Genomic DNA, 72,089 nt, shown 5'->3' on the forward strand with positions numbered 1-72,089 from the left:
ACAGTCTAACCAGACACCTAGGTATTTGTAGTTGTCCACATATTCTAAGTCAGAGCCGTCAAGAGTATTTATGCTGGACGGGCGGGCAGTGATCGATTGAATAGCATGCATTTAGTTTTACTTGCATTTAAGAGCAGTTGGAGGCCACGGAAGGAGAGTTGTATGGCATTGAAGCTCGTCTGGAGGATAACACAGTGTCCAAAGAGAGGCCAGAAGTATACAGAATGGTGTCGTCTGCATAGAGGTGGATCAGAGAATCACCAGCAGCAAGAGTAACATCATTGATGTATACAGAGAAGAGAGTCGGCCCGAGAATTGAACCATGTGGCACCCTCATAGATACTGCCAGAGGTCCTGACAACAGGCCCTCCAATTTGACACACTGAACTCTGTCAGAGAAGTAGTTGATGAACCAGGCGAGGCAATAATTTGAGAAACCAAGGCTGTCGAGTCTGCCAATAAGAATGTGGTGATTGACAGAGTCGAAAGCCTTGGCCAGATCGATGAATACGGCTGCACAGTAATGTCTCTTATCGATGACGGTTATGATGTCGTTTAGGACCTTGAGCGTGGCTGAGGTGCACCCTTGACCAGCTCTGAAACCAGATTGCATAGCGGAGAAGGTACGGTGGGATTCGAAATGGTCGGTAATCTGTTTGTTAACTTGGCTTTCGAAGACCTTAGAAATACAGGGTAGGATAGATATAGGTCTGTAGCAGTTTGGGTCTAGAGTGTCACCCCTTTGAAGAGGCGGATGACCGCGGCCGCATTCCAATCTTTGGGAATCTCAGACGATGCGAAAGAGAGGTTGAACAGGCTAGTAATAGGGATTGCAACAATTTCGGCAGGTAATTTTAGAAAGAGAGGGTCCATATTGTCTAGTCCGGCTGATTTGTAGGGGTCCAGATTTTGCAGCTCTTTCAGAACATCAGCTATCTGGATTTGGATGAAGGAGAAATGTTGGGTGCTTTGGGTTGCTGTGGAGGGTGCCGGGCAGTTTACCGGGGTAGCCAGGTGGAAAGCATGGCCAGCCGTACAGAAATGCAGTGAGCAGCTGGGAGGAGGTGTTCTTATTCTCCATGGACTTTACAGTGTCCCAGAACTTTTTTGAGTTTGTACTACAGGATGCAAATTTCTGTTTGAAAAAGCTAGCCTTAGCTGCCTGTGTATATTGGTTCCTAACTTCCCTGAAAAGTTGCATATCACGGGGGCTATTCGATGCTAATGCAGAACACCACAGGATGTTTTTGTGCTGGTCAAGGGCAGACAGGTCTGGAGTGAACCAAGGACTACATCTATTCCTAGTTCTACATTTTTTGAATGGGGCATGCTTATTTAAGATGGTGAGGAAGGCACTTTTAAAGAATAACCAGGTGGCATCTACTGAAGGGATGAGGTCAATGTCATTCCAGGATACCCCAGCCAGGTCGATTAGAAAGGCCTGCTCGCAGAAGTGTTTCAGGTAGCATTTGACAGTGATGAGGGGTGGTCGTTTGGTCACAGACCCATTACGGATGCAGGCAATGAGGCAGTGGTCGCTGAGATCTTGATTGAAAACAGCAGAGGTGTATTTGGAGGGTGAGTTAGTTAGGATGATATCTATGAGGGTGCCCGTGTTTATGGATTTGGGGTTGTGCCTGGTAGGTTCATTGATAATTTGTGTGAGTTTGAGGGCATCAAGCTTAGATTGTAGGATGGCCGGGGTGCTAAGCATGTCCCAGTTTTGGTCACCTAGCAGCACGAGCTCAGAAGATAGATGGGGGGCAATCAAATCACATATGGTATCGAGGGCACAGCTGGGGGCAGAGGGTGGTCTATAGCAAGCGGCAACAGTCAGAGACTTGTTTCTGGTAAGGTGAATTTTTAGAAGTAGAAGCTCGAATTATTTGGGTACCGACTGCTCGCAGGGCTTTTATGTACTCTGCGCCATCGTCTTGGAACACCTTACAAAATTATTTTAAACTGGAAGAACTTGTCCCGATTGGTGTTTTTAAATCACTGATGAAGGATTTTGAGGCTGATTCCCTGACCTGTCAATGTTTTTACTTTGCTGTTTTATATTCTTGTGAATTCAATGGTTTTTACTAGATTACTTGTAGTTTTTCATGTTGTCTGTCGGTAATTTTCTTGTAATGACTTGGTGCTGCCTATCTTGGCCAGGGCGCTCTTGAAAAAGAGATTTTAATCTCAATGAGCCCTTCCTTGTTAAATAAAGGTAAAAAAGACATTTAAAAAAAAGAAAACTCTGCAGGCTCTGGCAGTGCTCCTCCTGCTCCTCCTTGCACAAAGGCGGAGGTAGCGGTCCTGCTGCTGGGTTGTTGTCCTCCTACGGCCTCCTCCACGTCTCCTGATGTACTGGCCTGTCTCCTGGTAGCGCCTCCATGCTCTGGACACTACGCTGACAGACACAGCAAACCTTCTTGCCACAGCTCGCATTGATGTGCCATCCTGGATGAGCTGCACTACCTGAGCCACTTGTGTGGGTTGTAGACTCCGTCTCATGCTACCACTAGAGTGAAAGCACCGCCAGCATTCAAAAGTGACCAAAACATCAGCCAGGAAGCATAGGAACTGAGAAGTGGTCTGTGGTTACCACCTGCAGAACCACTCCTTTATTGGGGGTGTCTTGCTAATTGCCTATAATTTCCACCTGTTGTCTATTCCATTTGCACAACAGCATGTGAAATTTATTGTCAATCAGTGTTGCTTCCTAAGTGGACAGTTTGATTTCACAGAAGTGTGATTGACTTGGAGTTACATTGTGTTGTTTAAGTGTTCCCTTTATCTTTTTGAGCAGTGTAGTACCGAGGGCACAGCTGGGGGCAGAGGGAGGTCTTTGTGTTGTTTAAGTGTTCCCTTTATCTTTTTGAGCAGTGTAGTATCGAGGGCACAGCTGGGGGCAGAGGGAGGTCTTTGTGTTGTTTCTGGATGCATTTTGAGAAGTAGAAGCTCAAATCGTTTGGGTACAGACTTAGCCTGCAGAGTTCTGTATTACTTTCTCTCTTTGCAGTAGATTGCAACACCGCCCCCTTTGGCAGTTCTATCTTGGCGGAAAACGTTATAGTTAGCAATGGAGATTTCAGGGTTTTTGGTGGTTTTCCTAAGCCAGGATTCAGACACGGCTAAGACATCTGGGTTGGCAGAGTGTGCTAAAGCAGCGAGTAAAACAAACTTCGGGAGTCGGCTTCTAATGTTAACATGCATGAAACCAAGGCTTTTACGTTTACAGAAGTCAACAAATGAGAGGGCCTGGGGAGTGGGAGTGGAGCTAGGCACTGCAGGACCTGGATTAACCTCCACATCACCAGAGGAACAGAGGAGAAGTAGGATAAGGGTACGGCTAAAGACTATACGAACTGGCCGTCTAGCACGTTCAGAACAGAGAGTAAAAGGAGCAGGTTTCTGGGCACGATAGCATAGATTCAAGGCATAGTGTACAGACAAAGGTAAGGTAGGATGTGAGTACATTGGAGGTAAACCTAGGCATTGAGTAATGATGAGAGAGATATAGTCTCTAGAGACGTTTAAACCAGGTGATATCATTGCATATGTAGGAGGTTGAACAACATGGTTGGTTAAGGCATATTGAGCAGGGCTAGAGGCTCTACAGTGAAATAAGACAGTAATCACTAACCAGGACAGTAGTGGACAAGGCATATTGATATTAGAGAGAGGGATGCATAGCCTAGTGAACATATGGGTCCAGTGAGTGGTTGGGCTGGCTGGGGATACGTCAATTCAGACAGCTAGCTGGGCCGGGGGTAGCAAGCTAGCAGAAGGCTAGCGGGCCGGCTATCAGCAAGCTAGCAGAAGACGTAGGAAGTCTGTTTATATCCTCCTCGTGCATTTCCGTCGGTAGACCAGTCGTGATGGATTAGTGGGGCTCCGTGTGGTAAAGGGCACCAGTTCAATTGGCAAAATAGGTATAGTGGCCCAAGAAATTGTTCGATGGATCTATTCAGCTAGCAGCCGATACGCTCTAGACAGCTAACGTTAGCAGGCCGCAAGGGCTAATGGGGCTAACAGTTGAGAAAAACTCAGCAGATATACCATCAGTCCCAGGAGACGTATTATTTCTAAGTTGTTCAATAGCATAAATGATCTCTTCAACTATAATAGAGTCATCACACTGTTTCCTTGTCAGCCTCACCAATTGATTTCACATCCCCCAGAGAGTCAAAAAAATAATGTTTGAGAAAATCTCACAGTACTTAGAACTATATAAATTCCTGTAGAAGTTGGAACTAAAGTCAGAGACTAATTTGGGATTGTCTGTGATGAGACCATTAATATTTAATTGTTGAATTGTATTATTTTTAAGAGTGGTCTTTTTCTAACCTGAAAAAAAAAAAGATGAATTTTGTTCATTCTCCTCCAGCCACTTCTTCCCAGATCTGACAAAGTCTCCCTCTGCTTTCAGTTCATACATATCATCCAACTTGTGTTGTAGCTCAAACAGAACAGATTTGTCCTCTCTGAGAGACTTTCAACAGACTTTTGAACAAGACAGGTGATCTTTGTAATTATACTTCTTCAGCTCTCCTCGTCTTGACAAGAATACTCCCATATATTCTTAAATATTTTCCAACCTCATATTTAAAAGACTAGTATACTCTTCTTTAAAACATGTTTTATTTATTTATTATTGTTTTTTTTTTACTTTGAGATTTATTTTTTATTTTTTTACTAACAACAAATCAATACAGGAAGTACATGTGGGAACACAAGTATCTATAAATAATATACAAAGGACAATTGGCCTGGGGGCGGGGCTATGGGCGGGGCCAGGGAGGTATAATATCACATTACACTCAGACCTTAAGGGACATACAAGGGACATTTATAATTCTAATAGCTTTTTTTTTTTGTAGAGTATTAAATTGTCTGAAAATACAGTTCAATTTATGTTTGTAAGGTAAGAAAATTGAGTTTTGTTTGTAAATTTACATTTGGGAATATGAAATATGGCCAAAAGATTAATTAAATGAATTACATAAAATTGTTTCAGCTTATTTCTATCATAAATAAAGAATCCAAGCAGTACATCTCTCCATAATAGTGTAACATCTTCATAAATGTGTTCAATTATAAATCTACTGATGTCTTGCCACAGATTCCTTACATGAATACAATGCCAAAAAAGATGCAACACTGTTTCTGGGTGGTCATTGCAAAAGGTACAATTTGAGTTGATGTATATTTTTTTAACTTCTTCATATAGTGGTTGGCAGGATAATATTTATGAATAATTTAAAAAGAAACTTCCTGAATTTTGTTAATAAGTAGGTATGTGTGTGGCAACATCCAGACTTTCTTCCAACAGATATTATCAATAAATCCGTTCCAATAAGGAATGACAGTTATAGATACAACATCCTGCTGAAACAAGGTTTGTATCGCTCTGTTGTTGAATGGACCAAAAGAGAAACAAATCTTTCCTACCGATGAATCAACATGGTCAATAGAAGGTAGGCTCTGAGGGTCAGGTCTTTCCTACTGATGAGTCAACAGGGTCAATAGAAGGTAGGCTCTGAGGGTCAGGTCTTTCCTACTGATGAGTCAACAGGGTCAATAGAAGGTAGGCTCTGAGGGTCAGGTCTTTCCTACTGATGAGTCAACAGGGTCAATAGAAGGTAGGCTCTTTCCTACTGAGGGTCAGGTCTTTCCTACTGATGAGTCAACAGGGTCAATAGAAGGTAGGCTCTGAGGGTCAGGTCTTTCCTACTGATGAGTCAACAGGGTCAATAGAAGGTAGGCTCTGAGGGTCAGGTCTTTCCTACTGATGGGTCAGGGGTCAATAGAAGGTAGGCTCTGAGGGTCAGGTCTTTCCTGATGAGTCAACAGGGTCAATAGAAGGTAGGCTCTGAGGGTCAGGTCTTTCCTACTGATGAGTCAACAGGGTCAATAGAAGGTAGGCTCTGAGGGTCAGGTCTTTCCTACTGATGAGTCAACAGGGTCAATAGAAGGTAGGCTCTGAGGGTCAGGTCTTTCCTACTGATGAGTCAACAGGGTCAATAGAAGGTAGGCTCTGAGGGTCAGGTCTTTCCTACTGATGAGTCAACAGGGTCAATAGAAGGTAGGCTCTGAGGGTCAGGTCTTTCCTACTGATGAGTCAACAGGGTCAATAGAAGGTAGGCTCTGAGGGTCAGGTCTTTCCTACTGATGAGTCAACAGGGTCAATAGAAGGTAGGCTCTGAGGGTCAGGTCTTTCCTACTGATGAGTCAACAGGGTCAATAGAAGGTAGGCTCTGAGGGTCAGGTCTTTCCTACTGATGAGTCAACAGGGTCAATAGAAGGTAGGCTCTGAGGGTCAGGTCTTTCCTAATGAGTCAATGAGTCAACAGGGTCAATAGAAGGTAGGCTCTGAGGGTCAGGTCTTTCCTACTGATGAGTCAACAGGGTCAATAGAAGGTAGGCTCTGAGGGTCAGGTCTTTCCTACTGATGAGTCAACAGGGTCAATAGAAGGTAGGCTCTGAGGGTCAGGTCTTTCCTACTGATGAGTCAACAGGGTCAATAGAAGGTAGGCTCTGAGGGTCAGGTCTTTCCTACTGATGAGTCAACAGGGTCAATAGAAGGTAGGCTCTGAGGGTCAGGTCTTGACACATTCCTGAATACTAAAACAACACCGGAGGGAATGGCATCTAAAACAATTGCAAAATCTTTCGGTGTTACAGGGACCTTGTAAAGTGATAAGAATTCCTTATAACTGAGTTAAAGACCCTCTGCATTTACCAGTTGTCTCACCAATAGGATATTATTTCGGAACCAATATCCTAAAAACAGAGAGGTATTTTTATACAATATATCCCGATTATTCCATATATAATACCTGTGAGGAGAAAAAAATTATGCTTATAAATTAAGGACCATGACAAGAAAACCTGCTGACCAGCCGTAGAGAAATGCAAAGTTCCAATTTCACTGGAACTTTGTCAATATTATAATTACAAACCAACGTGAAGTTAAGGCCACCAAAAGTAGAGAAGACATGATGAGGAATACAATTTCACATAGAAGTGGGTCTTCTTAGGAATTGTTTTATCCAATTGATCTTCAGAAGTCCAGAAGATTCAGCCCATCATACTCATAAGTGTTCATTTACAACAGGTTTCCTAATGTAATGGGGACGTGATACTAGGATATCAACTCTTTTTTCATTTTAATGTTTTATTTATAGTTTTTTACTTGTATTTTTTTATTTGTATTATTAACAACAAATCAATACATAAAGTACATGAGAGAACACAAGTATGTATAGACTATAAACAACGGACATTCGGGCTAGGGGCGGGGCTGGGGGCGGGGCTAGGGGGTACAATATCACATTACAATTACACAAGGACCTTAAGGGGCATACATATACTTACAATATGAACTCAGTAGCACAGACTTGATCCATATGACGTTGAGAAATAGTGAATTGTGGGAAGTTTAGAAGATACCCTGTTTGTGCTTATAGGTAACCAGATCATGACTGCAACTCATGTACTAAGTCTTTAACCACACAGTGTTGTTACATTGGTGAGTAAAAAACCCATGCTTCCTACGCTTTAACATTTTGTCTGAAAATAAAATATACATTTTCTCTCATCTGCGTTTCCACTCCAGTCAGCAGATGGCGGTCTGAGACTTTAAGGCGATGCTGTTGGTGTGACGTATAATCTAGTGGACGGAACGATTCTTTCAACAGCAGCAACAGTTAGTCAGACACCTCGGTAGCTTGATAGACAACATAGACGGACCAATAAAGCTCTTTAGACGCTTTAGTGTATATTAGCCACTGTGTTTTAAAACCACTTCTATCGTCTTCTAGTTAGTTATCCGATTTAATTTCATATTTACGGTGTTGTTATTCGTCAGCTAGTGGGCTGGTTAAGTTAGCATTAGCCTAGCTAGCTAACATCCCCGACCATGAGTTCACTAAGCTACTCTCCTCCTGCTGAAGAAGAGGAGGTCTGCTGGACGGAGAAAGAAGCTCTCGTCAAAGAGGAGGAGGAAGAGGAGGCTGTTACAATACAAAAACAAGTAGAGGGTGAGGCTTTTACCGTGAAACAAGAAGAGAAAGACGTTACAGTGAAAGAAGAGGAAGACGAGTTCAGAGTGAAAGAGGAGGAGGATGTTACAATTAAAAAAGAGGAGGGAGAGAAAGAGGAGGATGGGGAGATGACTGTCACGTTGAAAAAGGAGGAGGAAACTGGATATCTGGGCCCGGTTTCCCAAAAGCAACTCAAGGCGTCCAATGGTTCTAACGATGAACTTAACCATAAGATGGTTTTGAGAAACCGTTCCCTGATTAACACAAGTAAGTACTGTCTTAAATACAGGCACAAACTCTGCGGTTGTTGAACTGATGTCTGGTGTTAAAAGGGAAATCATATTTGGACTTTTAAATTATTTATTTATAGCCATTGATTCTTTAAGAATATAACACATGCCTCATGAGCTTAGTTCAACTGTTGTACCCCATCAGAACCCCAAATAAGCTTTTTTTACTCCAATGTTTAGAAACAATGTAAACCAACACTGTATCACCTCAACATGGTTAAAACTATAATGTTGATATCATGGATGGTCAGTCCTTGCATCCATAGGTCTGTCTATGAATTTGAGAGTAGTTACATTTCTCCAGCCCCATCCAACATCTTATTACCTAAACAGTGGTAGAATTACAGCTTTGTTATTGTTTCAACTGCGGATTGATGGATGTGGCTTTTTTAAAGGGAGCTAGCTAGGTTTTAAGCAGCAACAAAATGGCTGCCCAGAGACTTGGTTAACAGCTGAGGGATGGGGGAATGAGAAGTGTAACCACTCTCAAATTCATAGAGAACGATATTGTAGAAACCTTAACCCAACATCTAGCGACCTCGTCAAGAAGTTCAGACATCTTGGCATAACAGTTATTATTTATTAGGTGTTGGCTTGACAGTCACTGGACCCAGGTTTGAGTCCCGCTCAGGGCTACCCTCTGAATTCACCACACCATGAGTACAAGGACTGGCCACCTATAAGGATCAAAATGATCATCTATGATGTCATAATGATATTTTAACCAGGTTTCTAGGATATATAGTATATTCTAGAATTCATCCATGATGTCATAATGACAGTTTAACCAGGTTTCTAGGATATATAGTATATTCTAGAATTCACCCATGATGTCATAATGACAGTTTAACCAGGTTTCTAGGATATATAGTATATTCTAGAATTACCAGTGTAGATTTCCTGTGGGGGTCAAGTTGTTAGAGCTGTTGATAAGTCATTGTATAATATTCAGACATTTTTTTTAGGGCCACATCCGTTGCTGACTGGTGAATAAAATCGAGAACACAGCCGTGCAATACTTTTTTTGCCCCATTAAACTGTAAAGTTTGGTGGAAGAGGAATAATGATCTGGGGATGTTTTTTCATGGTTCGGGCCCCTTAGTTCATGTAAAGGGAAATCTTAGTGCTACAGCATTCTGACATTCTAGATGATTCTGTGCTTCCAACAGTTTTGGGAACAGTTTGTGGAAGGCTCTTTCCTGTTGCAGCATGACAATGCCCCCTGTGCATAAAGCGAAATCCAAACAGAATTGGTTTGTCGAGGTTTGGTGTGGATGAACTTGACTTGCCTGCACAGAGCCCTGACCTCAACCCCATCGAACACCTTAGGGATGAATTGGTCTTAGCTTAATTGTCTAAGAGGAGAGAGCAAACCCCAACTTCATTAGGTCTATAATCAATTGCCTAACTGTTGAATATGCCTGGCTTTATAAATCAGTACCAGTCAAAATTTGGACGCACCTACTCATTCAAGGCTTTTTCTTTATTTTTACTATTTTCTACATTGTAGAATAATAGTGAAGTCATCAAAACTATAAAATAACACATATGGAATCATGTAGTAACCAAAAAAGTGTTAAACAAATCAAAATATATTTATATTTTCAACTCTTCAAAGTAGACACCCTTTGCCTTGATGACAGAGTTGCACAACTCTTGGCATTCTCTCAACCAGCTTCATGAGGTAGTCACCTGGAATGCATTTCAATTAACAGGTGTGCCTTGTTAAGTTAATTTGTGGAATTTCTTCCCTTCTTAATGCGTTTGAGCCAATCAGTGGAATTTCTTCCCTTCTTAATGCGTTTGAGCCAATCAGTTGTGTTGTGACAAGGTAGGGGTGGTATACCGGACAAGGTAGGGGGGGTATACTGGACACAGCCCTATTTTGTAAACGACCAAGTCCATATTATGGCAAGAACAGCTCAAATAAGCAAAGAGAAATGACAGTCCATCATTACTTTAAGACATGAATGTCAGTCAATCCGGAAAACTTTTTGAAAGTTTCTTTAAGTGCAGTCGCAAAAACCATCAAGCACAATGATGAAACTGGCTCTCATGAGGACCGCCACAGGAAAGGAAGACCCAGAGTTACCTCTGCTGCAGAGGATAAGTTCATTAGAGTTACTAGCCTCAGAAATGGGCAATTAACTGCACCTCAGATTGCAGCCCAAATAAATGCTTCACAGAGTTCAAGTAACAAGACACATCTCAACATCAACTGTTCAGAGGAGATTGCGTGAAATCAGGCCTTCGTGGTCGAATTTCTGCAAAGAAACCACTACTAAAGGACACCAATAACAAGAAGAAGAGTCTTACTTGGGCCAAGAAACACAAGCAATGGACATTAGACGGATGGAAATCTGTCCTTTGGTCTGATGAGTCCAAATTTGAGATTTTTGGTTCCAACTGGATAACAGCTGTGTCTTTGTGAGATGCAGAGTAGGTGAATGGATGATCTCCTAGCATGTGTGAGAACTCCCCAGTGGTGAATTAGTGAATAGACACAGAGCTTAATGTGAGTTTCCTTCAGTAGCATCCTGATATTGATCTGATAATGTGTATACTGGAACTAATATTCAACTAGATAACAGATATACATTGATATACTGAAAAACAAATAACTTAGAACTAGATAACAGATATACTCACCAGATATTCTGCCCAACACAGATATACTGCAACTAGATAACAGATATACTGCAACTAGATAACAGATATACTGCAACTAGATAACAGATATACTGCAACTGCAACTAGATAACAGATATACTGCAACTAGATAACAGATATACTGCAACTAGATAACAGATATACTGATAACAGATATACTAGAAACAGATATACTGCAACTAGATAACAGATATACTGCAACTAGATAACAGATATACTGCAACTAGATAACATAACAGATATACTGCAACTAGATAACAGATATACTACAACTAGATAACAGATATACTGCAACTAGATATACTGCAACTGGATAACAGATATACTGCAACTAGATAACAGATATACTGCAACTAGATAACAGATATACTGCAACTGATAACAGATATACTAACTAGATAACAGATATACTGCACTAGATAACAACTGGATAACAGATATACTGCAACTAGATAACAGATATACTGCAACTAGATAACAGATATACTGCAACTAGATAACAGATAACAGATATACTGCAACTAGATAACAGATATACTGCAACTAGATAACAGATATACTGCAACTAGATAACAGATATACTGCAACTAGATAACAGATATACTACAAATACAGATATACTACAACATCAGATATACATAACTAGATAACATATACTGCAACTCAGATATATTCATATAACAGATATATAACTGATAACAGATATATTAGATTATGGATAACAGATATTGACTGATAACAGATATACTGCAACTAGAACTAAACAGATATACTGAACTAGAACAGATTTACTGGATATAACATGCAGGATAACATTATCGAACAAAACAGATATACTGCCATTTGTGATGTATCTGGGACCTTTTACTACAACTAGATGCCAACAGAAGAAGATCATCAAAGGTAAGGCATTTATTCTATCTGACTTTAACAGTATACTACAACTAGCGCACCTGCCAGAACTAGATTGAATATACTACAACTAGATAACAGATATACTACTGCAACTAGATATGATATGTTTGGACTGAACTATCAGATATACACTAGATAACAGATGCTTTTGTATGCGGGGCGCTGTCCGCAGATAATCGCACGGTTTGCTTTCGCCGTAAAGCCTTTTTGAAATCTGACACAGCGGCTGGATTAACAAGAAATTAAGCTTTATTTTGATGTGTGATTTTATGAAAGTTAAATATTTATAATCCTTCAGTTTGAATTTCGTGCTCTGCATTTTCACCGGATGTTGACCAGGTGGGATGCTAACAGGAAGTGAAAAGCTAACATCCCACCTCACCTGCCCATAGGAAGTGAAAAGCTTTTAAACATTAATTACAGACGTAAATTGTTGTACACAATCATGGGCATCACCTTAAAGCTCATATAAACAGTGTATTCACCCATGATGTCATAATGACAGTTTAACCAGGTTTCTAGGATATATAGTATATTCTAGAATTCATCCATGATGTCATAATGCACAACATCGTGGGCATCACCTTAAGCTCATATAAACAGTGTATTTCTGCTTTGGGCCTTTAACCATCTGTCTGACTTTGTTGTTCACACAGGAGAGAGACCTGACTATCGTGGATCCTTTGGGGAGCCTCAACAACATCATGAAGCTGACGAGGCAGAGGAGAGTCCCCCCAGATCAGAACACCTCAAGAAACACCAGTGGAAACCCACAGGAAAGAAATCTCACCACTGCTCTGACTGTGGGAAGAGATTCACCTCTTCAACAGACCTTAAAAGACATCAGAGAATCCATACAGGAGAGAAACCTTATAGCTGTGATCAATGTGGGAAGAGTTTTAGTGTTACAAGCAGCCTGAAAGCACACCAGAAAACACACACAAGAGAGAAATCTTATAGTTGTGATCAATGTGGGAAGAGTTTTGTTACATCTAGCATTCTGACTACACACCAGAGAACACACACAGGAGAGAAACCTTATAGCTGTGATCAATGTGAGAAGAGTTTTACTACATCTAACCAGCTGACTATACACCAGAGAATACACACAGGAGAGAAACCTTACCACTGCTCTGACTGTGGAAAGAGTTTTGTTTCTTCCCAATATTTAAAATCACACAAGAGAACACACACAATAGCGAAACCTTACCACTGCTCTGACTGTGGAAAATGTTTTGTTTCTTCACAATATTTAAAATCACACGAGAAAACACACACAGGAGAGAAGCCTTATAGCTGTGATCAATGTGGGAAGAGATTTAGTCACTCAAGCAACCTGATGGTACATTTGAGAACGCACACTGGAGAGAAACCTTATAGCTGTGATCAATGTGGGAAGAGTTTTACTTCATTTAGCCAGCTGACTATACACAAGAGAACACACACAGGAGATAAACCTTACCACTGCTCTGACTGTGGAAAGAGTTTTGTTTCGTCCCAAAACTTAAAATCACACGAGAAAACACACACAGGAGAAAAGCCTTATAGCTGTGATCAATGTGGGAGGAGTTTTACTCACTCAAGGAACATGATATCACACCAGAGAACACACACAGGATAGAAATCTTGTGGCTGTAATCAATGCAAGTTCGAATCCCCGAGCTGACATGGTACAAATCTGTCGTTCTGCCCCTGAACAAGGCAGTTAACCCACTGTTCCTAGGCCATCATTGAAAATAAGAATTTGTTCTTAACTGGCTTGCCTAGTTAAATAAAGGTGAAATTAAATACACATTTGGGAAGATGTTTACTCAGGCAAATATCCTGATAGCCCACCAGAGAACACACAGAGAAACCTCATAGCTGTGATCAATGTGGGAAGAGTTACTCTGGTAAAAGATCTCTGATTAAACATCAGAAAATACATAGTTGAAGGAGTTGTTTCATGATATCAATGAAATGATGTCACAATGTAGAATATTTTAACATTGTAGTAGGAGTATTCTAATGATGTCATAATGTAGAATGTTTTAACATTGTAGTAGGAGTATTCTAATGATGTCATAATGTAGAATGTTTTAACATAGTAGAAGGAGTATTTTAATGATGTCACAATGTAGAATGTTTTAACATTGTAGTAGGAGTATTCTAATGATGTCACAATGTAGAATGTTTTAACATTGTAGTAGGATTATTCTAATGATGTCATAATGTAGAATGTTTTAACATAGTAGAAGGAGTATTTTAATAATTTCAAAGTGTAGAACCCTAAACGTTTACCCCCTGTTCTATTGATTTCAGCATGATGTGGATATTAGCCTCAATGAGAAAAGTCCAGGCTCTGAATTGAAAGAGTAGTGTTTATATGATTAACATTAACACAAATAAAGTGTAGCGTTTCACTTCCCGCGTTGGTGACCTACTTGAATCAAACTGCAACACTCTAAAATGTAGCTAGCTGTTTTCTACAAGTTGTCCTCTAACCAGGGATGTACACATTATTCCCACATTCCGTGTGTGGTTTGAGCTGTTTTAACAGGACGTGAAACCTCATCTCCCCCCTCTCGCCCAATTGATTTCAACGTGATATCGATATGAGTAATGACGAATAAGTGCATCCCTCCAAAATGTAGCTGACTGTCTTCTGCAGGTTGTCGTCTAACCAGTGAGGTAAAAGATGTCTCCCATTTTCATGTGTTTGTTTAAGTTGTGTTAGTTTCAACAGCACTTACAACCTGATTTCCCCCCTAATTGATATCAGTGATGTATTTGATACTTGTCAAAACAGCGTTGTTGGTACTTGTGCAGTTCATAAGGTGCTCATTTAAAAAAAAAAAAATACAAGAGATGTGATTAACATGTGGAACATGTTTGTTTCGATAGTAAATATTATGTTTAGGTTTTCAATGTATCACAAACTGTTTCTGCATATTGGTTATTGATTTTTACACGTTAAAATCGTTTTGACATCGGGCTCCTCCCGCCTATCAAAATGTTGTTGAAAAGACGTTGAAAATAAGACTATTATGTCCAATACATATTAACAGAGTATATTCGGTTTTTATATTTCACAATATTTCAATGTAATGTAACATTTAGTAGTCACAATTTATGCGACTAACTGAATTTTATTGGTACAATTATATTGTTTACTAACAATGTAGTAAAACTAGCTTATATTTCTGGTTGGGTATTACATCCTATTCTTACTATTTTAATCAATGTAATTTCCTTAGAATGATCATTAGTCTCAGTTTTATTGTTATTCTTTAGTTTTTCTATGCTCTTATGTTCATTGTGTTGTAAATATTTCAGTTTTTATTTTCATAGTTTCTTATTACGTGTGAAGAGCATTGTGTTGCATCCATGTCTGAAATGTTCTGTATAAATAAAGCTGGATTTGATTTGAATATATTGCAAAACAAATTAACCCAATGGCCGACCAATCAACAAATATGTGCAAAATCAACACATCTTGGTCCATTTTAGTACGATAAACCATATAGATTCAGTACATCTTCCACGTGTCAAATAGTATATAACTTTTAGTATCAGTTTTCAACCAATCCAGTACATATTTGTTGAAAATGAAAAAATGTTGAAATACACAACAGGCACAGGCTAGTACCACAGTCATAAAATCTGATTTAACTTTAACCATACAGCTAACCTTAATGCCTAACCCCAACCTTAAATAACCCTTACCTTAACCATTACTGCTAACCTTTACCTTAACCATACTGCTAACCCTAATGCCTAACCCTTACCTTAACCATACTGCTAACCCTTACCTTAAATAACCCTAACCTTAACCCTAATGCCTAACCCCAACCTTAAATAACCCTAACCTTAACCATACTGCTAACCCTAATGCCTAACCCTAACCTTAACCATACTGCTAATTCCTAACCCTTACCTTAACCATACTGCTAACCCTTACCTTAATCATACTGCTAACCCTAACCTTAACCATACTGCTAATACCTAACCCTTACCTTAACCACACTGCTAACCCTTACCTTAACCATACTGCTAACCCTAATGCCTAACCCTTACCTTAAATAACCATAACCTTAAATAACCCCAGCTTTAACCATACTGCTAACCCTAATGCCAAACCTTAACCATACTGCTAACCCTAATGCCTAACCTTAACCATACTGCTAACCCTAATACCTAACCTTAACCATACTGCTAACGCTAATGCCTAACCTTAACCATACTGCTAACCCTAATGCCTAAACTTACATTTTTGTTTTCATGATATTTTACAATATAGCACATTTTGACTGCAGCGTTTACGTCTAGCGGAAATCGATCAGTTCTGCGGGGCTTTATATATAACCGACAATATATATATATATAGATATATTATCCAACAAAAGTATCATACTTCTCGTGCTTCGCAGAGCAGCGCAGAGCTGTTGTCAAGAAGGTTGTCAAGGAATTGAGTTTGTGAGGTTGTGTCCCCGCCCTCACCTACCTTAAACCAATCATGTCAATGCAGAGCTATACATAGCCCCCTCCGCATTGATACAACATCTTTAAGTAGCACACAGCAATGCGGAATGGAGCTCAATTTGGCCTCTACATGCCTCTGGAGACTTCACTTCCTTGACTAATTTCTTCTAATTTCTTCCTGCGCTTTAGCATTTTGTCTGAAAATAAAATATACATTTTACTCAACTGCGTTACCCACTCCAGTCAGCAGATGGCGGTCTGGGAATTTAAGGCAATGCTGCTGGTCTGACGTATAATGTAGTGGACGGAACGCTTCTTTCAACAGCAACAACAGTTAGTCAGACACCTCGGTAGCTTGCTAGACAAAATAGACGAACCGATAAAGCTCTTTAGACGCTTTAGTGTATATTAGCCACTGTGTTTTAAACCCACTCATATCGTCTAGTTAGTTATCCAATTAAATTTTATCCAATTTAATTTCATATTTACGGTGTTGTTTTTGTTCAAGCTTGGTTAAGTTAGCATTAGCCTAGCTAGCTAACATCTCCGACGATGAGTTCACCAAGCTACTCTCCTCCTTCTAAAGAAGAGATCTGCTGGACGGAGAAAGAGGGTCTGTGGCTGAACATTGTTGTGAAAGAGGAGAAGGAAGAGGAGGATGTTACAATACAAAAACAAGTAGAGGGTGAAGCTGTTACAGTGAAAGAAGAGAAAGACGTTACATTGACAGTAGATGAAGACACGTTCAGAGTGAAAGAGGAGGATGTTACAGTAAAAGAAGAGGAGGAAGAGAAAGAGGAGGATGCAGTTTTTGATGTGAAAGAGGAGGAGGGGGAGATGACTGTTACATCGAAAAAGGAGGAGGAAGAAGAGGAGGAAACTGGATATCTGGGCCCGGTTTCCCAAAGGCAACTTAAGGCATCCAATGGTTCTAACGGTGAACTTAACCATAAGATGCGTTTGAGAAACCGTTCCCTGATTAACACTAGTAAGTACTGTCTTATAAACAGAGGCACAAACTCTGCAATTGTTGAACTGATGTTTGGTGTTAAAGGGGAAATCTGCAATTACAACATCCATATTTGGACTTTTAAATTATTTATTTATAGCCATTGATTCTTGAAGAATATAACACATGCCTCATGAGCTTAGTTCAACTGATGAGCTTAGTTCAAAAGACATGACATCCAGAAGGTCAAAATGAAAGTTTGGAACAGATTTTGAGGCTATGCAGTGTTTGTTTACAAACAGTGGTGTTATATGAGCTTATGTTTTGGTTTCTGAGGCTAATACAGTTGACATTTGAGGCATTTATAAGTTCTATTCTTCAAGAATTATAGAGTAAATGTGTATTTCTATAACTGCCAGTGTAGATTTCCTGTGGGGTCAAATTGTCTAGGATATATAGTATATTCTAGAATTCATTTATGATGTCATAATGATAGTTTAACCAGGTTTCTAGGATATATAGTATATTCTAGAATTAATTTATGAGGTCATAATGATAGTTTAACCAGGTTTCTAGGATATATAGTATATTCTAGAAGTCATCCATGATGTCATAATGATAGTTTAACCAGGTTCCTATGATATATAGTATATTCTATAACTGCCAGTGTAGATTTCCTGTGGGGGTCAAGTTGTTACAGCTGTTAAGTCAAATTGTATAATATTCTGCCAATTTTTTTCCCACTGTTTTTTTATGTCTGACCTGTAGTCGGCTGGCCGATTCTTTGGTCGATAGGCTGTTTTGTTGACTAATATTTTTTGGTCAAGCAGTTGCAAATACACTACATATACAAATGTGTTCACCGCTTCAAATTAGTGGATTCAGCTATTTCAGCCACACCCGTTGCTGACAGGTGTATAAAATTGAGCACACCGCCATGCAATCTCCATAGACAAACATTGGCAGTAGAATGACCTTACTGAAGAGCTCAGTGACTTTAAAACGTAGCACCGTCATAGGATGCCACCTTTCCAACAAGTCAAGTTTTGTCAAATTTCTGCCCTGCTAGAGCTTCCCCTGGTCCACTGTAAGTGTTTTTATTGTGAAGTGGAAACGTCTAAGAGCAACAACGGCTCAGCTACAAAGTGGTAGGCCACACAAGCTCACAGAACGGGAAGGCCGAGTGCTGAAGTGTGTTCCAATCTGCCGCACACGAGCCCCAAGATCACCACGCGCAATGCCATGCATCGGCCGGAGTGGTGTAAAGGTTTCCGCCATTGGACTCTGGAGCATCGGACTGCCAGGTGGTTCTGGGGCATCGGACTGCCAGGTGGTTCTGGAGCATCGGACTGCCAGGTGGTTCTGGAGCATCGGACTGCCAGGTAATTCTGGAGCATCGGACTGCCAGGTGATTCTGGAGCATCGGACTGCCAGGTGGTTCTGGAGCATCGGACTGCCAGGTGATTCTGGAGCATCGGACTGCCAGGTGGTTCTGGAGCATCGGACTGCCAGGTGGTTCTGGAGCATCGGACTGCCAGGTGGTTCTGGAGCATCGGACTGCCAGGTGGTTCTGGAGCATCGGACTGCCAGGTGGTTCTGGAGCATCGGACTGCCAGGTGGTTCTGGAGCATCGGACTGCCAGGTGATTCTGGAGCATCGGACTGCCAGGTGGTTCTGGAGCATCGGACTGCCAGGTGGTTCTGGAGCATCGGACTGCCAGGTGGTTCTGGAGCATCGGACTGCCAGGTGGTTCTGGAGCATCGGACTGCCAGGTGGTTCTGGAGCATCGGACTGCCAGGTGTTTCTGGAGCATCGGACTGCCAGGTGGTTCTGGAGCATCGGACTGCCAGGTGGTGAAGTGTGATTCATTCTTGACGGACAAATCTGGTTTTAGCGGACTGCCTGAATGCATAGTTCCACATGTAAAGTTTGGTGGAAAGAGGAATAATGATCTGGGGCTGTTTTTTAATGGATCAGGCCCCTTTAGTTCCAGTGAAGGGACATTTTAATGCTACAGCATACAACAACATTCTAGAACATTCTGTGCTTCCAAATCCGTAGCAACAGTTTGACCCTTTCCTGTTTCAGCATGACAATTCCCTTGTGCATAAAGCCAAGTCCAAACAGAAATGGTTTGTCATGTAGTGTCCACGTACTGTTGGTCATGTAGTGTCCACGTACTGATGGTCATGCCAGTGTTTACTGATGGTCAGGTGGTGAAGTGTGATGGTCATTCTGTCCACGACATGTTGGACAAATCCACGGTGGTCATTAGTGTCCACGTTGGTCATGTAGTGTCCTGTTGGTCATGTATGCGTCATGTAGTGTCCTGTTGCTACCTGTCCTGAATGGTCATGTAGTGTCCACAGTGTCCACGTGTTGGTCAAGTGTTGGTGGATGTAGTGTCCACATACTGTGGTCATGTAGTGTCCTGTTGGTCATGTAGTGTCTGAATAAGTGTCTGGGGCTGTTTTTTCATGGATCAGTCCCCTTTGGTCAGTTCCAGTGTGTCTGGGACATTTTAATGCTACAGCATACAACAACATTCTAGTCATTCTGTGTCCACGTCCAAATCTGTTGGTCAGTTTGTTGGTCATGTAGTGTCCTGTTGGTCATGTAGTGTCCTGTTGGTCATGTAGTGTCCTGTTGGTCATGTAGTGTCCACGTACTGTTGGTCATGTAGTGTCCACGTACTGTTGGTCATGTAGTGTCCACGTTGGTCATGTAGTGTCCTGTTGGTCATGTAGTGTGGTCATGTAGTGTCCACGTACTGTTGGTCATGTAGTGTCCACGTACTGTTGGTCATGTAGTGTCCACGTACTGTTGGTCATGTAGTGTCCACGTACTGTTGGTCATGTAGTGTCCACGTACTAAAATGGTCATGTAGTGTCCTGTTGGTCATGTAGTGTCCTGTTGGTCATGTAGTGTCCTGTTGGTCATGTAGTGTCCTGTTGGTCATGTAGTGTCCTGTTGGTCATGTAGTGTCCTGTTGGTCATGTAGTGTCCTGTTGGTCATGTAGTGTCCTGTTGGTCATGTAGTGTCCACGTACTGTTGGTCATGTAGTGTCCTGTTGGTCATGTAGTGTCCACATACTGTTGGTCATGTAGTGTCCTGTTGGTCATGTAGTGTCCTGTTGGTCATGTAGTGTCCTGTTGGTCATGTAGTGTCCTGTTGGTCATGTAGTGTCCACATACTGTTGGTCATGTAGTGTCCTGTTGGTCATGTAGTGTCCTGTTGGTCATGTAGTGTCCTGTTGGTCATGTAGTGTCCTGTTGGTCATGTAGTGTCCTGTTGGTCATGTAGTGTCCTGTTGGTCATGTAGTGTACTGTTGGTCATGTAGTGTCCTGTTGGTCATGTAGTGTCCTGTTGGTCATGTAGGTCATGTAGTGTCCTGTTGGTCATGTAGTGTCCTGTTGGTCATGTAGTGTCCTGTTGGTCATGTAGTGTCCTGTTGGTCATGTAGTGTCCTGTTGGTCATGTAGTGTCCTGTTGGTCATGTAGTGTCCTGTTGGTCATGTAGTGTCCTGTTGGTCATGTAGTGTCCTGTTGGTCATGTAGTGTCCTGTTGGTCATGTAGTGTCCTGTTGGTCCTGTTGGTCATGTAGTGTCCTGTTGGTCATGTAGTGTCCTGTTGGTCATGTAGTGTCCTGTTGGTCATGTGTAGTGTCCTGTGTGGTCATGGGTAGTGTCCTGTTGGTCATGTAGTGTCCTGTTGGTCAGAGTGTCCTGTTGGTCTGTTGGTCATGTAGTGTACTGTTGGTCATGTAGTAGTCCTGTTGGTCATGTAGTGTCCTGTTGGTCAGTAGTGTCCTGTTGGTCATGTAGTGTCCTGTTGGTCATGTAGTTTACTGTTGGTCATGTAGTGTCCTGTTGGTCATGTAGTGTCCTGTTGGTCATGTAGTGTCCTGTTGGTCATGTAGTGTCCTGTTGGTCATGTAGTGTACTGTTGGTCATGTAGTGTCATGTAGTGTCCTGTTGGTCATGTAGTGTCCTGTTGGTCATGTAGTGTCCTGTTGGTAATGTAGTGTCCTGTTGGTCATGTAGTGTCCTGTTGGTTACATTCCTACTGTGCAACACTAGTAGTGTGTCAGTGTAGGATGTGGGGGTAGAGTCTGGTCAGTGTGGGGGTAGAGTGTAGTCAGTGTGCAGGTAGAGTGTAGTCAATGTGCAGGTAGAGTGTAGTGAGTGTGCAGGTAGAGTGTAGTGAGTGTGCAGGTAGAGTATAGTGAGTGTGCAGGTAGAGTGTAGTCAGTGTGCAGGTAGAGTGTAGTGAGTGTGCAGGTAGAGTGTAGTAGAGTGTAGTCAGTGTGCAGGTAGAGTGTAGTCAGTGTGCAGGTAGAGTGTAGTCAGTGTGCAGGTAGAGTGTAGTGAGTGTGCAGGTAGAGTGTAGTCAGTGTGCAGGTAGAGTGTAGTCAGTGTGCAGGTAGAGTGTAGTCAGTGTGCAGGTAGAGTGTAGTCAGTGTGCAGGTAGAGTGTAGTCAGTGTGCAGGTAGAGTGTAGTCAGTGTGCAGGTAGAGTGTAGTCAGTGTGCAGGTAGAGTGTAGTCAGTGTGTAGTCAGTGTGCAGGTAGAGTGTAGTGAGTGTGCAGGTAGAGTGTAGTCAGTGTGTAGTCAGTGTGCAGGTAGAGTGTAGTGAGTGTGCAGGTAGAGTGTAGTCAGTGTGCAGGTAGAGTGTGCAGGTAGAGTCAGGTCAGTGTGCAGGTAGAGTGTAGTCAGTGTGCAGGTAGAGTGTAGTGAGTGTGCAGGTAGAGTGTAGTAGAGTGTAGTCAGTGTGCAGGTAGAGTGTAGTCAGTGTGCAGGTAGAGTGTAGTGAGTGTGCAGGTAGAGTGTAGTTAGTGTGCAGGTAGAGTGTAGTCAGTGTGCAGGTGCAGAGTGTAGTCAGTGTGCAGGTAGAGTGTAGTCAGTGTGCAGGTAGAGTGTAGTGAGTGTGCAGGTAGAGTGTAGTCAGTGTGCAGGTAGAGTGTAGTCAGTGTGCAGGTAGAGTGTAGTCAGTGTGCAGGTAGAGTGTAGTCAGTGTGCAGGTAGAGTGTAGTCAGTGTGCAGGTAGAGTGTAGTCAGTGTGCAGGTAGAGTGTAGTCAGTGTGCAGGTAGAGTGTAGTGAGTGTGCAGGTAGAGTGTAGTGAGTGTGCAGGTAGAGTGTAGTCAGTGTGCAGGTAGAGTGTAGTCAGTGTGCAGGTAGAGTGTAGTGAGTGTGCAGGTAGAGTGTAGTCAGTGTGCAGGTGAGTGTAGTGAGTGTGCAGGTGAGTGTGCAGGTAGAGTGTAGTGAGTGTGCAGGTAGAGTGTAGTGAGTGTGCAGGTAGTGAGTGTGCAGGAGTGAGTGTGCAGGTAGAGTGTAGTGAGTGTGCAGGTAGAGTGTAGTGAGTGTGCAGGTAGAGTGTAGTCAGTGTGCAGGTAGAGTGTAGTCAGTGTGGGGGTAGAGTGTAGTGAGTGTGCAGGTAGAGTGTAGTGAGTGTGTAGGTAGAGTGTAGTGAGTGTGCAGGTAGAGTGTAGTCAGTGTGCAGGTAGAGTGTAGTGAGTGTGCAGGTAGAGTGTAGTGAGTGTGCAGGTAGAGTCAGTGGAGCATTTTTGGGGGTTAAATAAATTATAAAAGGGGTTCAGCGAGTTAAGGGGGAAAAAGGGTGGGGGTCAATGTAAATAGTCTGGGTGGCCATTTTGATTAGCTGTTTAGCAGTCTTATGGTTTGGGGGTAGAAGCTGTTCAGGAGCCTTTTGGTCCCAGGCTTGGCAATCTGGTACTGCTTGCTGTGCGGTAGCGGAGAGTACTGTCTCTCACTTGGGTGGCTGGAGTCTTTTGACAATTTTTGGAGCCTTCCTCTGACACCGCCTGGTATAGAGGTCCTGGATGGCAGGAAGCTTGGCCCCAGTGATCTACTGGGCCGTACTCAGTACCCTCTGTAGTGCCTTGCGGTTGGAATCCGAGCAGTTGCCATACCAGGGTAGTGATGCAACCATTCAGGATGCTCTCGATGGTGCAGCTGTAAAACCTTTTGAGGATCTGAGGACCCATGCCAAATCTTTTCAGTCTCCTGAGGGGGGATAGGCTTTGTTGTGCCCTCTTCACGACTGTCTTTGTTTGTTTTTGTCGATGTGAATGGGGGCGTGTTCGGCCCTCCGTTTCCTGTAGTCCACGATCAGCTCCTTTGTCTTGCCCACGTTGAGGAAGAGGTTGTTATTCTGGCACCACACTGTCAGGTCTCTGACCTCCTCCCTATAGCCTGTCTCATCATCATCTGTGATCAGGCCTTCCACCCTCTGGTTGTCAGCCAGCTTAAAACCTGTTAGGGAAGTTGCGAATTTTCGCAGCTTTTTGTTAAAAATCGCGCAACATTTCAGCGCCCTGCTATTCATGCCAGGAATATAGTATATGCATATGATTAGTATGTGTGGATAGAAAACACTCAGACGTTTCTAAAACTGGTTAAATCACGGCTGTGACTATAACAGAACTTGCGTTTCATCGAAAAGTGCAGGAAAATCTGATCACTGAAAATGGGAAAATATATCCATGCGCTACTTCCAGGAATTGTTCAAAGTGAACCGGATTAAATGAGGCCGAGGTTGCAGTACCTACAGCTTCCACACGATGTCTAGAGTCTTGTCATTTGCTTCGGCTTTGATTCTTGGTCAAACTGACACAAGGGAACCGATTCCCTACGGTCTCCGACCGGATGTTTTGGTTGAGATTTCTCCGGACATTTTTTCGAGACGGACACCTATAGAATTTACATCGCCTCCTGATGAATTTTATCGCTTATTAACGTGTACTAATACCTAAAGTTGCATTACAAAAGTATTTCGAAATGTTTTGTGAAAGTTTATCGTCGACTTTTTCAATTTAAAAAAATTATGTTACGTTCTAAAACGCTATTTTTTTCCGTTGTTCACACAGTATTCATAGATCGATATTTAGGCTATGTATGGACCGATTTAATCGAAAAAAGACCCAAAATGATGTTTATGGGACATCTAGGAGTGCCAAGAAAGAAGCTCGTCAAAGGTAATGAATGTTTTATATTTTATTTCTGCGTTTTGAGTAGCCCCCGGCTATCGCAAAATCTGTCGTTAGGTGACGTTGCTGTATTCTGGGGGATACATGCTATCAGATAATAGCTTCTCATGCTTTTGCCGAAAAGCATTTTACAAATCTGACTTGGTGGATAGATTCACAACGAGTGTAGCTTTAATTCAGTACATTGTATGTCCATTTTAATGAAAGTTTTGAGTTTTATCAACCACTATAGGTGGCGCTCTTGAACATTTCCGCTGATTGATGTTCCTACCACGGGACCACGGCCCTAACAAGTTAATGATGGTGGTGGAGTGTTGCGCTGCCATACAGTTGTGGGTAAACTTGGAAGTAGAGGATCAGTATGGCAAATGATTTAAAAAATAAAATAAAAATGGATTATTAAAACAAACCCGCTCAACATTTACATTACACTTAGTCATCTTGCAGACTCCCGTCCAGAGCGACCCACAGGAGCAACCAGACTCCCGTCCAGAGCGACCCACAGGAGCAACCAGGCTCCCGTCCAGAGCGACCCACAGGAGCAACCAGGCTCCCGTCCAGAGCGACCCACAGGAGCAACCAGGCTCCCGTCCAGAGCGACCCACAGGAGCAACCAGGCTCCCGTCCAGAGCGACCCACAGGAGCAACCAGGCTCCCGTCCAGAGCGACCCACAGGAGCAACCAGGCTCCCAGTCCAGAGAGCGACCCACAGGAGCAACCAGGCTCCCGTCCAGAGTGACCCACAGGAGCAACCAGACTCCCGTCCAGAGCGACCCACAGGAGCAACCAGGCTCCCGTCCAGAGCGACCCACAGGAGCAACCAGACTCCCGTCCAGAGCGACCCACAGGAGCAACCAGACTCCCGTCCAGAGCGACCCACAGGAGCAACCAGGCTCCCGTCCAGAGCGACCCACAGGAGCAACCAGACTCCCGTCCAGAGCGACCCACAGGAGCAACCAGGCTCCCGTCCAGAGCGACCCACAGGAGCAACCAGACTCCCGTCCAGAGCGACCCACAGGAGCAACCAGACTCCCGTCCAGAGCGACCCACAGGAGCAACCAGACTCCCGTCCAGAGCGACCCACAGGAGCAACCAGACTCCCGTCCAGAGCGACCCACAGGAGCAACCAGACTCCCGTCCAGAGCGACCCACAGGAGCAACCAGACTCCCGTCCAGAGTGACCCACAGGAACAACCAGACTCCCGTCCAGAGCGACCCACAGGAGCAACCAGACTCCCGTCCAGAGTGACCCACAGCAGCAACCAGGGTCAAGCGCCCCGCCCAAGGGAACGTCGACAGATCACTCACCAAGCTCCTGTTGGCCACCGGCCCAAGGGAACGTCCACAGATCTCTCTCCAAGCTCCTGTTGGCCACCGGCCCAAGGGAACGTCGACAGATCTCTCACCAAGCTCCTGTTGGCCACCGGCCCAAGGGAACGTCGACAGATCTCTCTCCAAGCTCCTGTTGGCCACCGGCCCAAGGGAACGTCAACAGATCTCTCTCCAAGCTCCTGTTGGCCACCGGCCCAAGGGAACATCGACAGATCTCTCACCAAGCTCCTGTTGGCCACCGGCCCAAGGGAACGTCGACAGATCTCTCACCAAGCTCCTGTTGGCCACCGGCCCAAGGGAACGTCGACAGATCTCTCACCAAGCTCCTGTTGGCCACCGGCCCAAGGGAACGTCGACAGATCTCTCACCAAGCTCCTGTTGGCCACCGGCCCAAGGGAACGTCGACAGATCTCTCACCAAGCTCCTGTTGGCCACCGGCCCAAGGGAACGTCCACAGATCTCTCACCAAGCTCCTGTTGGCCACCGGCCCAAGGGAACGTCGACAGATCTCTCACCAAGCTCCTGTTGGCCGCCGGCCCAAGGGAACGTCGACAGATCTCTCACCAAGCTCCTGTTGGCCACCGGCCCAAGGGAACGTCGACAGATCTCTCACCAAGCTCCTGTTGGCCACCGGCCCAAGGGAACGTCCACAGATCTCTCACCAAGCTCCTGTTGGCCACCGACCCAAGGGAACGTCGACAGATCTCTCACCAAGCTCCTGTTGGCCACCGGCCCAAGGGAACGTCGACAGATCTCAAACCATCCAAGACGGATGGATCCCAGAGAGCCCCTCGCCCCCGGGGTCCTTAGCTTAGTGATGAGCTTTGAGGGCACTATGGTGTTGAATGCTGAGCTGTAGTCAATGAATAGCATTCTCACATAGGTGTTCCTTTTGTCCAGGTGGGAAAGGGCAGTGTGGAGCGCAATAGAGATTGCAATCTGTGGATCTGTTGGGGCGGTGTGTGAATTGGAGTGGGTCTAAGGGTTTCTGGGATGATGGTGTTGGTGTGAGCCATGACCAGCGTTTCAAAGCATTTCATGGCTACAGACCGTGAGTGCTACGGGGCAGTAGTCATTGTAACCAGTTACCTGTTCTTGTGCACAGGGATTATGGTGGTTTGAAACATGTAGGTATTACAGACTGGGTCAGGATGCGGCGGAGGCAGCAGCAGGAAACAGGAAACAGGAAACAGCCCTATTCAGACGGGATTAGTTTTACTGGGGTGGGCAGGTACATTAGAAATGTCTAGTTTGAGAAACAGGAAACAGCCTTAAGCCCTATTAGGACAGGATTAGTTTTACTGGGGTGGGCAGGTACATTAGAAATGTCTAGTTTGAGAAATAGGAAACAGCCCTAAGCCCTATTAGGATGGCATTAGTTTTACTGGGGTGGGCAGGTACATTAGAAATGTCTAGTTTGAGAAACAGGAAACAGCCTTAAGCCCTATTAGGATGGCATTAGTTTTACTGGGGTGGGCAGGTACATGAGAAATGTCTAGTTTGAGAAACAGGAAACAGCCTTAAGCCCTATTAGGATTAGTTTTACTGGGGTGGACAGGTACATTAGAAATGTCTAGTTTGAGAAACAGATGCCTCTGTTTGGAACAGATTTTGAGGCTATACCGTGTTTGTTTACAAGCAGTGGTGTTATAGGAGCTTATGTTTTGGTTTCTGACAGGGTAATACAGTTGACATTTGAGGCATTTATAAGTTCTATTCTTCAAGACTTATATAGTAAATCTGTATTTCTATAACTGCCAGTGTAGATTTCCTGTGGGGGACAAATTGTCTATAGTATATTCTAGAATTCATCCATGATGTCATAATGATAGTTTAACCAGGTTTCTAGGATATATAGTATATTCTAGAATTCATCCATGATATATAGTAAATGTGTATTTCTATAGTGGATTACTGCTGTTGTGGACCTTTAACCATCTGTTTGACTTCGTTGTTCACACAGGAGAGAGACGTGACTATTGTGGATCCTCTGGGGAGCCTCAACAACAGCATGATGCTGAAGAGGCAGAGAAGAGTCTCTCCACATCAGAACACCGCAAACACCAGCAGAGACCCACAGGAAAAAAACCTCACCACTGCTCTGACTGTGGGAAGAGATTCCCCTCTTCAGCTGACCTTAAAAGACATCTGAGAATCCACACGGGAGAGAAACCTAATAGCTGTGATTTATGTGGGAAGAGTTTTAGTGTTACAAGCAGCCTGAAAGCACACCAGAAAACACACACAGGAGAGAAACCTTATAGCTGTGATCAATGTGGGAAGAGATTTGTTACATCTAGCAGTCTGACTATACACCAGAGAATACACACTGGTGAGAAACCTTATAGCTGTGATCAATGTGGGAAGAGTTTTAATGTTCCAAGCAGCCTGAAAACACATCAGAGAACACACACAGGAGATAGACCTTATAGCTGTAGTCAATGTGGGAAGAGTTTTACTTCATCGAGCCAGCTGACTATTCACGAGAGAACACACACAGGAGAGAAACCTTATAGCTGTAGTCAATGTGAGAAGAGGTTTACTCACTCAAGCAACCTGATGGTACATTTGAGAACACACACTGGAGAGAAACCTTATAGCTGTGATCAATGTGGGAAGAGTTTTGTTACATCTAGCTGTCTGACTATGCACCAGAGAACACACACAGGAGAGAAACCTTTTAGCTGTGATCAATGTGGGAAGAGTTTCACTCAGGCAAATATCCTGATAGCACACCGGAGAACACACACAGGAGAGAAACCTCATAGCTGTGATCAATGTGGGAAGAGTTACTCTGGTAAAAGATCTCTGATTAAACATCAGAAAATACATACATGAAGGAGTTGTTTCATGATATCAATGAAATGATGTCACAATGTAGAATGTTTTAACATTGTAGTAGGAGTATTCTAATGATGTCACAATGTAGAATGTTTTAACATTGTAGTAGGAGTATTTTAATGTCACAATGTAGAATGTTTTAACATTGTAGTAGGAGTATTCTAATGATGTCACAATGTAGAATGTTTTAACATTGTAGTAGGAGTATTTTAATGTCACAATGTAGAATGTTTTAACATTGTAGTAGGAGTATTTTAATGATGTCATAATGTAGAACCCTAAACGTTTGCCCCCTGATCTATTGATTTCAGCATGATGTGGATATGAGCCTCATCAGGGGAAAAATTCAGTGTCTGAAATGAAAGAGTACTATTTATGTGATTAACATCGTTACCTCGTCGGTGACCCACTTGAATCAAAATGCAACACTTCAAAATGTAGCTAGCTGTTTTCTACAAATTGTCCTCTAACCAATGATGTACACATTATTCCCAGATTCCTTGTGGTTTTTGAGCTGTTAGTTTTAACAGGAAGTGCAACCTCATCTCCTTCTCTCGGCACAATTGATTTCAACGTGATATTTATATGAGTGATGACAAATAAGTGTTGCATTCCCTTGTTTCGCGACCCCTAAATTTAATGCATCACTCCCAAATGTAGCTGACTCTTCTGCAGGTTGTCCTCTAACCAGTGAGGTGAAATATATCTCCCATTTAGTTGTGTTAGCATCAATAGCATGTACAGCCTGATTTCCCCCCTAATAGATATATCAGTGATTTATTGCCTCTTGTTGTTTCTGGAAATTGGTTATTGATTCGAACAGGTTAAAACTGTGTTTTGACATTGGGGCTATCCCACCTAGCAAAGACTATTCTGACATCCAATCTAAATTCAGTTTTGGTTTGAAGTTGACATTTATTTTGAAAGTACGTATTTTTCAGGTTGTTGTTTCAACGACTTGAAAACAACTTAGTTTCAACGTACTTGCAGCATGGAGGCTTTTATATATATATAAAAAAGGTAAATGAACAGTTTTATTAACAATCCTACATCACTCCAGTTTTATTAACAATCTGACATCACTCCAGTTTTATTAACAATCTGACATCACTCCAGTTTTATTAACAATCTGACATCACTCCAGTTTTATTAACAATCTGACATCACTCCAGTTTTATTAACAATCTGACATCACTCCAGTTTTATTAACAATGAACAGTTTTATTAACAATCCTACATCACTCCAGTTTTATTAACAATGAACAGTTTTAGTAACAATGAACAGTTTTATTAACAATCTGACATCACTCCAGTTTTATTAACAATCTGACATCACTCCAGTTTTATTAACAATCTGACATCACTCCAGTATTTTTCTTTACAACATTCAAGTGCTAATTGTCTTTATTCCACACACTTTATTCCACACACTTTATTCCACACACAGGCAGCCACACACTTTATTCCACACACAGGCAGCCACACACTTTATTCCACACACAGGCAGCCACACACTTTATTCCACACACAGGCAGCCACACACTTTATTCCACACACAGGCAGCCACACACTTTATTCCACACACAGGCAGGCACACACTTTATTCCACACACAGGCAGCCACACACTTTATTCCACTACTGAAGAAGCATGTCTCAAATCACCTCATATTTCAAACATTCTGCCTGACAACAGATAGTTTTTATTATCCAATGCCTCTGCCCGATGTCCAATCTACGCTCGGTTTTGTCCAATCAGTCAGGCCACTGAATATGCATAACCAATGTAAAGAGAGGTGGGTCAGGCCACTGAATATGCATAACCAATGTAAAGAGAGGTGGGTCAGGCCACTGAATATGCATAACCAATGTAAAGAGAGGTGGGTCAGGCCACTGAATATGCATAACCAATGTAAAGAGAGGTGGGTCAGGCCACTGAATATGCATAACCAATGTAAAGAGAGGTGGGTCAGGCCACTGAATATGCATAACCAATGTAAAGAGAGGTGGGTCAGGCCACTGAATATGCATAACCAATGTAAAGAGAGGTGGGTCAGGCCACTGAATATGCATAACCAATGTAAAGAGAGGTGGGTCAGGCCACTGAATATGCATAACCAATGTAAAGAGAGGTGGGTCAGGCCACTGAATATGCATAACCAATGTAAAGAGAGGTGGGTCAGGCCACTGAATATGCATAACCAATGTAAAGAGAGGTGGGTCAGGCCACTGAATATGCATAACCAATGTAAAGAGAGGTGGGTCAGGCCACTGAATATGCATAACCAATGTAAAGAGAGGTGGGTCAGGCCACTGAATATGCATAACCAATGTAAAGAGAGGTGGGTCAGGCCACTGAATATGCATAACCAATGTAAAGAGAGGTGGGTCAGGCCACTGAATATGCATAACCAATGTAAAGAGAGGTGGGTCAGGCCACTGAATATGCATAACCAATGTAAAGAGGGATGGGTCAGGCCACTGAATATGCATAACCAATGTAAAGAGAGGTGGGTCAGGCCACTGAATATGCATAACCAATGTAAAGAGAGGTGGGTCAGGCCACTGAATATGCATAACCAATGTAAAGAGAGGTGGGTCAGGCCACTGAATATGCATAACCAATGTAAAGAGAGGTGGGTCAGGCCACTGAATATGCATAACCAATGTAAAGAGAGGTGGGTCAGGCCACTGAATATGTATAAGCAATGTAAAGAGAGGTGGGTCAGGCCACTGAATATGCATAACCAATGTAAAGAGAGGTGGGTCAGGCCACTGAATATGCATAAGCAATGTAAAGAGAGGTGGGTCAGGCCACTGAATATGCATAAGCAATGTAAAGAGGTGGGTCAGGCCACTGAATATGTATAAGCAATGTAAAGAGGTGGGTCAGGCCACTGAATATGCATAACCAATGTAAAGAGAGGTGGGTCAGGCCACTGAATATGCATAACCAATGTAAAGAGAGGTGGGTCAGGCCACTGAATATGCATAACCAATGTAAAGAGAGGTGGGGTGAATGAGTGGGGAAAAGTACATTTGACACAAATTGCCTTCATAATATCAAAGAACAAATGAATGTGCCTGAGAGGAAATTAACTTTCATACAGCCAAAAGGGGTGAGAAATTACACCAATATCAGTGGACAATTTGTACTAATGTAAATAAACATGGATGATGGAACATATTACCTTTTGCTGATGTGATGAACCATTAAGGGGACATAAATATTTACCATCTAAACCATGTGTGACCTCTCACCTCTCTGGCTGTAGAAGTGTTCTTCCTAACCAGTCCCTCAACAGCTCTCTGACTGAGCTCCACCCTCACTGGGTCTTCAGAGGAGAGGAAGGCTCAGGAGGGATGGAAGGATGAATAGATCAATCAGTCAACAAGTCAGTAATATAAAGAGAGTGTTGATCATCTCCCACCCATGGAGAGACCTTTATACTGTATCCAGGGTTGGGTAGGTTACTTTCTAAATGTAATCTGTTAGTTACTAGTTACCTATCTAACAGTGAGAGAGACCTTTATACTGTATCCAGGGTTGGGTAGGTTACTTTCTAAATGTAATCTGTTAGTTACTAGTTACCTATCTAACAGTGAGAGAGACCTTTATACTGTATCATTTTAATCATTTTAGTCAATAAGATTCTTGCTACGTAAGCTTAACTTTCTGAACACTCGTGACGTGTAGTCCACTTGTCATTCCAATCTCCTTTGCATTAGCGTAGCCTCTTGTGTAGCCTGTCAACTATGTGTCTGTCTATCCCTGTTCTCTCCTCTCTGCACAGACCATACAAACGCTCCACACCGCGTGGCCGCGGCCACCCTAATCTGGTGGTCCCAGCGCGCACGACCCACGTGGAGTTCCAGGTCTCCGGTAGCCTCTGGAACTGCCGATCTGTGGCCAACAAGGCAGAGTTCATCTCCGCCTATGTCTCCCTCCAGTCCCTCGACTTCTTGGCACTGACGGAAACATGGATCACCACAGACAACACTGCTACTCCTACTGCTCTCTCTTCGTCTGCCCACGTGTTCTCGCACACCCCGAGAGCTTCTGGTCAGCGGGGTGGTGGCACCGGGATCCTCATCTCTCCCAAGTGGTCATTCTCTCTTTCTCCCTTACCCATCTGTCTATCGCCTCCTTGAATTCCATGCTGTCACAGTTACCAGCCCTTTCAAGCTTAACATCCTTATCATTTATCGCCCTCCAGGTTCCCTCGGAGAGTTCATCAATGAGCTTGATGCCTTGATAAGCTCCTTTCCTGAGGACGGCTCACCTCTCACAGTTCTGGGCGACTTTAACCTCCCCACGCCTACCTTTGACTCATTCCTCTCTGCCTCCTTCTTTCCACTCCTCTCCTCTTTTGACCTCACCCTCTCACCTTCCCCCCCTACTCACAAGGCAGGAAATACGCTCGACCTCATCTTTACTAGATGCTGTTCTTCCACTAACCTCGCTGCAACTCCCCTCCAAGTCTCCGACCACTACCTTGTATCCTTTTCCCTCTCGCTCTCATCCAACACTTCCCACACTGCCCCTACTCGGATGGTATCGCGCCGTCCCAACCTTCGCTCTCTCTCCCCGCTACTCTCTCCTCTTCCATCCTATCATCTCTTCCCTCTGCTCAAACCTTCTCCAACCTATCTCCTGATTCTGCCTCCTCAACCCTCCTCTCCTCCCTTTCTGCATCCTTTGACTCTCTATGTCCCCTATCCTCCAGGCCGGCTCGGTCCTCCCCTCCCGCTCCGTGGCTCGGGTACGACTCATTGCGAGCTCACAGAACAGGGCTCCGGGCAGCCGAGCGGAAATGGAGGAAAACTCTGCCTCCCTGCGGACCTGACATCCTTTCACTCCCTCCTCTCTACATTTTCCTCTTCTCTCTGCTGCTAAAGCCACTTTCTACCACTCTAAATTCCAAGCATCTGCCTCTAACCCTAGGAAGCTCTTTGCAACCTTCTCCTCCCTCCTGAATCCTCCTCCCCCTCCCCCTCCTCCCTCTCTGCAGATGACTTCGTCAACCATTTTGAAAAGAAGGTCGACGACATCCGATCCTCGTTTGCTAAGTCAAACGACACCGCTGGTTCTGCTCACACTGCCCTACCCTGTGCTCTGACCTCTTTCTCCCCTCTCTCTCCAGATGAAATCTCGCGTCTTGTGACGGCCGGCCGCCCAACAACCTGCCCGCTTGACCCTATCCCCTCCTCTCTTCTCCAGACCATTTCCGGAGACCTTCTCCCTTACCTCACCTCGCTCATCAACTCATCCCTGACCGCTGGCTACGTCCCTTCCGTCTTCAAGAGAGCGAGAGTTGCACCCCTTCTGAAAAAACCTACACTCGATCCCTCCGATGTCAACAACTACAGACCAGTATCCCTTCTTTCTTTTCTCTCCAAAACTCTTGAACGTGCCGTCCTTGGCCAGCTCTCCCGCTATCTCTCTCAGAATGACCTTCTTGATCCAAATCAGTCAGGTTTCAAGACTAGTCATTCAACTGAGACTGCTCTTCTCTGTATCACGGAGGCGCTCCGCACTGCTAAAGCTAACTCTCTCTCCTCTGCTCTCATCCTTCTAGACCTATCGGCTGCCTTCGATACTGTGAACCATCAGATCCTCCTCTCCACCCTCTCCGAGTTGGGCATCTCCGGGAGAGACCTATACTGTATCCAGGGTTGGGTAGGTTACCACGCTGGATTGCGTCCTACCTGACAGGTCGCTCCTACCAGGTGGCGTGGCGAGAATCCGTCTCCACACCACGTGCTCTCACCACTGGTGTCCCCCAGGGCTCTGTTCTAGGCCCTCTCCTATTCTCGCTATACACCAAGTCACTTGGCTCTGTCATAACCTCACATGGTCTCTCCTATCATTGCTATGCAGACGACACACAATTAATCTTCTCCTTTCCCCTTCTGATGACCAGGTGGCGAATCGCATCTCTGCATGTCTGGCAGACATATCCGTGTGGATGACGGATCACCACCTCAAGCTGAACCTTGGCAAGACGGAGCTGCTCTTCCTCCCGGGAAGGACTGCCCGTTCCATGATCTCGCCATCACGGTTGACAACTCCACTGTGTCCTCCTCCCAGAGCGCTAAGAACCTTGGCGTGATCCTGGACAACACCCTGTCGTTCTCAACTAACATCAAGGCGGTGGCCCGTTCCTGTAGGTTCATGCTCTACAACATCCGCAGAGTACGACCCTGCCTCACACAGGAAGCGGCGCAGGTCCTAATCCAGGCACTTGTCATCTCCCGTCTGGATTACTGCAACTCGCTGTTGGCTGGGCTCCCTGCCTGTGCCATTAAACCCCTACAACTCATCCAGAACGCCGCAGCCCGTCTGGTGTTCAACCTTCCCAAGTTCTCTCACGTCACCCCGCTCCTCCGCTCCCTCCACTGGCTTCCAGTTGAAGCTCGCATCCGCTACAAGACCATGGTGCTTGCCTACGGAGCTGTGAGGGGAACGGCACCTCAGTACCTCCAGGCTCTGATCAGGCCCTACACCCAAACAAGGGCACTGCGTTCATCCACCTCTGGCCTGCTCGCCTCCCTACCACTGAGGAAGTACAGTTCCCGCTCAGCCCAGTCAAAACTGTTCGCTGCTCTGGCCCCCCAATGGTGGAACAAACTCCCTCACGACGCCAGGACAGCGGAGTCAATCACCACCTTCCGGAGACACCTGAAACCCCACCTCTTTAAGGAATACCTAGGATAGGATAAAGTAATCCCTCTCACCCCCCCTCCCCCCGAAAAGATTTAGATGCACTACTGTTCCACTGGAGGTCATAAGGTGAATGCACCAATTTGTAAGTCGCTCTGGATAAGAGCGTCTGCTAAATGACTTAAATGTAAATGTAAATGTATACTGTATCCAGGGTTGGGTAGGTTACTTTCTAAATGTAATCTGTTAGTTACTAGTTACCTATCTAACAGTGAGAGAGACCTTTATACTGTATCCAGGGTTGGGTAGGTTACTTTCTAAATGTAATCTGTTAGTTACTAGTTACCTGTCTAACAGTGAGAGAGACCTTTATACTGTATCCAGGGTTGGGTAGGTTACTTTCTAAATGTAATCTGTTAGTTACTAGTTACCTGTCTAACAGTGAGAGAGACCTTTATACTGTTCCAGGGTTGGGTAGGTTACTTTCTAAATGTAATCTGTTAGTTACTAGTTACCTGTCTGAACAGTGAGAGAGACCTTTAACAGTGAGAGAGACCTTTATACTGTATCCAGGGTTGGGTAGGTTACTTTCTAAATGTAATCTGTTAGTTACTAGTTACCTATCTAACAGTGAGAGAGACCTTTATACTGTATCCAGGGTTGGGTAGGTTACTTTCTAAATGTAATCTGTTAGTTACTAGTTACCTGTCTAACAGTGAGAGAGACCTTTATACTGTATCCAGGGTTGGGTAGGTTACTTTCTAAATGTAATCTGTTAGTTACTAGTTACCTGTCTAACAGTGAGAGAGACCTTTATACTGTATCCAGGGTTGGGTAGGTTACTTTCTAAATGTAATCTGTTAGTTACTAGTTACCTGTCTAACAGTGAGAGAGACCTTTATACTGTATCCAGGGTTGGGTAGGTTACTTTCTAAATGTAATCTGTTAGTTACTAGTTACCTATCTAACAGTGAGAGAGACCTTTATACTGTATCCAGGGTTGGGTAGGTTACTTTCTAAATGTAATCTGTTAGTTACTAGTTACCTGTCTAACAGTGAGAGAGACCTTTATACTGTATCCAGGGTTGGGTAGGTTACTTTCTAAATGTAATCTGTTAGTTACTAGTTACCTGTCTAACAGTGAGAGAGACCTTTATACTGTATCCAGGGTTGGGTAGGTTACTTTCTAAATGTAATCTGTTAGTTACTAGTTACCTGTCTAACAGTGAGAGAGACCTTTATACTGTATCCAGGGTTGGGTAGGTTACTTTCTAAATGTAATCTGTTAGTTACTAGTTACCTATCTAACAGTGAGAGAGACCTTTATACTGTATCCAGGGTTGGGTAGGTTACTTTCTAAATGTAATCTGTTAGTTACTAGTTACCTGTCTAACAGTGAGAGAGACCTTTATACTGTATCCAGGGTTGGGTAGGTTACTTTCTAAATGTAATCTGTTAGTTACTAGTTACCTGTCTAACAGTGAGAGAGACCTTTATACTGTATCCAGGGTTGGATAGGTTACTTTCTAAATGTAATCTTCTGTTACTTTCTAAATGTAATCTGTTAGTTACTAGTTACCTATCTAACAGTGAGAGAGACCTTTATACTGTATCCAGGGTTGGGTAGGTTACTTTCTAAATGTAATCTGTTAGTTACTAGTTACCTATCTAACAGTGAGAGAGACCTTTATACTGTATCCAGGGTTGGGTAGGTTACTTTCTAAATGTAATCTGTTAGTTACTAGTTACCTGTCTAACAGTGAGAGAGACCTTTATACTGTATCCAGGGTTGGTTACTTTCTAAATGTAATCTGATTACTTTCTAAATGTAATCTGTTAGTTACTAGTTACCTGTCTAACAGTGAGAGAGACCTTTATACTGTATCCAGGGTTGGGTAGGTTACTTTCTAAATGTAATCTGTTAGTTACTAGTTACCTGTCTAACAGTGAGAGAGACCTTTATACTGTATCCAGGGTTGGATAGGTTACTTTCTAAATGTAATCTGATTACTTTCTAAATGTAATCTGTTAGTTACTAGTTACCTATCTAACAGTGAGAGAGACCTTTATACTGTATCCAGGGTTGGGTAGGTTACTTTCTAAATGTAATCTGTTAGTTACTAGTTACCTATCTAACAGTGAGAGAGACCTTTATACTGTATCCAGGGTTGGGTAGGTTACTTTCTAAATGTAATCTGTTAGTTACTAGTTACCTGTCTAACAGTGAGAGAGACCTTTATACTGTATCCAGGGTTGGTTACTTTCTAAATGTAATCTGATTACTTTCTAAATGTAATCTGTTAGTTACTAGTTACCTGTCTAACAGTGAGAGAGACCTTTATACTGTATCCAGGGTTGGGTAGGTTACTTTCTAAATGTAATCTGTTAGTTACTAGTTACCTGTCTAACAGTGAGAGAGACCTTTATACTGTATCCAGGGTTGGGTAGGTTACTTTCTAAATGTAATCTGTTAGTTACTAGTTACCTATCTAACAGTGAGAGAGACCTTTATACTGTATCCAGGGTTGGGTAGGTTACTTTCTAAATGTAATCTGTTAGTTACTAACCCTAACCCTAACCCTAACCTTAACCATACTGCTAACCCTAATGGCTAACCTCACCTTAAATACCCCTAACCTTAACCATACTGCTAACCCTAACATTAAATTACCTTAACCATACTGCTAACCCTAACATTAAATTACCTTAACCACACTGCTAACCCTAACATTAAATTACCTTAACCATACTGCTAACCCTAACATTAAATTACCTTAACCATACTGCTAACCCTAACATTAAATTACCTTAACCATACTGCTAACCCTAACATTAAATTACCTTAACCATACTGCTAACCCTAACATTAAATTACCTTAAACATACTGCTAACCCTAACATTAAATTACCTTAACCATACTGCTAACCCTAACATTAAATTACCTTAAACATACTGCTAACCCTAACATTAAATTACCTTAAACATACTGCTAACCCTAACATTAAATTACCTTAACCACACTGCTAACCCTAACATTAAATTACCTTAAACATACTGCTAACCCTAACATTAAATTACCTTAAACATACTGCTAACCCTAACATTAAATTACCTTAAACATACTGCTAACCCTAACATTAAATTACCTTAAACATACTGCTAACCCTAACATTAAATTACCTTAACCATACTGCTAACCCTAACATTAAATTACCTTAACCATACTGCTAACCCTAACATTAAATTACCTTAAACATACTGCTAACCCTAACATTAAATTACCTTAACCATACTGCTAACCCTAACATTAAATTACCTTAACCACACTGCTAACCCTAACATTAAATTACCTTAACCACACTGCTAACCCTAACATTAAATTACCTTAACCATACTGCTAACCCTAACATTAAATTACCTTAACCATACTGCTAACCCTAACATTAAATTACCTTAACCATACTGCTAACCCTAACATTAAATTACCTTAACCATACTGCTAACCCTAACATTAAATTACCTTAACCATACTGCTAACCCTAACATTAAATTACCTTAACCACACTGCTAACCCTAACATTAAATTACCTTAACCATACTGCTAACCCTAACATTAAATTACCTTAACCATACTGCTAACCCTAACATTAAATTACCTTAACCATACTGCTAACCCTAACATTAAATTACCTTAACCATACTGCTAACCCTAACATTAAATTACCTTAACCACACTGCTAACCCTAACATTAAATTACCTTAACCATACTGCTAACCCTAACATTAAATTACCTTAAACATACTGCTAACCCTAACATTAAATTACCTTAAACATACTGCTAACCCTAACATTAAATTACCTTAAACATACTGCTAACCCTAACATTAAATTACCTTAAACATACTGCTAACCTAACATTAAATTACCTTAAACATACTGCTAACCCTAACATTAAATTACCTTAACCATACTGCTAACCCTAACATTAAATTACCTTAACCATACTGCTAACCCTAACATTAAATTACCTTAAACATACTGCTAACCCTAACATTAAATTACCTTAACCATACTGCTAACCCTAACATTAAATTACCTTAACCATACTGCTAACCCTAACATTAAATTACCTTAACCATACTGCTAACCCTAACATTAAATTACCTTAAACATACTGCTAACCCTAACATTAAATTACCTTAAACATACTGCTAACCCTAACATTAAATTACCTTAACCATACTGCTAACCCTAACATTAAATTACCTTAACCATACTGCTAACCCTAACATTAAATTACCTTAACCATACTGCTAACCCTAACATTAAATTACCTTAACCATACTGCTAACCCTAACATTAAATTACCTTAACCATACTGCTAACCCTAACATTAAATTACCTTAACCATACTGCTAACCCTAACATTAAATTACCTTAAACATACTGCTAACCCTAACATTAAATTACCTTAACCATACTGCTAACCCTAACATTAAATTACCTTAACCATACTGCTAACCCTAACATTAAATTACCTTAACCATACTGCTAACCCTAACATTAAATTACCTTAACCATACTGCTAACCCTAACATTAAATTACCTTAAACATACTGCTAACCCTAACATTAAATTACCTTAACCATACTGCTAACCCTAACATTAAATTACCTTAACCATACTGCTAACCCTAACATTAAATTACCTTAACCATACTGCTAACCCTAACATTAAATTACCTTAAACATACTGCTAACCCTAACATTAAATTACCTTAAACATACTGCTAACCCTAACATTAAATTACCTTAACCATACTGCTAACCCTAACATTAAATTACCTTAACCATACTGCTAACCCTAACATTAAATTACCTTAACCATACTGCTAACCCTAACATTAAATTACCTTAACTATACTGCTAACCCTAACATTAAATTACCTTAACCATACTGCTAACCCTAACATTAAATTACCTTAAACATACTGCTAACCCTAACATTAAATTACCTTAAACATACTGCTAACCCTAACATTAAATTACCTTAAACATACTGCTAACCCTAACATTAAATTACCTTAACCATACTGCTAACCCTAACATTAAATTACCTTAACCATACTGCTAACCCTAACATTAAATTACCTTAACCATACTGCTAACCCTAACATTAAATTACCTTAACCATACTGCTAACCCTAACATTAAATTACCTTAACCATACTGCTAACCCTAACATTAAATTACCTTAACCATACTGCTAACCCTAACATTAAATTACCTTAACCATACTGCTAACCCTAACATTAAATTACCTTAAACATACTGCTAACCCTAACATTAAATTACCTTAAACATACTGCTAACCCTAACATTAAATTACCTTAAACATACTGCTAACCCTAACATTAAATTACCTTAAACATACTGCTAACCCTAACATTAAATTACCTTAACCATACTGCTAACCCTAACATTAAATTACCTTAAACATACTGCTAACCCTAACATTAAATTACCTTAAACATACTGCTAACCCTAACATTAAATTACCTTAAACATACTGCTAACCCTAACATTAAATTACCTTAACCACACTGCTAACCCTAACATTAAATTACCTTAACCACACTGCTAACCCTAACATTAAATTACCTTAACCACACTGCTAACCCTAACATTAAATTACCTTAAACATACTGCTAACCCTAACATTAAATTACCTTAACCATACTGCTAACCCTAACATTAAATTACCTTAACCATACTGCTAACCCTAATGCCTAACCTTAACCACACTGCTAACCCTAACATTAAATTACCTTAAACATACTGCTAACCCTAACATTAAATTACCTTAAACATACTGCTAACCCTAACATTAAATTACCTTAACCACACTGCTAACCCTAACATTAAATTACCTTAACCATACTGCTAACCCTAATGCCTAACCTTACCTTAAATAACCCTAACCTTAACCATACTGCTAACCCTAACATTAAATTACCTTAAACATACTGCTAACCCTAACATTAAATTACCTTAAACATACTGCTAACCCTAACATTAAATTACCTTAAACATACTGCTAACCCTAACATTAAATTACCTTAAACATACTGCTAACCCTAACATTAAATTACCTTAAACATACTGCTAACCCTAACATTAAATTACCTTAACCATACTGCTAACCCTAACATTAAATTACCTTAAACATACTGCTAACCCTAACATTAAATTACCTTAAACATACTGCTAACCCTAACATTAAATTACCTTAACCATACTGCTAACCCTAACATTAAATTACCTTAACCATACTGCTAACCCTAACATTAAATTACCTTAACCATACTGCTAACCCTAACATTAAATTACCTTAAACATACTGCTAACCCTAACATTAAATTACCTTAAACATACTGCTAACCCTAACATTAAATTACCTTAACCATACTGCTAACCCTAACATTAAATTACCTTAACCATACTGCTAACCCTAACATTAAATTACCTTAACCATACTGCTAACCCTAACATTAAATTACCTTAACCATACTGCTAACCCTAACATTAAATTACCTTAACCATACTGCTAACCCTAACATTAAATTACCTTAACCATACTGCTAACCCTAACATTAAATTACCTTAACCATACTGCTAACCCTAACATTAAATTACCTTAACCATACTGCTAACCCTAACATTAAATTACCTTAACCATACTGCTAACCCTAACATTAAATTACCTTAACCATACTGCTAACCCTAACATTAAATTACCTTAACCATACTGCTAACCCTAACATTAAATTACCTTAACCATACTGCTAACCCTAACATTAAATTACCTTAAACATACTGCTAACCCTAACATTAAATTACCTTAAACATACTGCTAACCCTAACATTAAATTACCTTAAACATACTGCTAACCCTAACATTAAATTACCTTAACCACACTGCTAACCCTAACATTAAATTACCTTAACCACACTGCTAACCCTAACATTAAATTACCTTAACCACACTGCTAACCCTAACATTAAATTACCTTAAACATACTGCTAACCCTAACATTAAATTACCTTAACCATACTGCTAACCCTAACATTAAATTACCTTAACCATACTGCTAACCCTAACATAAATTACCTTAACCACACTGCTAACCCTAACATTAAATTACCTTAAACATACTGCTAACCCTAACATTAAATTACCTTAAACATACTGCTAACCCTAACATTAAATTACCTTAACCACACTGCTAACCCTAACATTAAATTACCTTAACCATACTGCTAACCCTAATGCCTAACCTTACCTTAAATAACCCTAACCTTAACCATACTGCTAACCCTAACATTAAATTACCTTAACCATACTGCTAACCCTAACATTAAATTACCTTAACCATACTGCTAACCCTAACATTAAATTACCTTAACCATACTGCTAACCCTAACATTAAATTACCTTAACCATACTGCTAACCCTAACATTAAATTACCTTAACCATACTGCTAACCCTAACATTAAATTACCTTAACCATACTGCTAACCCTAACATTAAATTACCTTAAACATACTGCTAACCCTAACATTAAATTACCTTAACCATACTGCTAACCCTAACATTAAATTACCTTAACCATACTGCTAACCCTAACATTAAATTACCTTAACCATACTGCTAACCCTAACATTAAATTACCTTAACCATACTGCTAACCCTAACATTAAATTACCTTAAACATACTGCTAACCCTAACATTAAATTACCTTAACCATACTGCTAACCCTAACATTAAATTACCTTAACCATACTGCTAACCCTAACATTAAATTACCTTAACCATACTGCTAACCCTAACATTAAATTACCTTAAACATACTGCTAACCCTAACATTAAATTACCTTAAACATACTGCTAACCCTAACATTAAATTACCTTAACCATACTGCTAACCCTAACATTAAATTACCTTAACCATACTGCTAACCCTAACATTAAATTACCTTAACCATACTGCTAACCCTAACATTAAATTACCTTAACTATACTGCTAACCCTAACATTAAATTACCTTAAACATACTGCTAACCCTAACATTAAATTACCTTAAACATACTGCTAACCCTAACATTAAATTACCTTAAACATACTGCTAACCCTAACATTAAATTACCTTAAACATACTGCTAACCCTAACATTAAATTACCTTAACCATACTGCTAACCCTAACATTAAATTACCTTAACCATACTGCTAACCCTAACATTAAATTACCTTAACCATACTGCTAACCCTAACATTAAATTACCTTAACCATACTGCTAACCCTAACATTAAATTACCTTAACCATACTGCTAACCCTAACATTAAATTACCTTAACCATACTGCTAACCCTAACATTAAATTACCTTAACCATACTGCTAACCCTAACATTAAATTACCTTAAACATACTGCTAACCCTAACATTAAATTACCTTAAACATACTGCTAACCCTAACATTAAATTACCTTAAACATACTGCTAACCCTAACATTAAATTACCTTAAACATACTGCTAACCCTAACATTAAATTACCTTAACCATACTGCTAACCCTAACATTAAATTACCTTAAACATACTGCTAACCCTAACATTAAATTACCTTAAACATACTGCTAACCCTAACATTAAATTACCTTAAACATACTGCTAACCCTAACATTAAATTACCTTAACCACACTGCTAACCCTAACATTAAATTACCTTAACCACACTGCTAACCCTAACATTAAATTACCTTAACCACACTGCTAACCCTAACATTAAATTACCTTAAACATACTGCTAACCCTAACATTAAATTACCTTAACCATACTGCTAACCCTAACATTAAATTACCTTAACCATACTGCTAACCCTAATGCCTAACCTTAACCACACTGCTAACCCTAACATTAAATTACCTTAAACATACTGCTAACCCTAACATTAAATTACCTTAAACATACTGCTAACCCTAACATTAAATTACCTTAAACATACTGCTAACCCTAACATTAAATTACCTTAACCATACTGCTAACCCTAATGCCTAACCTTACCTTAAATAACCCTAACCTTAACCATACTGCTAACCCTAACATTAAATTACCTTAAACATACTGCTAACCCTAACATTAAATTACCTTAAACATACTGCTAACCCTAACATTAAATTACCTTAAACATACTGCTAACCCTAACATTAAATTACCTTAAACATACTGCTAACCCTAACATTAAATTACCTTAAACATACTGCTAACCCTAACATTAAATTACCTTAACCATACTGCTAACCCTAACATTAAATTACCTTAAACATACTGCTAACCCTAACATTAAATTACCTTAAACATACTGCTAACCCTAACATTAAATTACCTTAACCATACTGCTAACCCTAACATTAAATTACCTTAACCATACTGCTAACCCTAACATTAAATTACCTTAACCATACTGCTAACCCTAACATTAAATTACCTTAAACATACTGCTAACCCTAACATTAAATTACCTTAAACATACTGCTAACCCTAACATTAAATTACCTTAACCATACTGCTAACCCTAACATTAAATTACCTTAACCATACTGCTAACCCTAACATTAAATTACCTTAACCATACTGCTAACCCTAACATTAAATTACCTTAACCATACTGCTAACCCTAACATTAAATTACCTTAACCATACTGCTAACCCTAACATTAAATTACCTTAACCATACTGCTAACCCTAACATTAAATTACCTTAACCATACTGCTAACCCTAACATTAAATTACCTTAACCATACTGCTAACCCTAACATTAAATTACCTTAACCATACTGCTAACCCTAACATTAAATTACCTTAACCATACTGCTAACCCTAACATTAAATTACCTTAACCATACTGCTAACCCTAACATTAAATTACCTTAACCATACTGCTAACCCTAACATTAAATTACCTTAAACATACTGCTAACCCTAACATTAAATTACCTTAAACATACTGCTAACCCTAACATTAAATTACCTTAAACATACTGCTAACCCTAACATTAAATTACCTTAACCACACTGCTAACCCTAACATTAAATTACCTTAACCACACTGCTAACCCTAACATTAAATTACCTTAACCACACTGCTAACCCTAACATTAAATTACCTTAAACATACTGCTAACCCTAACATTAAATTACCTTAAACATACTGCTAACCCTAACATTAAATTACCTTAACCATACTGCTAACCCTAATGCATAAATTACCTTAAACACTGCTAACCCTAACATTAAATTACCTTAAACATACTGCTAACCCTAACATTAAATTACCTTAAACATACTGCTAACCCTAACATTAAATTACCTTAACCACACTGCTAACCCTAACATTAAATTACCTTAACCATACTGCTAACCCTAATGCCTAACCTTACCTTAAATAACCCTAACCTTAACCATACTGCTAACCCTAACATTAAAGGCTGTGGGTAATGCTGCTACCTGAAACATTTGCTCAACCTAACATTAAATTACCTTAAACATACTGCTAACCCTAACATTAAATTACCTTAAACATACTGCTAACCCTAACATTAAATTACCTTAAACATACTGCTAACCCTAACATTAAATTACCTTAACCATACTGCTAACCCTAATGGCTAACCTCACCTTAAATACCCCTAACCTTAACCATACTGCTAACCCTAACATTAAATTACCTTAACCATACTGCTAACCCTAACATTAAATTACCTTAAACATACTGCTAACCCTAACATTAAATTACCTTAAACATACTGCTAACCCTAACATTAAATTACCTTAAACATACTGCTAACCCTAACATTAAATTACCTTAAACATACTGCTAACCCTAACATTAAATTACCTTAACCATACTGCTAACCCTAACATTAAATTACCTTAACCATACTGCTAACCCTAATGCCTAACCTTAACCACACTGCTAACCCTAACATTAAATTACCTTAAACATACTGCTAACCCTAACATTAAATTACCTTAAACATACTGCTAACCCTAACATTAAATTACCTTAACCACACTGCTAACCCTAACATTAAATTACCTTAACCATACTGCTAACCCTAATGCCTAACCTTACCTTAAATAACCCTAACCTTAACCATACTGCTAACCCTAACATTAAATTACCTTAAACATACTGCTAACCCTAACATTAAATTACCTTAAACATACTGATCTGCTAACCTAACATTAAATTACCTTAAACATACTGCTAACCCTAACATTAAATTACCTTAACCATACTGCTAACCCTAAGGTAGCTGGCTAACCTCACCTTAAATACCCTAACCTGGCCATAACCATACTGCTATCCCTAACATTAAATTACCTTAACCATACTGCTAACCCTAACATTAAATTACCTTAAACATACTGCTAACCCTAACATTAAATTACCTTAACCATACTGCTAACCCTAACATTAAATTACCTTAACCATACTGCTAACCCTAACATTAAATTACCTTAAACATACTGCTAACCCTAACATTAAATTACCTTAAACATACTGCTAACCCTAACATTAAATTACCTTAACCATACTGCTAACCCTAACATTAAATTACCTTAACCATACTGCTAACCCTAACATTAAATTACCTTAACCATACTGCTAACCCTAATGGCTAACCTCACCTTAAATACCCCTAACCTTAACCATACTGCTAACCCTAATGCCTAACCTTACCTTAAATACCCCTAACCTTAACCACACTGCTAACCCTAACATTAAATTACCTTAACCATACTGCTAACCCTAACATTAAATTACCTTAACCATACTGCTAACCCTAATGCCTAACCTTAACCATACTGCTAACCCTAATGCCTAAACCTTACCTTAAATACCCCTAACCTTAACCATGCTGCTAACCCTAATGCCTAAACCTAACCTTAAATACCACTAACCTTAACCACACTGCTAACCCTAATGCCTAGACCTTACCTTAAATACCCCTAACCTTAACCACACTGTTAACCCTAACCTTAACCATACTGCTAACCCTAATGCCTAATCCTTACCTTAAATACCCCTAACCTTAACCATGCTGCTAACCCTAATGCCTAAACCTAACCTTAAATACCATTAACCTTACTGCTAACCCTAATGCCTAATCCTTACCTTAAATACCACTAACCTTAACCACACTGCTAACCCTAATGCCTAAACCTAACCTTAAATAACCCTAACCTTAACCACACTGCTAACCCTAATGCCTAAACCTAACTTAAACATACTGCTAACCCTAATGCCTAAACCTAACCTTAAATAACCCTAACATTAACCATACTGCTAACCCTAACATTAAATTTGTTTTTTCATGCATTTTTACAATATCGCACATTTTGACTCCAGCTGGTGCGTCTAGCGGAAATCTGTCAGTTCTGCCGACAGGACGAGACTCATGACAATAAACATCAACCTGCTTAAGAGGCATCAGAAGAAGACAGACATAATATTACCAATTGTAACATCTATTGCAGGATAATGTTAGATATAGACATAAATGGATGTTTTGTTTAACTATGAATTTTATTTATGCTTCTTCTAAACCATCGCCTTCTACTACAGATAATAAAACGATTCCTTCCGGTTACTAGTCCAACGCTCTAACCACTAGGCTACCCTAACGCCCCGTTATAACTTTAGGCCTAAAAGATAACATTTTCTGTCATATTTTACAGTCTTCAGGAATAAGACTTTTGAACTATACATTTGTTTAACCTGAGCATAACCCTAAAACACTTATGAGCCTACTCTGTCGTTTATGATTTTGTTTGTCATGGAGGACTGATTGGGCTCATTGCTTCCAGTTGATAAAGAAATGCTGCTCTCTGAAAGGCAGGTGCTATCATTGCGATGTGATACAAAAACGGGCAGAGGTGTGCTTTAGGACCATGCGGACGGCTCAGAGCGGTCTTCTTTTTTGGAGTTTTCAACTGGCTGGGTTACAATGACGGTCTACTCCGGCCAGAGCAGGCAGACAGGCTGTGTGAAAAAGGAAAGCTAATTATGAATAAACCATTTAAATAGACTCACATTCACTGAACATTTAGTGTAGCAGTTAGCAGTGTTATTATTATTATTTTTTAAATATATTTGTTTAACCTTTTATTTAACCAGGCAAGTCAGTTTTAAGAACAACTTCTTATTTACAATGACGGTCTACTCCGGCCAAACCCAGACGACGCCGAATTGTGCACCGCCATATAGGTAATCAGGTCGTGACTACAACTACATTATAAAGTCTTTAAAACTACACTGTGTTGCTACATTGGTGAGTAAAAACTTCCTACTGTTTAACTTTTTTTTCTGAAAATAAAATATTAATTTCTCTCAACTGCGTTACCCCCTCCAGTCAGCAGATGGCGGTCTGCTGGTGTGACGTATAATGTAGTGGACGGAACACTTCTTTCAACAGCAGCAACAGTTAGTCAGACACCTCGGTAGCTTGCTAGACAAAATAGATTAACCAATAAACCGCTTTAGACGCTTTAGTGTATATTAGCCACTGGGTTTTAAACACACTTCTGTCGTCTAGTTAGTTATCAGATTTAATATTTACGGCGTTGTTATTATTGGTCATCTAGCTGGCTGGTTAAGTAAGCATTAGCAGAGCTAGCTAACATCTCCGACAATGAGTTCACTAAACTACTCTCCTCCTGATAAAGAAGAGGTCTGCTGGACGGAGGAAGAGGGTCTCATGAAAGAGGAAGAGGAGGCTGTTACAATACAAAAACAAGTAGAGGGTGAGGCTGTTACCGTGAAAGAAGAAGAGAAAGACGTTTCAGTGAAAGAAGAGGAAGATGCGTTCAGAGTGAAAGAGGAGGAGGTTACAGTAAAAGAAGAGGAGGAAGATAAAGAGGAGATGACTGACACGTCGAAAAAGGCGGAGGAAACTGAATATCTGGGCCCGGTTTCCCAAACGCATCTTAAGGCATCCAATGGTTCTAATGATGAACTTAGCTGTAAGATGGTTTTGAGAAACCGTTCCCTGATTAACACTAGTAAGTACTGTCTTATAAACAGAGGCACAAACTCTGCAGTTGTTGAACTGATGTTTGGTGTTAAAGGGGAAATCTGCAAATGCTACATCCATATTGTGACTTTTAAATTATTTATTTATAGCCATTGATTCTTAAAGAATATAACACATGCCTCATGAGCTTAGTTCAACTGTTGTACCCATCAGAACCCCAAATAAGCTTTTTTTACTCCAATGTTTAGAAACAATGTAAATCAACACTGAATAGCCTCAACATGGTTACAACTATAATGTTGATATCATGGATGGTCAGTCCTTGCATCCATAGGTCTGTCTATGAATTTGAGAGTAGTTACATTTCTCCAGCCCCATAATCATCTTATTACCAAAATAGTGGTGGAATGACAGATTTGTTATTGTTTGAACTGCAGATTGCTGGGTTGTGTGGGGTTTTTAAACAGCAACAAAATGGCTGCCCAGAGACTTGGTTAACAGCTGAGGGATGGGGGAAGGAGAAGTGTAACCACTCTCAAATTCATAGAGAACGATATTGTGGAAACCTTAACCCAACACCTAGCGACCTCGTCAAGAAGTTCAGACATCTTGGCGTAACAGTTATAAGTTGTTGGCTTGACGGTCACTGGACCCAGGTTTGAGTCCCGCTCAGGGCTACCCTCTGAATTCACCACACTATGAGTACAAGGACTGGCCACCCATGATGTCATAATGATAGTTTAACCAGGTTTCTAGAATATATAGTATATTCTAGAATTCATTCATGAGGTCATAATGAGAGTTTTAACCTACTTTTGAAGCTATACAGTGTTTGTTTACAAACAGTGGCGTCATACAGGCGTATATATTGGTTTCTGATGGGGTGAGACAGTTGAAACATGAGTCGTTTATAAGCTCTATTCTTCAGGAACCAATGGTGATATATTATATGGGTCTTTCTATAACTGCCAGTGTTGGTTTTCCTGTGGAGGTCAAATTGTTAGAGCTGTTGATAAGTCATTGTATAATATTCAGCCAACCCCCCCCCTCATTTTTTGGGGGGACTGACACTAGTCGACTGGTCGATTGTTTTGTCAGTAGGCTGTTTGTCGAGATTTTTTAAATATTTATTTTGTCGAGCAGTTGCAAGTACACTACATATCCAAATGTGTTCACCGCTTCAAATTAGTGGATTCAGCTATTTCAGCCACACCCGTTGCTGACAGGTGTATAAAATTGAGCACACCGCCATGCAATCTCCATAGACAAACATTGGCAGTAGAATAGCCCGTACTGAAGAGCTCAGTGACTTTAAAACGTAGCACCGTCATAGGATGCCACCTTTCCAACAAGTCAGTTTGTAAAATTTCTGCCCTGCTAGAGCTTCCCCTGGTCCACTGTAAGTGCTGTTATTGTGAAGTGGAATGTTAAGGAGCCTTTTGGACCTAGAGAGAACAGTCTAGGATGGCTGGTGGCTGACAATATTTAGTGCCTTCCTCTGACACCGCCTGGTATAGAGGCCCTGAGTGGGAGTTTGGCTCCAGTGGTGTGCTTAGCAGTACGCACCACACTCTATAGCACCTTGCTGTCAGATGCCAAGCAGTTGCCAAACCAGGCGGTGATGCAGCCAGTCAAGATACTCTCAAACCAGGCGGTGTAGCAGCCAGTCAAGATGCTCTCAATGGTGCCGCTGTATAACTTTTTGAGATCTGAGGGCCCCATGCCAAATCTTTTCATGCTCCTGAATTTGAAGAGGCGTTGTCATGCCCTCTTCACGACTGTGTTGGTGTGTTTGGACCATAATTGGTCAGTGATGTGAACACAGAGGAACTTGAAGCTCTCGGCCGGCTCGACTACAGCCAAGTCAATGTGAACGTGGGCATGTTTGGCCCTCCGTTTCCTGTAGTCCATGATAAGCACGACCCCTGAGGGGTCTGTGTTGAGGGTCAGTGTGGTGGATGTGTTGTTGCCAACCCTCACCACCTGGGGGCAGTCTGTCAGGATGTCCAGGATCCAGTTGCAGATGGAGTTCAGTCCCAGCTTAGTGATGAGTTTTGAGGGCACTATGGTGTTGAACGCTGAGCTGTAGTCAATGAACAGCATTCTCACGTAGGTGTTCCTCTTGTCCAGGTGGGAGAGGGCAATGTGGAGCGCAATAGAGATTGCGTCATCTGTGGATCTGTTGGGGCGGTATGCGAACTGGAGTGAGTCCAGGGTTTCTGGGATGATGGTGTTGATGTGAGCCATGACCAGCCTTTCAAAGCACTTCATGGCTACGGATGTGACGCTTTGGGGTGGTAATCATTTAGACCGGTTACCTTGGCGTTCTTGGGCACAGGGACTATAGTTGTCTGTCATGTTGGTATTATAGACTGGGTCAGGGAGAGGTTGAAAATGTCAGTGAAGACACTTGCCAGTTGGTCCGCGCATGCTATGAGTACACGCATCCCGGTAATCCGTCTGGCCCTGCGGCCTTGTGAATGTTGACCTGTTTAAAGGTCTTCCTGACATCGGCTAAAGAGAGCATGATCATATCATTAACCCATTAGTCGATTGATGCAAATTTGCTTAAATATAAGTAACCTAAGTAATCCATAGTACATTTTATCATAATAAATAATATCGTAGTACATTTTATCATAATAAATAATATCATAGTAAATTTTATCAATTTTATCATTACCATCTTAAAACAATTCCATGTCAGTTTAGCCCCCCCCCTCAACGGCTTAGACTACCATCTTAAAACAATTCCATGTCAGTTTAGCCCCTCCCCCCAACGGCTTAGACTTACAGGGGTTAAAGTTTGGCTAACGGAACGTCGAATGTTAGGACTATAACTACTGTTCCCTGAAGGAGGGGAAATGAGGAATAACATCTTCTTGGCACCTCCCTTTCCTGGGCTCGGTGGAGAGCAGTATTTCAATTGAAATACTATTCTATAAATACTATATAGAAATATAGAAATACTATATTCTCGCCTGTGGAAGGCGAGACTTCCAGCCAGGTGCAGATTTAATAGTATATTCCTCGTTTCCCTCCTTCAGGGAACAGTAGTTGTAGTCATAAAGTTACACTTTTCATATGATGTAGTCAGCGTTTTAACAGTTAAAATAGGCCTGGACATTGAACTACACTGAGCAACATGTATTGGTAACGAGGGCTTGGAGAGAAACACTTTATTATAGACAGACTTCTCCCCATCTTAGCTACTGTTGTATCAACATGTTTTGACCATGACAGTTTACAATTCAGGATAAACTCCAAGCAGTTTAGTCACCTCAACTTGCTCAATTTCCACATTATTCATTACAAGATACAAGATTTAGTTGAGGTTTAGGGTTTAGTGAATACAATGCTTTTAGTATTTTAAACATTTATGTCTAACTTATTTCTTGCCACCCATTTCGAAACTAACTGTAGCTTTACCTGGAATGCTTTTCCAACAGTCTTTAAGGAGTTCCCCACATATGCTGAGCACTTGTTGGCTGCTTTTCCTTCACTCTGCCGTCCAACTCATCCCAAACCGTCTCAATTGGGTTGAGGTTGGGTGATTGTGGAGGCCATCTGATGCAGTACTCCATCACTCTCCTTCTTGGTCAAATAGCCCTTACCAAGCCTGGAGGTGTGTTAGGTCATTGTCCTGTTGAATAACAAATGATAGTCTAAGTGCAAACCAGATGAGATGGTGTATCGCTGCAGAATGCTGTGGTAGTCATGCTGGTTAAGTGTGCCTTGAATTCTAAATAAATCCCAGACAGAGTCACCAGCAAAGCACCCCCACACCATCACACCTCCTCCTCCATGCTTCACAGTGAGAACCAGACATGTGGAGGTCATCCGTTCACCTACTCTGCGTCTCACAAAGACACGGCGGTTGGAACCAAAAATGTCAAATTTGGACTCATCAGACCAAAATACAGATTTCCACCGGTCTAATGTTCATTGCTCGTGTTTCTTGGCCCAAGCAAGTTTCTTTATTGGTGTCCCTTAGTAGTGGTTTCTTTGCAGCAATTTGACCATGAAGGCCTGATTCACACACTCTTCTGAACAGTTGATGTTGAGATGTGTCTGTTATTTGAACTCTGAAGCATTTATTTGGGCTGCAATTTCTGAGGCTGGTAACTCTAATGAACTTATCCTCTGCGGCAGAGGTAACTCTGGGTCTTCCATTCCTGTGGCGGTCCTCATGAGAGACAATTTTATAATAGCGCTTGATGGTTTTTTTGCGACTGTACTTGAAGAAACTTGACATTTTCCGGATTGACTGACCTTCTCGTCTTAGAGTAAGGATGGACAGTATTTTCTCTTTGCTTATTTGAGCTGTTCTTGCCATAATATGGACTTGGTCTTTTACCAAATAGGGCTGTGTCCGGTATACCAACCCTACCTTGTCACAACATCAACTGATTGTCTCAAAAGCTTTAAGAAGGAAAGACATTAAACAAATGAACTTTTAACAAGACCTGTTAATTATAATGCTTTGACATTTGCATTATTGAAATACTTTCAAGAATCTCAAATATTCATATTTTGATTTGTTTCATTGTTTTTGGTTACTACATGATTCCATATGTGTTATTTCATAGTTTTGATGTCTTCACTATTATTCTACAATGTAGAAAAAAAAAGAAAAACCCTTGAAAGCACTGAGGCGGTGTGCCCTAGTAGGAAGTCCACTGAGGCGGTGTGCCCTAGTAGGAAGTCCACTGAGGCGGTGTGCCCTAGTAGGAAGTCCACTGAGGCGGTGTGCCCTAGTAGGAAGTCCACTGAGGCGGTGTGCCCTATTACTGAGGCGGTGTGCCCTAGTAGGAAGTCCACTGAGGCGGTGTGCCCTAGTAGGAAGTCCACTGAGTGTGCCCTAGTAGGAAGTCCACTGAGGCGGTGTGCCCTAGTAGGAAGTCCACTGAGGCGGTGTGCCCTAGTAGGAAGTCCACTGAGGCGGTGTGCCCTAGTAGGAAGTCCACTGAGGCGGTGTGCCCTAGTAGGAAGTCCACTGAGGCGGTGTGCCCTAGTAGGAAGTCCACTGAGGCGGTGTGCCCTAGTAGGAAGTCCACTGAGGCGGTGTGCCCTAGTAGGAAGTCCACTGAGGCGGTGTGCCCTAGTAGGAAGTCCACTGAGGCGGTGTGCCCTAGTGGGAAGTCCACTGAGGCGGTGTGCCCTAGTGGGAAGTCCACTGAGGCGGTGTGCCCTAGTGGGAAGTCCACTGAGGCGGTGTGCCCTAGTGGGAAGTCCACTGAGGCGGTGTGCCCTAGTGGGAAGTCCACTGAGGCGGTGTGCCCTAGTGGGAAGTCCACTGAGGCGGTGTGCCCTAGTAGGAAGTCCACTGAGGCGGTGTGCCCTAGTAGGAAGTCCACTGAGGCGGTGTGCCCTAGTAGGAAGTCCACTGAGGCGGTGTGCCCTAGTAGGAAGTCCACTGAGGCGGTGTGCCCTAGTAGGAAGTCCACTGAGGCGGTGTGCCCTAGTAGGAAGTCCACTGAGGCGGTGTGCCCTAGTAGGAAGTCCACTGAGGCGGTGTGCCCTAGTAGGAAGTCCACTGAGGCGGTGTGCCCTAGTAGGAAGTCCACTGAGGCGGTGTGCCCTAGTAGGAAGTCCACTGTGTGCAGCTCACCCTGGGTCAACTCTTAACCTTTCACCCTTCTCTGATTCACCTGGATCCACCTGGTCAGTGTATGTCATAGAAAGAGCAATGTTTTCATTCGGTGTACAGGACCTTCGGAAAGTATTCAGACCCCCTTGACTTTTTTCCACATTTGCCTTATTCTAAAATTGATTAAAATGTTTTTTTTTTTTTTTAAGTATAAACGGGAGAAACTAGCATTACAATTGAATCCAAAAGTAGTGTGAAATGCACTCATATTCAACCTGTAAATGGAGGCTATTTTTGCTGTCAGCCTATGAGAACTCCCCTGAGTTTTCCCCCACGGTGGTGAATTAGTGAATAGACACAGAACTTAATGTGAGTTTCCTTCAGTAGCATCCTGATCTTGATCTGATAATGTGTGGTAATATAACTCCTGATCTGCGATGATAGTGAGCTGTAATATTCAGAATACATTGTGGAAAACTACAATCGTCACTCACCAACGTAGATATACCATATCTCTACATCCATAACTAGTGGTTTCTTCTTCAGCGGGGAGAAGTTTCTGCAACTAAATTGCATGCACATCATCCTCGTGTGGCAAATTTGAGCAAACAAAGAAAAGGGCCCATATAGACATTCTAGAATCATCAACTTTACAACTAAAGTGAACAAAAAACAAGACAAAATGTGACTGTTGTTCACTGATTGTCAAATAAGTTTGCAAAAGCATTTTAACATCATTAAGAACTTAAATTGTTGTACCACATCATGGGCATCACCTTTTTAGCTAAAAATAAGCAATGGATTTCTGCTGTTGTGGGCCTTTTCAACCATCTGTTTGACTTGTTGTTCACACAGGAGAGAGACGTGACCATCGTGGATCCTCTGGGGAGCCTCAACAACATCATGAAGCTGACGAGGCAGACAAGAATCTCTCCACATCAGAACATCTCAAGCGGAAACCCACAGGGAAGAAATCTCTCCACTGCTCTGACCGTGGGAAGAGTTACTCAATATCAAGTTCACTGAAAGTGCACCAGAGATTTCACACAGAAGAGACATCTCACTGCTGCTCTGACTGTTGGAAGAGATTCACCTCTTCAGCAGAGCTCAAAAGACATCAGAGAATCCATACAGGAGAGAAACGTAATAGCTGTGATCAATGTGGGAAGAGTTTTAATGCTCCAAGCAGCCTGAAAACACACCAGAGAATACACACAGGAAAGAAACCTTATAGCTGCTCTGACTGTGGGAAGACCTTTTCAAAACTATATACATTACAATCACACCAGAGAATTCACACTGGAGAGAAACCCCATAGCTGTGATCAATGTGGGAAGAGTTTTACAACATCTAGTCATCTAACTATTCACCAGAGAACACACACAGGAGAGAAACCTTATAGCTGTGATCAATGTGGGAATACATTTTCCAAATTATATACATTACAATCACACCAGAGAATTCACACTGGAGAGAAACCTCATAGCTGTGATCAATGTGGTAAGAGTTTTACTACATCTAGCAATCTGACTATTCACCAGAGAACACACACAGGAGAGAAACCTCATGGCTGTGATCAATGTGGGAAGAGTTTTACTACATCTAGCATTCTGACTATTCACCAGAGAACACACACAGGAGAGAAACCTTATAGCTGTAATCAATGTGGGAAGAGTTTTGTTACATCCAGCAATCTGACTATTCACCAGAGAACACACACAGGCGAGAAACCATATAGCTGTAATCAATGTGGAAAGTGTTTTGCTCATGCAGGCAACCTGGTAGCACACCTGAGAATACACACTGGAGAGAAACCTTATAGCTGTGATCAATGTGGGAAGAGTTTTACTTCATCTAGCCATCTGACTACACACCAGAGAACACACAGGAGAGAAATCTCATAGCTGTGATCAATGTGGGAAGAGATACTCTGATAAAAGATCTCTGATTAAACATCAGAAAATACATTTATGAAGGAGATGTTTCATGATATCAATGAAATGATGTCACAATGTAGAATGTTTTAACATTGTAGTAGGAGTGTTCTAATGATGTCATAATGTAGAATGTTTTAACATTGTAGTAGGAGTATTTTAATGATGTCACAATGTAGAATGTTTTAACATTGTAGTAGGAGTGTTCTAATGATGTCACAATGTAGAATGTTTTAACATTGTAGTAGGAGTGTTCTAATGATGTCACAATGTAGAATGTTTTAACATTGTAGTAGGAGTGTTCTAATGATGTCACAATGTAGAATGTTTTAACATTGTAGTAGGAGTGTTCTAATGATGTCACAATGTAGAATGTTTTAAAATCACATGAGTATTTGAATTAATATCACAATGTACAATGTTTTTAACATTGTAGTAATGTAACCTTTATTTAACTAGGCAAGTCAGTTCAGAACAAAGAACTATTTACAATAGCAAAAATGTTGTTAAAAAGACGTTGAAAAGAAGACCCGACATCCATCATGGTCTGTTTTGGTTGAAAGTGAAAGTTGAAAAGACCGTCTTCTTCGGGTGCTTGTGCTCAGCGATTTGAAAACAACTTAATTTCAACGTACTTGCAGCCTATAGCCTATATACCCTCTATGAACAATTTTATTGACCGTCATATCACTCCAGTGTTTACACACAGTATGTTTTGACAACATTCTAACTGTCTTTATTCCACAACTGAAGAAGCATGTCTCAAATCACCTCATATTTCAAACATTCAGCCTGACAAAATATACATTTTTTTATTATTCCATTCCTCACTATGTTAATTATTGCCAATACATATTAACAAAGGGGGGAACATTTGTTTTTGATATTTCATATTTTACATGTAACATTTTCAACTAACTTGACAATTTTTTGGGTACAATTATATTGTTTACAAAGAATGTAGTAAAACAAGCTTATATTTCTGGTTGGATATTACATCCTATTCTTACTATTTTAATCAATGTAATTTCCTTAGGATGCTCATTAGTCTTTCAGTTTGTTATTCTATAGTTTTAATCGTCTTATGTTTGTTGTGTAGTACATATTAAAGTTTTTATTTTCATCGAGTTTATTAGTTTTCCCTGTGAAGCGCATTATTACCTTTTTTTCCCTGAAAAGCGCATTGCATTGGATCCATGTCTGAAATGTGCAACATTTGAGTTGCAAAGAAAAAAGCCATATCTCAGACTGGCCAATAAAAATAAAAGATTAAGATGGGCAAAAGAACACAGACACTGGAAAGAGGAACTCTGCCTAGAAGGCCAGAATCCCAGAGTCGTCTCTTCACTGTTGACATTGAAACTGGTGTTTTGCAGGTACTATTTAATGAAGCTGCCAGTCGAGGACTTGTGAGGCGTCTGTTTCTCAAAACTAGACACTAATGTACTTGTCCTCTTGCTCAGTTGTGCACCGGGGCCTCCCTCTCCTCTTTCTATTCTGGTTAGAGCCAGTTTGTGCTGTTCTGTGAAAGGAGTAGTACACAGCGTTGTACAAGATCTTCAGTTTCTTGGCAAATTCTCGCATGGAATAGCCTTCATTTCTCAGAACAAGAATATACTGACGAGTTTCAGAAGATCTACATCTACATGATGTATTGTTACACCATGTAGGAGCAGTATAGACCTAGTCTGTTCATTATATACATCTACATGATGTATTGTTACACCATGTAGGAGCAGTATAGACCTAGTCTGTTCATTATATACATCTACATGATGTATTGTTACACCATGTAGGAGCAGTATAGACCTAGTCTGTTCATTATATACATCTACATGATGTATTGTTACACCATGTAGGAGCAGTATAGACCTAGTCTGTTCATTATATACATCTACATGATGTATTGTTACACCATGTAGGAGCAGTATAGACCTAGTCTGTTCATTATATACATCTACATGATGTATTGTTACACCATGTAGGAGCAGTATAGACCTAGTCTGTTCATTATATACATCTACATGATGTATTGTTACACCATGTAGGAGCAGTATAGACCTAGTCTGTTCATTATATACATATACATGATGTATTGTTACACCATGTAGGAGCAGTATAGACCTAGTCTGTTCATTATATACATCTACATGATGTATTGTTACACCATGTAGGAGCAGTATAGACCTAGTCTGTTCATTATTATATACATCTACATGATGTATTGTTACACCATGTAGGAGCAGAATAGACCTAGTCTGTTCATTATATACATCTACATGATGTATTGTTACACCATGTAGGAGCAGTATAGACCTGTCTGTTCATTATATACATGATGTATTGTTACACCATGTAGGAGCAGTATAGACCTAGTCTGTTCATTATATACATGATGTATTGTTACACCACGTAGGAGCAGTATAGACCTAGTCTGTTCATTATATACATCTACATGATGTATTGTTACACCATGTAGGAGCAGTATAGACCTAGTCTGTTCATTATATACATCTACATGATGTATTGTTACACCATGTAGGAGCAGAATAGACCTAGTCTGTCTGTTCATTATATACACTACATGATGTATTGTTACACCACGTAGGAGTAGTATAGACCTAGTCTGTTCATTATATACATGATGTATTGTTACACCATGTAGGAGCAGTATAGACCTAGTCTGTTCATTATATACATGATGTATTGTTACACCACGTAGGAGTAGTATAGACCTAGTCTGTTCATTATATACATGATGTATTGTTACACCATGACAGTATAGACCTAGTCTGTTCATTATATACATGATGTATTGTTACACCATGTAGGAGCAGTATAGACTGTTCATTATCTGTTCATTATATACATGATGTATTGTTACACCACAGATGTATTGTTAGCAGTATAGACCTAGTCTGTTCATTATATACATGATGTATTGTTACACCACGTAGGACCTAGTCTGTTCATTATATACATGATGTATTGTTACAGTAGTATAGACCTAGTCTGTTCATTATATACATGATGTATTGTTACACCACGTAGGACAGTATAGACCTAGTCTGTTCATTATATACATGATGTATTGTTACACCACGTAGGAGCAGTATAGACCTAGTCTGTTCATTATATACATGATGTATTGTTACACCACGTAGGAGTAGTATAGACCTAGTCTGTTCATTATATACATGATGTATTGTTACACCACGTAGGAGCAGTATAGACCTAGTCTGTTCATTATATACATGATGTATTGTTACACCACGTAGGAGTAGTATAGACCTAGTCTGTTCATTATATACATGATGTATTGTTACACCACGTAGGAGTAGTATAGAGCTAAATGCTTATTTTAAAGTTATCTGTCTAGTTGACTGAATAAATAAGAAAACGCTTAAATACAAATCAATGTATTAGTCACATACACATATTTAGCAGATGTTATTGCGGGTGTGGAGAAATGCTTGTGTTCCGAGCTCCAACAGTGCAGTAGTCTCTAACTAAATGCTTGTGTTCCGAGCTCCAACAGTGCAGTAGTATCTAACTAAATGCGTGTGTTCCTAGCTCCAACAGTGCAGTAGTATCTAACTAAATGCTTGTGTTCCTAGCTCCAACAGTGCAGTAGTATCTAACTAAATGCTTGTGTTCTTAGCTCCAACAGTGCAGTAGTATCTAACTAAATGCTTGTGTTCCTAGCTCCAACAGTGCAGTAGTATCTAACTAAATGCTTGTGTTCCGAGCTCCAACAGTGCAGTAGTATCTAACTAAATGCTTGTGTTCCTAGCTCCAACAGTGCAGTAGTATCTAACTAAATGTTTGTGTTCCCAGCTCCAACAGTGCAGTAGTATCTAACTAAATGCTTGTGTTCCTAGCTCCAACAGTGCAGTAGTATCTAACTAAATGCTTGTGTTCTTAGCTCCAACAGTGCAGTAGTATCTAACTAAATGCTTGTGTTCCTAGCTCCAACAGTGCAGTAGTATCTAACTAAATGCTTGTGTTCTTAGCTCCAACAGTGCAGTAGTATCTAACTAAATGCTTGTGTTCCTAGCTCCAACAGTGCAGTAGTATCTAACTAAATGCTTGTGTTCCTAGCTCCAACAGTGCAGTAGTATCTAACTAAATGCTTGTGTTCCGAGCTCAAACAGTGCAGTAGTATCTAACTAAATGCTTGTGTTCCCAGCTCCAAACAGTGCAGTAGTATCTAACTAAATGCTTGTGTTCCTAGCTCCAACAGTGCAGTAGTATCTATCTAAATGCTTGTTCCTAGCTCCAACAGTGCAGTAGTATCTAACTAAATGCTTGTGTTCCTAGCTCCAACAGTGCAGTAGTATCTAACTAAATGCTTGTGTTCCTAGCTCCAACAGTGCAGTAGTATCTAACTAAATGCTTGTTCCTAGCTCCAGCAGTGCAGTAGTATCTATCTAAATGCTTGTGTTCCGAGCTCCAACAGTGCAGTAGTCTCTAACTAAATGCTTGTGTTCCGAGCTCCAACAGTGCAGTAGTATCTAACTAAATGCTTGTGTTCCTAGCTCCAACAGTGCAGTAATATCTAATTAAATGCTTGTGTTCCTAGCTCCAACAGTGCAGTAGTATCTAACTAAATGCTTGTGTTCCGAGCTCCAACAGTGCAGTAGTATCTAACTAAATGCTTGTGTTCCGAGCTCCAACAGTGCAGTAGTATCTAACTAAATGCTTGTGTTCCTAGCTCCAACAGTGCAGTAATATCTAATTAAATGCTTGTGTTCCTAGCTCCAACAGTGCAGTAGTATCTAACTAAATGCTTGTGTTCCTAGCTCCAACAGTGCAGTAGTATCTAACTAAATGCTTGTGTTCCGAGCTCCAACAGTGCAGTAGTATCTAACTAAATGCTTGTGTTCCTAGCTCCAACAGTGCAGTAGTATCTAACTAAATGCTTGTGTTCCGAGCTCCAACAGTGCAGTAGTATCTAACTAAATGCTTGTGTTCCTAGCTCCAACAGTGCAGTAGTATCTAACTAAATGCTTGTGTTCCGAGCTCCAACAGTGCAGTAGTATCTAACTAAATGCTTGTGTTCCGAGCTCCAACAGTGCAGTAGTATCTAACTAAATGCTTGTGTTCCTAGCTCCAACAGTGCAGTAATATCTAATTAAATGCTTGTGTTCCTAGCTCCAACAGTGCAGTAGTATCTAACTAAATGCTTGTGTTCCGAGCTCCAACAGTGCAGTAGTATCTAACTAAATGCTTGTGTTCCGAGCTCCAACAGTGCAGTAGTATCTAACTAAATGCTTGTGTTCCTAGCTCCAACAGTGCAGTAATATCTAATTAAATGCTTGTGTTCCTAGCTCCAACAGTGCAGTAGTATCTAACTAAATGCTTGTGTTCCTAGCTCCAACAGTGCAGTAGTATCTAACTAAATGCTTGTGTTCCGAGCTCCAACAGTGCAGTAGTATCTAACTAAATGCTTGTGTTCCTAGCTCCAACAGTGCAGTAGTATCTAACTAAATGCTTGTGTTCCGAGCTCCAACAGTGCAGTAGTATCTAACTAAATGCTTGTGTTCCGAGCTCCAACAGTGCAGTAGTATCTAACTAAATGCTTGTGTTCCTAGCTCCAACAGTGCAGTAATATCTAATTAAATGCTTGTGTTCCTAGCTCCAACAGTGCAGTAGTATCTAACTAAATGCTTGTGTTCCTAGCTCCAAACAGTGCAGTAGTATCTAACTAAATGCTTGTGTTCCTAGCTCCAACAGTGCAGTAGTCTCTAACTAAATGCTTGTGTTCCGAGCTCCAAACAGTGCAGTAGTATCTAACTAAATGCTTGTGTTCCTAGCTCCAACAGTGCAGTAGTATCTAACTAAATGCTTGTGTTCCGAGCTCCATACAGTGCACTAGTATTTAACAATTCACAACAATACACACAAATCTAAAAGTCAAAGAATGGAATGAAAAAAGATGCAAATGTCGAAGTGGCATTGACTACAGTACAGTAGAATAGAATACAGGTAAGCAACACTGAGACACACGAGAGCACCAGCTGTTCTGGATGACTGTGGTAGCGCTCTCAGAAGCCAATGTGAACAAAACCTTTAAACAGGTCAACATTCACAAGGCCACTGGGCCAGACAGATTACCAGGACGTGTTCTCCGAGCATCCACTGACAAACTGGCAAGTGTCTTCACTGACATTTTAAACCTGTCTGAGTCTGTAATACCAACATGTTTCAAGCAGACCACCATAGTCCCTGTGCCCAAGAACACTAAGGTAACCTGCCTAAATGACTACCGACCCGTAGCACTCATGGTCTGTAGCCATGAAATGCTTTGAAAGGCTGGTCATGGCTCACATCAACACCATTATCCCAGAAACCCTAGACCCACTTCGATTTTCATACCGCACCAACAGATCCACAGATGATGCCATCTATTGCACTCCACACTGCCCTTTCCCACCTGGACAAAAGGAACACCTACGTGAGAATGCTATTCACTGACTACAGCTCAGCGTTCAACACCATAGTGGCCTCAGAGCTCATCACTAAGCTAAGGACCCTGTGACTAAACACCTCCCTCTGCAACTGGATCCTGGACTTCCTGACGGGCCACCCCCATGTGGTAAGGGTAGGTAACAACACATCCACCACAACACGGGGGCCCCTCAGGGGTGCGTTCTCAGTCCCCTCCTGTACTCCCTGTTCACTCAAGACTGCACGGCCAGGCACAACTCCAACACCATCATTAAGTTTGCTGATGACACAACAGTGGTAGGCCTGATCACTGACAATGATGAAACAGCCTATAGGGAGGAGGTCAGAGACCTGACCATGTGGTGCAAGGACAACAACCTCTCCCTCAACGTGATCAAGACAAAAGAGATGATTGTGGATTACAGGAAAAAGAGGACCGAGCATGCCCCCATTCTCATCGACGGGGCTGTAGTGGAGCAGGTTGAGAGTTTCAAGTTCCTTGGCGTCCACATCACCAACAAACTAACATGGTCCAAGCACACCAAGACAGTTGTGAAGAGGGCACGACAAAACCTATTCCCCCTCAGGAGACTGAAAAGATTTGGCACGGGTACTCAGATCCTCAAAAGGTTCTACAGCTGCACCATCGAGAGCAACCTGACGGGTTGCATCACTGCCTGGTATGGCAACTTCTCGGCCTCCGACCGCAAGGCACTACAGAGGGTCCAGTACATCACTAGGGCCAAGCTTCCGGCCATCCAGGACCTCTATACCAGGCGGTGTCAGAGGAAAGCCCTAAAAATTGTCAAAGACTCCAGCCACCCTAGTCATAGACTGTTCTCTCTGCTACCGCACGGCAAGCGGTACCGGAGCGCCAAGTCTAGGTCCAAGAGGCTTCTTAACAGCTTCTACCCCCCAAGCCATAAGACTCCGGAACAGCTAATCAAATGGCTACCCAGACTATTTGCACCCCCCCACACTGCTACTACTCTCTGTTATTATCTTTTGCCTAGCAACTTTAACAACCCTACCTGTATGTACTTTTTTCTCAATTACATTGCAACCGATACTCTGCTGGTAGCTCTGCTGTTGTCATTTACTGGTAGCTCTGCTGTTGTTACCTTTATTTTACTAGGCAAGTCAGTTAAGAACAAATTTTTATTTTCAATGACGGCCTAGGAACTGCCTGTTCAGGGGCAGAACGACAGATTTGTACCTTGTCAGCTCGGGGATTCGAACTTGCAACCTTTCGGTTACTAGTCCAACGCTCTAACCACTAGGCTACCCTGCCGCCCCATTTACTGGTAGCTCTGCTGTTGACTCTGTACTGGTAGCTCTGCTATTGACTCTGTACTGGTAGCTCTGCTATTGACTCTGTACTGGTAGCTCTGCTATTGACTCTGTACTGGTAGCTCTGCTATTGACTCTGTACTGGTAGCTCTGCTGTTGTTATGTACTGGTAGCTCTGCTGTTGTTGTTTACTGGTAGCTCTGCTGTTGTTATTTACTGGTAGCTCTGCTGTTGTTATTTACTGGTAGTTCTGCTGTTGACTCTGTACTGGTAGCTCTGCTGTTGTTATTTACTGGTAGCTCTGCTGTTGACTCTGTACTGGTAGCTCTGCTGTTGTTATTTACTGGTAGCTCTGCTGTTGTTATTTACTGGTAGCTCTGATGTTGTTATTTACTGGTAGCTCTGCTGTTGTTATTTACTGGTAGCTCTGATGTTGTTATTTACTGGTAGCTCTGCTGTTGTTATTTACTGGTAGTTCTGCTGTTGTTATTTACTGGTAGCTCTGCTGTTGTTATTTACTGGTAGCTCTGCTGTTGTTATTTACTGGTAGCTCTGCTATAGACTCTGTACTGGTAGCTCTGCTGTTGTTATTTACTGGTAGCTCTGCTGTTGTTATGTACTGGTAGCTCTGCTGTTGTTATTTACTGGTAGCTCTGCTGTTGTTATGTACTGGTAGTTCTGCTGTTGTTATTTACTGGTAGCTCTGCTGTTGTTATTTACTGGTAGCTCTGCTGTTGTTATTTACTGGTAGTTCTGCTGTTGTTATTTACTGCTGCTCTTTCTTAACGCTTAATTTTTTTTCTTACTTTTGATGTTTTAGGTCTTTTCTTAAAACTGCATCGTTGGTTAAGGGCTTGTAAGTCAGCATTTCACTGTAACGTCTACATCTGTTGTATTCAGCACATCGTTGGTTAAAGGCTTGTAAGTCAGCATTTCACTGTAACGTCTACATCTGTTGTATTCAGCACATCGTTGGTTAAGGGCTTGTAAGTCAGCATTTCACTGTAACGTCTACATCTGTTGTATTCAGCACATCGTTGGTTAAGGGCTTGTAAGTCAGCATTTCACTGTAACGTCTACATCTGTTGTATTCAGCACATCGTTGGTTAAGGGCTTGTAAGTCAGCATTTCACTGTAACGTCTACACCTGTTGTATTCAGCACATCGTTGGTTAAGGGCTTGTAAGTCAGCATTTCACTGTAACGTCTACACCTGTTGTATTCAGCACATCGTTGGTTAAGGGCTTGTAAAGCATTTCACTATAACGTCTACACCTGTTGTATTTCGCGCAAGTGACAAATACAATTTGATATGATTTGAAATGAGTAAAGCAGAATGTAAACATTATTAAAGTGACCAGTGTTTCCATGTCTATGTATATAGGGCAGCAGCCGCTGTGGTGAAGGGTTGAGTTACCGGGAGGTAGCCGGCTGGTGGTGGCTATTTAACAGTCTGGTGGCCTTGAGATAGGAGCTGTTTTTCAGTCTCTTGGCCCCAGCTTTGATGCACCTGTACTGACCTCGCCTTCTGGATGATAGCGGGGAGAATCATCCGTGGCTCAGTTGTTGATGTCCTTGATGATCTTTTTGGCCTTCCTGTGACATCGGGTGTTGTAGGTGTCCTGGAGGGCAGGTAGTTTGCCCCCGGTGATGCGTTGGAAAGCCCAGCGGTTGTGGGTGGTGCTGTTGTCGTACCAGGAAGTTCTCAATTGTGCATCTGTAAAAAATTGTGAGGGTCTTAGGGGCCAAGCCAAAATGTGTAGTAGATGTTGAGTTTGATTAAAATGTTCACTCATTAAAAATCTGCACTAATCAATCAACACATGCTTCTATTTGTACGTATCTATAGAATTGTATTTTATAATGAAATAATTTTTCCCTCAACTGCGTTACCAACTCCAGTCAGCAGATGGCGATGAGCGTCTTTCAGGCGACGCTGCCAGTGTGACGTATAATCTAGTGGACGGGACGTTTCTTCAACAACAACAGCTAGTCAGACACCTCGGTAGCTTGCTAGACAACAAAGCCGAAACATTAAAGCTATTTAGACTGCTCCGGTGTATTACTACCTATGTTTTAAACACACTTCTGTCGTATCTACTTGTTATCCCATTTAATTTAATATTCATGCCTACGTTGTTAGTTACCGTAGTCATCTACCCGTCTGGTTAAGATAGCAGTAGCTCCAGGCTAATCGTTAATGCTAACTAGTTAGCTAGATAACATCCCCGACCATGAGTTCACTGAGCTACTCTCCTCCTGATAAAGAAGAGGAGGTCTCCTGGACGGAGAAAGAGGGACTGTGGCTGAACGTTGTCGTGAAAGAAGAGAAGGCAGAGGAGGATGTTACAATACAAAAACAAGTGGAGGGTGAGGCTGTTACAGTGAAAGAAGAAGAGAAAGACGTTTCAGTGAAAGAAGAGGAAGACGCGTTCAGAGTGAAAGAGGAGGAAGATGTTACAGTAAAAGAAGAGGAAGAGGGGGAGGATGTTACTGTGAAAGAAGGGGAAGTGAAAGAGGAGGAGGGTGAGATTACCGTTACATTGGGGGAGGAGGAACAAGAAGAGAAGACCGGAGATCTGATTACCACCAGTAAGTCTTAAAAAACAAGGGCACGAACTCTGCAATTGTTGAACTAATGTGTGCTTTTTAAATGGGTATTCTACACTTGAATAATGTTGTGCTGTAGGAATTGTTAAAGCTACAGAGTGGGGACTCAACCAACAAAATGTTAATGGATAAAATGTTCACCGTTATATTTTTTTTCACAATTAAATTTTTTTTTTAAATATATTTTTTCTAAAATATGATTTGAAGATCTAAATCATTTGTTTATAAAATCTATGGTTTTATTAGGTCCTACGTTTTTCCGTTATATTGTAAGGCAGACTGATCTGATTAAAATGTCGTATAAACGATACCACATTGTATAGTATGTTACTATGGCAACCACCTGATGTCTGATACCACATCATATACAGTACCAGTCAAAAGTTTGGACACACCTACTCATTCAAGGGTTTTTCTTAATTTGACTTTTTCTACATTGTAGAATAATAGTGAAGACTATCAAAACTATGAAATAACACATATGGAATCACGTAGTAACCAGAATGCTGAGGTAGCCATCAATTCGTATTTGGTAGCATTGCCTTTAAATGGTTTAACTTGGGTCAAACGTTTCGGGTAGCCTTCCACAAGCTTCCCACAAAAGTTGGGTGAATTTTGGCCCATTCCTCCTGACAGAGCTGGTGTAACTGAGTCAGGTTTGTAAGGCCTCCTTGCTGGCACAAGCTTTTTCAGTTCTGCCCACAAATATTCTATAGGAATGAGGTCAGAGCTTTGTGTTGGCCACGATAATACCTTGACTTTGTTGTCCTTAAGCCATTTTGCCACAACTTTGGAAGTATGCGTGGGGTCATTGTCCATTTGGAAGAGCCATTTGTGACCAAGCTTTTACTTCTTGACTGATGTCTAGAGATGTTTCTTCAATATATCCACATCATTTTCCATCCTCATCATGTCATCTATTTTGTGAAGTGCACCAGTGCACCCTCCTGCAGCAAAGCACCCCCACAACATGATGCTGCCACCCCTGTGCTTCACGGTCGGGATGGTGTTCTTCGGCAAGCCTCCCCCTTTTTCCTCCAAACATAACGATGGTTATTATGGCCAAAAAGTTTCATCAGACCCGAGGACATTTCTCCAAAAAGTACGATCTTTGTCCCCATGTGCAGTTGAAAACCGTAGTCTGGCTTTTTTTATGGCAGTTTTGGAGCAGTGGCTTCTTCCTTGCTGAGCGGCCTTTCAGGTTATGTCGATATAGGACTTGTTTTACTGTGGATATAGATACTTTTGTACCTTTTCCCTCCAGCATCTTCACAAGGTCCTTTGCTGTTGTTCTGGGATTTATTTGCTCTAAAACTATGCACTATAGGCTATATCTCAATGGATTTAAAACTAGGCCATATAGGCTATATCTCAATGGATTTAAAACTAGACCCTATAGGCTATATCTCAATGGATTTAAAACTAGGCCATATAGGCTATATCTCAATGGATTTAAAACTAGGCCCTATAGGCTATATCTCAATGGATTTAAAACTAGGCCCTATAGGCTATATCTCAATGGATTTAAAACTAGGCCCTATAGGCTATATCTCAATGGATTTAAAACTAGGCCATATAGGCTATATCTCAATGGATTTAAAACTAGGCCATATAGGCTATATCTCAATGGATTTAAAACTAGACCCTATAGGCTATATCTCAATGGATTTAAAACTAGGCCCTATAGGCTATATCTCAATGGATTTAAAACTAGGCCCTATAGGCTATATCTCAATGGATTTAAAACTAGGCCATATAGGCTATATCTCAATGGATTTAAAACTAGACCCTATAGGCTATATCTCAATGGATTTAAAACTAGGCCCTATAGGCTATATCTCAATGGATTTAAAACTATGCCCTATAGGCTAAATCTCAATGGATTTAAAACTAGCCCGATAGGCTATATCTCAATGGATTTAAAACTAGGCCATATAGGCTATATCAATGGATTTAAAACTAGACCCTAATATCTCAATGGATTTAAAACTAGGCCCTATAGGCTATATCTCAATGGATTTAAAACTAGGCCATATAGGCTATATCTCAATGGATTTAAAACTACCCTAGGCTATATCTCAATAAAACTAGGCTATATCTCAATGGATTTAAAACTAGGCCCTATAGGCTATATCTCAATGGATTTAAAACTAGGCCATATAGGCTATATCTCAATGGATTTAAAACTAGGCCATATCTCTCAATGGATTTAAAACTAGGGCTATATCTCAATGGATTTAAAACTAGGCTAGGCTATCTCAATGGATTTAAAACTAGACCCTATAGGCTATATCTCAATGGATTTAAACTAGGCCCTATAGGCTATATCTCAATGGATTTAAAACTAGGCCCTATATATAGGCTATATCTCAATGGATTTAAAACTAGGCCATATAGGCTATATCTCAATGGATTTAAAACTAGACCCTAGGCTATATCTCAATGGATTTAAAACTAGGCCCTATAGGCTATATCTCAATGGATTTAAAACTAGGCCCTATAGGCTATATCTCAATGGATTTAAAACTAGGCCATATATCTCAATGGATTTAAAACTAGACCCTAAGGCTATATCTCAATGGATTTAAAACTAGGCCCTATAGGCTATATCTCAATGGATTTAAAACTAGGCCATATAGGCTATATCTCAATGGATTTAAAACTAGGCCCTATAGGCTATATCTCAATGGATTTAAAACTAGGCCCTATTGGCTATATCTCAATGGATTTAAAACTAGGCCCTATAGGCTATATCTCAATGGATTTAAAACTAATATTTGTTCCTGGTTATATTTTATGTTGTCTTCACTTGTTTAAGTTGGGAGCACCAGTGTTAATTAACAATGATGCATTTAGAGCTCCGTTATTATAGAGCTCTGTTCAGCCTATAAACATGGCATTATCTATTATTATAGAGCTCTGCTCAGCCTGTAAACATGACATTATCTATTATTATAGAGCTCTGTTCAGCCTATAACCATGACATTATCTATTATTATAGAGCTCTGCTCAGCCTATAAACATTATCATTATGATAAATCTCTGCTCAGCCTATAAACATGACATTATCTATTATTATACAGCTCTGCTCAGCCTATAAACATGACATTATCTATTATTATAGAGCTCTGTTCAGCCTATAAACATGACATTATCTATTATTATAGAGCTCTGCTCAGCCTATAAACATGACATTATCTATTATTATAGAGCTCTGTTCAGCCTATAAACATGACATTATCTATTATTATAGAGCTCTGTTCAGCCTATAAACATGACATTATCTATTATTATAGAGCTCTGCTCAGCCTATAAACATGACATTATCTATTATTATAGAGCTCTGCTCAGCCTGTAACCATGACATTATCTATTATTATAGAGCTCTGCTCAGCCTATAACCATGACATTATCTATTATTACAGAGCTCTGCTCAGCCTATAAACATTATCATTATGATAGATCTCTGCTCAGCCTATAAACATGACATTATCTATTATTATAGAGCTCTGCTCAGCCTATAAACATGACATTATCTATTATTATAGAGCTCTGTTCAGCCTATAAACATGACATTATCTATTATTATAGAGCTCTGCTCAGCCTAAAACATGACATTATCTATTATTACAGAGCTCTGCTCAGCTTATAGACATGCCATTATCTATTATTATAGAGCTCTGTTCAGCCTATAAACATTATCATTATGATAAATCTCTGCTCAGCCTATAAACATGACATTATCTATTATTATAGAGCTCTGCTCAGCCTATAAACATGACATTATCTATTATTATAGATCTCTGTTCAGCCTATAAACATGACATTATCTATTATTATAGAGCTCTGCTCAGCCTGTAAACATGACATTATCTATTATTACAGAGCTCTGTTCAGTCTCAACATGCCATTATCTATTATTATAGGGCTCTGTTCAGCCTGTAAACATTATCATTATCATTATGATAGAGCTCTGCTCAGCCTAAAACATGACATTATCTATTATTACAGAGCTCTGCTCAGCCTATAAATATTATCATTATGATAGATCTCTGCTCAGCCTATAAACATGGCATTATCTATTATTATAGAGCTCTGCTCAGCCTATAAACATGGCATTATCTATTATTATAGAACTCTGTTCAGCCTATAAACATGACATTATCTATTATTATAGAACTCTGTTCAGCCTATAAACATGACATTATCTATTATTATAGATCTCTGCTCAGCCTGTAAACATGACATTATCTATTATTACAGAGCTCTGCTCAGCTTATAGACATGCCATTATCTATTATTATAGAGCTCTGCTCAGCCTATAAACATGGCATTATCTATTATTATAGAGCTCTGCTCAGCCTATAAACATGGCATTATCTATTATTATAGAGCTCTGCTCAGCCTATAAACATGACATTATCTATTATAGAGCTCTGCTCAGCCTGTAAACATGACATTATCTATTATTATAGAGCTCTGCTCAGCCTGTAAACATGACATTATCTATTATAGAGCTCTGCTCAGCCTATAAACATGACATTATCTATTATTATAGAGCTCTGCTCAGCCTATAAACATTATCATTATGATAGATCTCTGCTCAGCCTATAACCATGACATTATCTATTATTATAGAGCTCTGTTCAGCCTATAAACATGACATTATCTATTATTATAGAACTCTGTTCAGCCTATAAACATGACATTATCTATTATTATAGAGCTCTGTTCAGCCTGTAAACATGACATTATCTATTATTATAGAGCTCTGCTCAGCCTGGAGACATGACATTATCTATTATTATAGATCTCTGCTCGGCCTATAAACATGACATTATCTATTATTATAGAGCTCTGCTCAGCCTATAAACATGACATTATCTATTATAGAGCTCTGCTCAGCCTGGAGACATGACATTATCTATTATTATAGAGCTCTGCTCA

At 41.0% G+C, this 72,089-nt stretch overlaps 2 protein-coding genes and 1 pseudogene across 2 annotated transcripts in view; all 3 read left to right on the forward strand.

Annotated features, from left to right (window-relative positions):
- The first annotated feature begins 7,679 nt into the window (after positions 1-7,679).
- Positions 7,680-30,357, forward strand: LOC135559974 (zinc finger protein 271-like; annotated as a pseudogene).
- An 18,340-nt stretch (positions 30,358-48,697) lies between these two features.
- On the forward strand, positions 48,698-57,920 carry LOC135559966 (zinc finger protein 501-like). Its single transcript, XM_065000870.1, has 2 exons — positions 48,698-49,297; positions 55,715-57,920. The coding sequence occupies exons 1-2, from the start codon at positions 48,928-48,930 to the stop codon at positions 56,761-56,763; spliced, it is 1,419 nt and encodes a 472-aa protein (XP_064856942.1). The 5' UTR covers positions 48,698-48,927; the 3' UTR covers positions 56,764-57,920.
- An 8,565-nt stretch (positions 57,921-66,485) lies between these two features.
- The window catches only part of LOC135559969 (zinc finger protein 239-like), an 8,483-nt gene continuing 2,879 nt past the window's right edge, over positions 66,486-72,089 (forward strand). The window contains exon 1 of the mRNA XM_065000880.1: positions 66,486-67,124. Coding sequence (XP_064856952.1) covers positions 66,767-67,124 — 358 coding nt within the window. The 5' untranslated portion in view covers positions 66,486-66,766. The remainder of the gene's footprint in view (positions 67,125-72,089) is intronic.

The sequence above is a fragment of the Oncorhynchus nerka genome, linkage group LG15 (genome assembly GCF_034236695.1).
Source record: "Oncorhynchus nerka isolate Pitt River linkage group LG15, Oner_Uvic_2.0, whole genome shotgun sequence".
Lineage (NCBI taxonomy): Eukaryota > Metazoa > Chordata > Actinopteri > Salmoniformes > Salmonidae > Oncorhynchus > Oncorhynchus nerka.

Excerpts from the sequence above, each read along its gene's own strand:
- LOC135559966 (XM_065000870.1), top strand. The coding sequence starts at position 48,928 with ATGAGTTCACTAAACTACTCTCCTCCTGATAAAGAAGAGGTCTGCTGG. Across the intron at positions 49,298-55,714 it reads CCGTTCCCTGATTAACACTA|GAGAGAGACGTGACCATCGT; the intron begins GTAAGTACTGTC and ends TTGTTCACACAG.